The sequence below is a fragment of the Hyalella azteca genome, unplaced genomic scaffold, assembly GCF_000764305.2.
Source record: "Hyalella azteca isolate HAZT.00-mixed unplaced genomic scaffold, Hazt_2.0.2 contig14855, whole genome shotgun sequence".
In the NCBI taxonomy this organism is placed as follows: Eukaryota; Metazoa; Arthropoda; class Malacostraca; order Amphipoda; family Hyalellidae; genus Hyalella; species Hyalella azteca.
This window is the reverse complement of record NW_025944726.1, coordinates 1-72,089: the sequence shown is the minus strand read 5'-3', so window position 1 is coordinate 72,089 and position 72,089 is coordinate 1. Positions and strand designations below refer to the sequence as shown.

Genomic DNA, 72,089 nt, shown 5'->3' with positions numbered 1-72,089 from the left:
GGGAAGAAAAAACAACGATAAAACTGTACCAAAGGCTTGAATTAGGTTCAAGTCCGTTAATAAGATCGTTGGGAATATCGACTCAACAATATTGCAATATCGCGAGTATTGCAATATTGTTGTAGCCTCATCTTTAGGGCCAACCCCCACCATACATCTGATGATGATGGCGCGCATTATGGATGTTGAGTTTTTTGAAGTGGTTTATACCTGCACTTATTTTGCTATTTTGCAGTACATAACTAATGGCGTGCAGTGGTATGCAGTACATAAGTAATGGCGTGCTGTGGTTGGCAGTACATTACTAATGGCGTGCAGTGGTTGGCAGCACATAACTAATGGCGTGCTGTGGTTGGCAGTAACTTACTAATGGCGTGCAGTGTTTGGCAGTACATAACTAATGTGTGGTTGACTATGCATAACTAATGGCGTGCTGTGGTTGACAGGTACATAACTAATGGCGTGCAGTGGTTGGCAGTACATAACTAATGGCGTGCTGTGGTTGGCAGTACATAACTAATGGCGTGCAGTGGTTGGCAGTACATAACTAATGGCGTGCTGTGGTTGGCAGTACATAACTAATGGCGTGCTGACTGTATATTGTAATTATTGCTTCATGGTACTAACTACAATGGAGGTATCAAGAGGCTTGAAGAATAGGGACAATATTTAATCACCGGTTCTGGGGAAGAATATTAATAGAGGATTAAAATTTACTGTGTTCGTAGAAAATTCCCAATGATTCTGTTCAATTTAAGGACTAAATGATGGTAAAATTTGCTGCACCTGGGAGAGGCGCCCCGCATGACATGATTAATTTTGATGATTACCATGACAGAATCAATTCCTAAGCCATTGAACTGGTGCTAAAAATTATTCCGAAATGCGCGAGAAAAGATTGTACGAAGTAGGCGCAATATGGTGACCTCCTCAAAAAAAAAATAAATAAATGCTGTTGTATTGGACTGCTTACGGCTTATACAGTCGCTCGCTTAGTACCGTCAAATCTTAACGAACTTATATGGCGCTGTCGCGGGAGAGGTGAAACATACTTTGCTACCCCAACGGGATAGTAGAATTATTAATGCAATTTGGAAATAAAATTAGCAAATGTTGATAAAATCAGAGTTATAAATGTTCATTCAAAGAAGCTTGAAAAATGCTCTCAACCGCGAGTTTCAAAACCCATCCCCAGACAGCTTAAACTATACACTAGTTTTGACCACCATTTTAATCAGTTATCACTTACTGTTGTATATATGCAGATAATTATAAAGCACTTAGCTCTAAAATATTCTTCTTTTAGCATCATCAATTGAAATTTTATTATATAATAATAAATAAAGCTTAATTTCTTCTCAACTACCATACAACAACTGGATTTGGTCCTCTCTTTCGTTAACAAAGCTGCAGAATAAAATACCAGTACATCAAACCATAAGAATCGTTTTACAGCAAGTTTTATTTAACTTCTAACGTGATTCAACAATTGAATTATCTTTTTTTTCAAGATAATAACGATGTTGTTAAAGTGACCGTCATTGAATTAGTTTAGTGGAGTAACTTTGATATTCAAGTGGCGAATCGCGAATGAAATAATATACGGATTTTCATCCATTTAGTTTATCCTAAATTATTGCTATCGTGCAAGAAGAAAACATAGTTGTATACTCGTTTCATTCTTACATATATTGCCCCATATAGCCTCCTTTGTTTCAAATGCACAACATTTGGTCAATAGTCACTAAAACTAAAAATAATTGACATCAATTTACAAACATCCGATTTCCGTAGAACACATGCGAATGTTCGTATTTTGTGGACGAGAAGAAGATTTTTCGCTTAAAAAGCATTTTGCGTCAACCGGGTCGTTTACCTACGAATTTTTCCGCTATTAATCAGTTTGAGTCTTCATGTATGTCAAAAATAGTCTATCTCAAAGATAGGCTAAAGTTGTTTAACATTTTTGTTTGTATGCTGTCGTCGTCAAGAATGTGTATGTTTTATACCCTGATTGAAATACAGTCGATGAGGATTAATCGGATCATATTATTGTAAACGGACAAGGAATCATTTGACAAGATTACTTTTAGTCCTTATGGTAAGTCCAATTAACCTGAATTGACTGCATAGGACATATTACAACATAATAAAATATCTGGGTTATAAAGGGTCAGATTAGTGACAGTTTAGCGGTGAAAAATGTCATTTCAGGAGCAGGCGCACTTCTTAACTACATTTAAGTTGCGAACTTCTCCGTCCTGCGCGTGATAGAAGAGCCGTTCAATAAAATATCTCTGTTATAAATGGTCGAATTAGTGATAGTTTAGCGGTAAATAATATAATTTCAGGAGCAGGCGCATTGCTTAACTACATTTAAGTTGCGAACTTCTCCGTCCTGCGCGTGATAGAAGAGCCGCTCGCGTCGCACTGCAGAGCAGCTGCCGACGCTGTGCTGCAGCGACATCAGGCACACTCCGTCACTCGACCTGTAACGCAGATAACACTGCTTTTAACATGTAACATAGATAACACCCCGGATAACATGTAACAGAGATAACACTCCGTATAACATGTTACTCAAATAAGGCTCCGTATAATATGCAACATATATAACACTCCATACTACAGATAACACACCGTGTAACATGTAACACAGATAACATCGATTTAGCGTTATTTCAACGACATGTCCTGCAAAGACGTTTATGAATTAACGTTCATTAAGTGTTATTTCAACGCCATTTAAAGCTGATTAAGCGCTATTTCAACGCTGATTAAGCGCTATTCTAACGTCATTTTCCTGCAAAGACAAATCGCCTCACTTGAACACGCAGCGCCCCCCGGCGTCCAGCGCGCATCGCACGTACTTTCGCCGCTACACCGACCGACGTCTACCAACTGGGCGGGTGAAAAAAAGTTATTCATTTGGAGGATCTTACATTATTTAATGTGACTTTCTTTATCAAAAATACCTAACTTTTGTTGCATAACTTGCATTTCGAGAATATTAAATTTCTGATTTATGCGTTGCCATTCTGTATATGCACTGTATTTGTTTGTGCAAAATGTGTCCGGATGACCCACACAAGTGCAAAAAGTGCACCGATACTTGGAAAAAAGTGTCCTCATCTGATGTCTCTGTAATTATAATAAACTCATTACGTTTTGCAACCTTTTCCACAATTTTAAATGTTATTTTTTCCAGTAAATCAGCACTAAACTTCACCTCGATTCTACCATCATTGCTGAAGTTTGCTTCAGGGTCGGCGGAGGTGAAGTTGTAAATGTGCTGCAGATGAGCGATCCTAAAGCAGGAGCCCACGCAGCTGCACTGCTCGATCACCGACACGCATTCCGAACCTGTTTACGATTTGTGTTAATTGATTTTATAATTGTCATAAATTAACACTCTGAATAGTCTGCCACTGCCGGAACACCGAAAATTATCGAAAATATGTTATAACTATTTATTTCTTTGGAAAATTTGGTGCTACTAATTATTTGCTCTTTATAATTGCTGTATTGACAAAACGTTGTTTTTAAAATGTGTGATATTTTTCGACCTCTTGTGATCGGTCTTTCACTAAATATGAATTTGAAATTTAACGCTGCAGCAACCAATAACTTAATATGTGACATATTTCCCAAATGAACCTTTAATTCCTTGATTGAAATTGAATATTCGATAATCATAGACTCAACCCATCAGTTACACTTTCTTGTAATTGCTCTCCCAAAATCTCCTTTATCGAACTACGGTATTCTTTCTGGTTTCAACTTACTCCTAAATTAGGTTACTCCAGGTATCAAGTTAGTTCATGCTTATGTTATCCCTGGTATTAATTAACTTTTTAATACTGTTTCTCCTGGTATCAAGTTAATGTTAAATCAAGATACTCTTGATAAAAAAAATATTTTTTAATTCCTAGAAGTATGCGTTGCATGTTCCTACCACCGCGATGTACCGACACAAAACCTGCTATGTTTGTCAGTGATGCCACCAACCAGGATATTTTTTGCCTCCTTTTGCTTATTTATCGAAAATTAAAAAAATTTATGGGTTTACCATTAATTCGGTCCTTCAATAGCCGTCGTCCTCATGTGGGTTGCCCGACAGTCTTTTCCTGTCCAGTAAAAATGCAAAATAATTAATTACTTTTATTTAATTAAAATAAATGTATTAACCTACTCAATGTTGCTCTGTTATTTTCAATTTGTGTTTAAATTACGATAAGTTACATTTAAAGTACAGCCGGATTTGAAGCAACGAATTAATTAAAAAATAGAATAAAATCGTTCAAATCATAGTGTTGAACCTGTGCTCATTAAAGGCATGTCCAGTAATGGCGAAAGCAAACTAGCAACGATAAAAAGCAATGAGAAGTTATACAAATAACACACTTTGAAAAATGTATGAAGCAGCTGCCAATGCTAGTGACATAGTGAATGAATTGTACGGTCAGACTGTTACACCAGATGTAAAGCGGATGTTAAATTAAGGTTGCATTATAATCAATATATTATATAATATAAATAGTATCTTTCTGGTGTGTAATGATCTATCTGTATATCTTGTCTCAGGTGCTATATAAATGCCCACTCGATATACGTAGATGCGAGATGCCCGGTTCCTGAAATTATTCGCTAGATACTCCTGCCCCCAAAAATATATATTCGCTAGATATCCCTTTTAATTAATTTTGAGACGCCCCCAAAAATATATATTCGCTAGATATCCCTTTTAATTAATTTTGAGACGCCCACGCAAAAATTGCATTCGCTAGATGCTCCTTTTAAATAATTGATAGATGCCCGCACGAATTATTTAGATGACGCCCCCACGAATTATTCCTTGCAATGGACTGAGGCTAATAGAGTTCATCTTCCGCTCTCGTGATCACGAGTCTGAGCTCGCTTAAAAATTAGCGAGACTTTATCTAATCGATAATTTGCTCCCCAGTATATTTCTAGGAATGACTTCATCACTAATAATGTTTAAACGAGGTACTATTTATATCCATATTGCCTAAACATGTTGCCTGTATATTTTTACTAGTGTTCTATTTACCATCGAGGGAGCAAGGACCAGCACACTCGCCAACGTCAACAGACGTCTGCAGCGGAAACCCCTCGTGAAAACGCACCCATTTCGGTCGCCTGCAAGGTAGTAATTAAAGAATAAAATGCACCCATTTTGGTCCCCTGCAAGGTAGTAATTAAAGAATAAAATGCACCCATTTCGGTCGCCTGTAAGGTAGTAATTAAAGAATAAAATGCACCCATTTCGGTCGCCTGCAAGGTAGTAATTAGAGAATAAAATGCACCCATTTCGGTCGCCTGCAAGGTAGTAATTAAAGAATAAAATGCACCCACTTCGGTCGCCTGCACGGTAGTAATTAAAGAATAAAATGCACCCATTTCGGTCGCCTGCAGGGCAGAAAGTAAAGTAAATCGTAAAATTTAATAAAGTAAGTAATTAAGTAATAAATTTAAATCGTCATTAATCGTAAATATTTCTTAATCTCGTTAAAATATTTATTGATTTCGCTTTCTTTATTGATTCCTGAGTATTTAAAATTCTGGAGCATTTTTCTCTCAAAATTACATATTACAAAACCTTGACATAATTTTGAATATTCATGCAAACTTTTAAAGAAACAGCACTCAGGGAAATGAGTTATTTTTTGTCCTAATAGCAACAAACTTTTGGCTTTGCGTAAGAGTTTGGCCTGGATTAAGAACGTATCTGTCCGCTCTCATCTCAAGCTGTTGGTTTAAAAGTCTGTCACTGTTCGGCCAATACAACCCATTCATTTTTGTGAGTGAAATTCTGACCTGAAGCAAGTCTGCTGACGAGGTTCGCAGGCGCACGTCTCGGTGACGGTAGCGTTGACGTTGCCTTCGTCAGTGTCGTGAGTCACCAAACTTGTGACGCTCGCGAAGCATTCGTCGTCCGCAGGTTGGCAGGCGCACGTCTCGGTGACGGTAGCGTTGACGTTGCCTTCGTCAGTGTCGTGAGTCACCAAACTTGTGACGCTCGCGAAGCATTCTTCGTCCGCGCCGCAGGACGAGTCGCTGGCGAGAGACCGTCGCCGCTCCGCTTTGAATGCCTTCGGGGCGACCGACGAGAAATAAAACTTTGGAATATCTTTAATTAAACGTTGCTTCAAAGAAATCAAGCCATAATCAACGTTGTACATTTCGACGTTGTTTCAGCGTTGAAATAGCGTTTAATTCTGACTTTAATAGCACACTTGTAAAAGGTTACATTAGGTTAGGTCAAAATGTATGGTGTTGAAGAAAATGACGGTTATTAAATTTTCATTTTGGACTAATATTCAACGTTATTTAAAAGTTGCGAAGCACGTCGTTTCAACGTTGATTCAATCTGATATTGCCTGCTGGGATACGATAATTAGTTAACATAAGAATTGCTGTACTGGTCGCCGCTATATGTTTCCCGTTCACCAGCTCCAATGTAAATAAATAAATTATATTCAACGAATGCAGCAATATAACTCTTTTTCATTATATTTAATCATGTGTTTAAATTACAATTCATGTTCCTTTTCCTCTTAGCTAGCATTAAAAAGAAATAAATGTTTCTACTTCCATTTTAACGTGGTTTGAAAATAAATTTATAGCTTTTTCATTCCTTTCTTAAAAAAAGTAAATATTCATTTTTGCAATGAATGCCATTCATAACAGTAGTCTAGTAAACTGCTGACAATGACGTTTTAACGAAGCCCATTGAAAATAAAACTTATATTTTTAACTGATCCTCACTGCTCATGTGAGGCAGTCCTCACTGCTCATGTGAGGCAGCCCTCACTGCTCATGTGAGGCAGTCTCAACTGCCACTTGACTGCCTCACATGACTGCCACTGGAGGCAACGGCCTGGAAAGCCATGAATGGACGCCACGCTTCACGACGCTCGGCTAATGAAGCGGGAAATGACGCACCGCATTTAACATTATATGATGTAAAATAATGTAATATTATATATTATAATATAATATAATATAACATAACATAATACAATATAATATAATAACGGTTCCAGCGTTTCTAATTCGACAACTCTGACTGAACATCGCAGAATTTCAAAGCTTGGTGTGCGTCTCGAACACACAACTCACTGCCCAACTTTTAGTGTTCAGAACTTTAACCAAAACGCCTCAGCCTCGCTAGTCTTGTTAATCACTTAAAAGAAGCAACGATACCATGTGCGAATGTAAAATAATTACTATATTTTAATGTTTAAATATTTATATATAAATAATATTATTATGCTGGCTTAACTAACACTCATAATACTTATATTTTGTGTCGAGGATTATGATACTTTCCATAAATATTGCACAGAAATTAAAATAACTTTATGAATGCTAGGAACATTTTTTATATGAATTTAATGTGTTTTACTAAACCCTCCTATATTATAAACCCTCACTGGTACTCTGCAACCTTTTTAGTTGCATAACATTCAATTACCATCTTCATCAACGCCGCTCATTTTCGTATAGAATCGACTCTACTTCTATTAACCACATTTTTGAATATTTTGTATTCTGTGCCGCTAGTGCGACAATATTCAACTTCAACCCTGTACGTTTAAAAAAGTTCATTTCTTTGCTATTTCGATAATTAATTTAAGGTAAAGGCACAAGTTAGTGGACGGGCGAAGACATTAACGACAGCGTTTTTAATCACAGCACCTATACGTTGCAAAAAAAATTATCGCGTGTAAAACTTCCGAAACAAGTTTCTATGTAACCTACAACCCCAACCGTAGATAGAACCCGACTTGCAAAAATCAAACATGCATGTTAACGGCTATTAAATCGACATTCTTCTCTAGGTTTAGATATTTTTATCAACCGCTACTGATAATATAATAATAATATATTATAATAATAAGATAATAATAAGATAATAATATATTATAATAATAATAATATGTTATAATAATAATATAACTCACCATCTTTGCCGAGCGTTCGAACGTCGCTTATTCGCATACAGCATTTCCCGTAATCGGCCCTTCGTTGTTTAAATTATAAAAGAGAATATTCATAAAAATTAACACAAATATCATAATTACAGACATTTTAACATTTACATTTTGTCCAAATAATCATACCACTAAAACCTAGTGAAAGAAAATAAATACGGATAGAATTCAGCTTATTTACACTTTTTCACACGTCCAAAATCCAGTAAAATATTATTGACCTCGAGGAAAAATCTTTCAAAAGTAACGGACGTTAATAATAAATACATCAACACTGGCTTTAAAAATACCATAAAAATGATTTGCACAAATTCTTACATCAATACCTAAGGAAACGAGTCCGAAGACGAAGCAGATTGTGGTCCCAGCCCTGACCATGACTGCCTGGTCACATGTTGCGGTTTGCCCACTCGCTGCAGACTATATACCACCTATAATGAGCTGCTGAACCCACCCCTACCCACCTACCCAATTAGATCCGGTACCCCATTCATTCTTGATCGCGTTACAGCTTTTTCCATCCTGGACTACCCCTGCCCACCCTCCCACATTCTCTTCCCAGCGCTGTAACCTTTTCATTTAACCTTTTTCGAATCAAGTGATAGTATCCTCGATCGTCGGGAGCACTACTGATGACATCATACATCCTGTATCGTTTGAGGCTCACTGTGTGCTCAGAAAACATATTACGTGTATTACGTGTATATGCGTCGTGGTCTAACCCCTGTATACTGTGTACTGTGAGAGCCCTTTTGTGTGTGCGTCATGTACACCTGTATACTGTGTGGAGTGAGAATGAAAACCCATTTGTATGAGCGTCATGTATAAACCCCTGTATATTGCGTAAAATGAGATCCCTCCTGTTTTATCATGTTTTAAACCCTGCATTTTGTGTACTATGAGAACCCTTTTGTGTGTGCGTCATGTTTAAATTCCTGCATACATATACTATGAGATCCCTCCAGAGTGGATCATGTCTCAGCCCCTGTATACTTGGACGAAAATAACCCATCGTTGTGTGCATCCGCGCTCAACTACTGTATATATTGTTTACTGTGAGAACCCTTCTGTTTGTCCGTCTTGGTTCAGCCCCCATACACTGTATTACCTTGTAGTGAGCGTCTGAAAAATGTGAATTTGAATTTTAAAATAATGCTTATTCAAGACAATTGTAAATGTACCTAGTTAGCCTGCACATACGTCTGGTGGTAATATTAAAATAGAATAGAATTTCATAATTCGAAAATATCAACCTTAATGTTTGTCGAATAATAGTCTAGACTTTACCCCATATGCAACACTACCACGAGATGCGAGATGGTAGCCGATTCATATGCTTGGTGACATTTCCTTGTTAAACTTGCGAGTACAGAAACTGGGGTGAGAATCGAGCAAACTTAATTATTGGCTCAATACCTACAACGTTGTTATCTTCAAGTATAATTATGCCACTGTTCTGGATTACGGTGTTCCGGTGCATTCTGCTATACTTCTAGTTCTGTGACTGAGTAAAATTTTTGCATGCTGAGGCTGGGTGTTGCTGGAGGGCTCATTAAATAGGTCATCTACCACTATAAAGGAGCAAATACATGAACTTTATCACCTGAATTAATCCAGCTGAAAATTGCAGAATATTTATCGCTTGAGTTAGTATCATCAGTAAATCGTAGGAGCTAAAACACATTGCAGATCTCAGTGCCGAAAGAAACTTGGCTGGCAAGATCAAGGCAGACCTCTACAGAGGCGCCAAGCTATCTGGCGAGTCCAATAAAAAAACCAAGCTCAAAATATTTTCTCGCTAATTTTTTTGAGTTAGCAAACCATAAAAGGGGTAGCGCTGTATGTGAGCTAGAGATCGGTATGAGCATCTAGACCGTGCAATTAGCATGCTGCCTGTGGATTTAGTTTTGGTCCAAGTATTCTTCAGAGACAGCAACGATCGAGATAGCAATCGAACCCATCTCAATTGCAAATCTTGTTACCGATAAGCCAGTATACTTATGGGATTTTTTATATTTGTTTGTGAGTGGTCGCACGCTGGATGCCGTGGTTCAGGTACGTGGTTCTATTTAAGGACTTGAAGTCATTCGGGCCACCTGAGGTCGCTCCGTAGGCAGGATGCTACTGAATTTATTGCATTTCTTAGTTTTATACTATTAATTTTTTAACTGAAGGTCCGGCACAAACAGACTAGCGTGTTTTTAACTGCAAAATAAAGAGATTTGCAGGATCGTAAATGTTGTCCCATATATGACAGAACTTCCTCGTGACAATGTGTGTTTAGTTTAACCGAAAATGTTTCTAAATTTAAACGAACTTCTACAAAAACATTCTATTTTTTTCATTTTATCCGTTTTCGGCGTACACTTCATTTTTGTGCGATAATGAAAATAAACCAGATAAAAAGCACCATTATATTTTTCTGTTCGTTACCATGATTTTCTCAATTAACTATATTTGGGTCCGATATACATATAACAATTTTCCCACTATTAATTTTTAATACTATACTAGTAAAAGAAAATTATTCGTTCGAGAACCTTACCTTACCTTATTAGAATTAGCAGTAGTTAGTAACAAGTATATATCAGTATTTTTTATCTCGTTCTTCTGATTTACGTATAAATTGTAGCGATATATATACTTTTTCATGTTTCCTGTAGTTTTCATCACGTGTCAAGAAATTAGTTTTCTTATCGATAGTTTTCCAGGTGTCAGGGTAAAAAATAGTTTTCTCCTTGTTTCAAAATAAGGTTTCAAGCGATATATATTTTGTTAAGCTTGTTTTCTTTACTTGTGTAAAATAAATTTCTCGGTCAGACTATGATTATAATAACGCCATCGCTGTTTTCTGTTCTACGATCCCAGCGTTGCTCTTTTTGGGAAGTAGTTATTTTATGTTGCTATGAGTTATTTTCTCAATAACATAAGAGTTAATTTCGCTAGTTTACTGTTATTTTACAAATTGTTGAATAAGTTTATATCTCGTTTAGCATATACCTAGAAGCTGTGTGTCCATTGTTGCTACATGCCGGGCAGCCAAAAACTTAGTAACCACATGCCTGATTGCCGCATGCACTTTAGTTATATTATCATATTACTATACATATTATCTTACTACATAGTATCATTTCTTTCTTATGATTCTTTTCATTCTTTATTTTTATTACTAATTTACTCTATTGATATTCAGATATTATGTTAATATTATATGTATGTTTTTGCAGCATTGCTCTAGATTTTTATTTTAGCGATACTCTGTCCCCTACCCACATTGATTATTAATATTAAAATTTTATTTTACTATCTCATCCATGTTTATTATGATTACTCAAATTAGACTTTCCCACGCTTTCTCTAGCTTCATTTCCAATTATTTATTTACGATCCCCTCAATAATTAAATTCATTTGAAAAAATGTTGAATTACGTGTTAGAAATTCTAAATTTTTCCCAACTAAACTTTGAAACTAGCCTGACATATTCCCGAATGCTAACTGAATTTTAAATTTAACAATATTTCAACTATTCTTTCAATTCATTAAGCACTTGTATTGCGTATGATGTAATCAAACGTTAAATAATTTATCTTAAGCACAAATTCAAGAAGAGAAAAACAAATTAAATTCTGAAAGTTTGCACCAGAAATTATAAATCGCATTTCAATGGCTCGTTAGATATAAGTGAGTCCCAGAAAAAAAAACAATCCATGACAAAAGCAAATGTAAATGCAGTCAATTACACAAGCAAATGCAACCGCATTAAATGACACTAGCAAATGTAAACGTAATCTACCTCATGGTTGCTCGAAAATTTATCCATGTTCTTGCTAACGACATCCACAAGCATTTACGACCATATCTGAGAACTTTTTGAGAATAATCCGTCTATCCTCGTCATAATGTAGCACAGTGAGGGAAGTGTACGACGTGGGCACGCAGTATGGCGGAGATACGTTATGTGGGGAAGAAACGTCGTTCTCTCCGAGGTTATGGATGAGGCTTCGCAGTATCGCGTGGTTTGAGGGATTAACGTCCTGGGTCAGAGGGAAAGAACAGCTTCCTGAGCAGAAGTAAGCATCAAATGATGTTGGCGCAATAATCCACGACCAGCCGAGGCGTGCGAAGTCAACGCGCAACGGCTCTCTGCTGCAGGCACTCGAGTTCTGTTGGTCGTCGACCAGCGATCGCTTGCTTCGGGGCAATGAACGCACTGTTCACGGTGAGAAAAAACATGTTAAGATGAATCCTTTCGCATATGAGCTTCCTAAAAACATGTTAAGATGAATCATTTCGCGTATGAGCTTCCGAGTTATAACAAGAAAAACATTTTAAGATGAATCCTTTCGCATACGAGCTTCCAATTTACAAAAAGAAAAACAATTCATGATGAATCCCTTCGCATATAAGCTTCAGGATTACAAAATATTTGTTACGATGAATCAGTTTGCACATGAAGTTCCTATGTACAACCAGAAAATTATGTTAATATGATTCCTTTTGTACAAAATTGGTGGGTGTCTTTTTATTTATTAAGAGTAGTTTCTTTACCCTAATATCCACGGGTAGTCAATACCTTGATACATCAACTAAAACGCATTATTATAAATTTGTCGTTCAAATGCCAAGCATTCACTTGCTGAAAAATAATTAAATTTATATTAATAAAATAATTCATGACTCTGACTAAGTTAAATTAACGAATATATCGATTCTTCAAATATGTAATCGTTTTGAGATTGTTTGAAAACTTAAATTATATACTTTAATCGATCTACCGTTTCTTTTCCTTTGACGGAAAAGAAACGTTCCCTTCTTTCGTTTCTTTTCCTTTCCTCCTATTACCTTATGAAGATATTATTCAAATTAATTCTTGCACAATTTCAATTATGTTACGCACACATTGTCCTTTATTACGGGGTAATAAAGGAATACTTTTCTCAAAGAAATTATGATAAAGCTGATACAAGAGTATTTCATTAATTAGAATTATTATTTCCTTCTCGGTTAAGGTATAGCCTATATACTCCTGATAAATGTTATTGCAAATTAAAGGTTTGGCTAAAAATTATCAATATTTGTTATTTAAAGATTTATGTATTGTTTTTAATTTGCAGATGGCCCAGTGGTTACAGTTCAGAGTACCAAGATTGGCGCAGAGAGGCGCGGGTTCGATCCCAGCTCTGTGCGTCAGTTTCTGGTCAGAATCGCCGAGGAGGCCGGGCGGTTAAGCACAGCAGAATTGTAGCAGTGAGTTGCGAGTTCGAAACCTCAAAATGCTGTGAATGTTCTGCGATGTTAAGAATCGGCGACAGGCCTACGGCCTACTAAACGCGGAAACCGCTGTTATTCTTATTTTATATTAAGATAATTTTCTCTGAACAGAAGGCATGTGTACCGTCTTGTTGCAGGTGGTTTAGTTGACTTGGAGCCTCCGGCCCCACAGCGCGCGTCTTCGAGAACATGAGCAGCAACGACCCTTGGGGGTGAGATTTGAAATGGATGCTGCCTCCGTCCTGTTGGAATATTCAGTATGAACATTCAGTTTTCAATTTAGAACCGTCTTTATGTAGCATTGCAGCCGTACCATCAAAACTCGCTTAAGGAAGCGCAACGGACTAAGCAAACGTAGTGTACTAAGTACGTGTAGCAGCCTATAAGTACACGTAGCACCCTAAGTACACGTTTCAGCCTAAGTACACGTAGCGGCCGAAGTACACGTAGCGGCCCAAGTACACGTAGCGGCCGATTTCTCGTCAGTGATTGGTGAGTCTAACTTAGAAAGCGGTCAGTCACTATATGGCTGACGGAGTTACAAACTCATACCTAGTTTTGATAGTACGGCAAGCTGATTTATGCAGGCTGGTTTCAGAAGCATTTTACCTGCTCATTTGAGACCCAAAATATGATCACAGTTTACGCAGAAGTTAATTTTCCCATACCATCGTATCCATGCTACCATGCATTCGAAACCATCGTATCCATGCTACCATGCATTCGAAACCATCGTATCCATGCTACAATGCATTTGAAACCATCGTATCCATGCTACCATGCATTCGAAACCATCGTATCCATGCTACCATGCATTCGAAACCATCGTATCCATGCTACCATGCATTCGAAACCATCGTATCCATGCTACAATGCATTTGAAACCATCGTATCCATGCTACCATGCATTCGAAACCATCGTATCCATGCTACCATGCATTCGAAACCATCGTATCCATGCTACAATGCATTCGAAACCATCGTATCCATGCTACAATGCATTCGAATCGCAGCGACACTCCTGTCGCTTCAGGCCAATTTTTTTTTTCATTTTGGAAGAACCAAATGCGAGAAATACGAGACGATCCGTGAAGTAATATTATCATTTGGCAATTAAGATAACTGGGAATATAGGTTAACCAGCTACAGGGGTTAACTCGCTGAGCCCTAGTAATTATATTAATTAATTATTCACACACAATCTATGGTGCAACGTCTGACTATCTTGCTTATTACGTATATTTCTTCGATCCACCATGAGATTGAAAACTTGAAAGTTCTGCTAATTTTTTGTAAATTTTCTTCCACTTTTTCTAAAATTTGTTAATTTCGAATTTCCGTATATAAGTAACTGTATAAAATTTAATTTGATAATCTGCTATGCGTATCTGTTCTCAACTTTACTGACAAATATTTCTCTAAAAACAATTTCTTGTCCTAGATAATCACTACTAAATAACAATTTCCGACATGATATATTAATTTCATTCAGGCATTTGACAGTTGAAACAAAATAAAGGCGTTTATAGGTTAAATAATATGCGTTTAAAAATTACTTTTTAAACACAACACTTCTGAACAATCCAGTGTCTTGGATGTTACACATGTGCAATGAATTTCTAATTTCATTTTCAGATACTGAAAAAAATTATTCTTCAAATTTATTTAAAAATTAAAATTTTTGTAAATTCTAAAAATTATTTGTTCTGTCAACTGATTCATGCATTGTCTCTGACTTTATGCAATTGTGCAAAATTTCAGATCAATTGGACAGGTCAAATTGTGTCATATATAGATTATAAGATTTGTAGGAGACGAAATTATTTTTTAATTTTTTTTTTAATACTGAAAAAAAAAAATTATATTTTTTTTAATTTATAAATTTTATATTCTGTCAATTGATTCATGCATTGTCTCCAACTTTACGCAAGTGTGCCAAATTTCAAATTGATTGGACAGGTAGAAGTGTGTTAAAGATCGATTATAAGATTTGTAGCAGACAGACAGACAGACAGACAGACAGACAGACAAACAAGAAGTGAAGTTAAAGAGAAGTGTTGTAATAAAAATATAAATTAGCGCCCATCCTAACCTGGGTGTGAGCATGCGTGCGCACGGTGACAGAACGCGTGCGGACATTAATGATCCTCGCTACGGTGGCCGGAGACGCGAGCTGGAACACGAGCCAGCCTGAGGACGGGTCAGAGACCAGCTGTGTGTTGCTTACGTTTGTGTCCTGAACCTGGGTTGCGTGCGCACGGTGACAGAACGCGTGCGGACATTAATTAACCTGGGTGTGAGCGTGCGTGCGCACGGTGACAGAACGCGTGCGGACATTAATGATCCTCGCGACGCTGGCCGGAGACGCGAGCTGGAACGCGAGCCAGCCTGAGGACGGGTCAGAGACCAGCTGTGTGTTGCTTACGTTTGTGTCCTGAACCTGGGCTGTCACCTGCACATTCAAAATAGTTTTATTATTTTAAATGTTAAATATTTAAGGTTATTAAATAAAATGCATGAATTATTTTAGGTTTTATAAACCTCTGAAGTAAAAACAAAGGATTTTTTAGGTTCTTTCTATACCTCAAAGTGAATTTTTTAACAGATCTCTAGAATGTTTTCAGTTATAAACGTCGGAAGTTTCTATAGATGCTACTTTAATTACTTTTTATTACTAGTCAGTTGTTTTAGAAAATGTCCAGCGCTTCATTAAAAGCCCAATGAAAATTAATTTTTGGTGGTAGGTAATTTTATTCAATTTTTTTCAATAAAAAGTAATTTTTCTGCACTATCCTCACCTTCAGTAGCTGATGATGGAGGGCGTGGTGGTGATGTATGTGGTGGTGATGCACTATCCTCACCTTCAGTAGCTGATGATGGAGGGTGTGGTGGTGATGTATGTGGTGGTGATGCACTATCCTCACCTTCAGTAGCTGATGATGGAGGGTGTGATGGTGATGTATGTGGTGGTGATGAAGGTGGAACTCTACACCAACCACCTGCTCGTCTTGCTGCTGCGTGGGGAGCATGAAAAGGAACTCGTTCGTTCCTCCGCCTATGACAAAAAACAAAAGAAATATGTTTAACGAAATAATTATAGGTTGAATTGAATTGAATAAATAATATTCGATGGCCAACAACATTCTTATTTTGAGCAGCAACATTCGTAAGGAACAGAAACATTTGCAATGCAGAGCAGTATTCGTGTTTTGGTTCGATTATTTTTCCTTTATAATTCAGAGAGCTAGGAACATATCAAAACCTCTCTACAAATAAACCGACTACCGAAACAACTTTAACAGCTATTTTAACCTTAACTTCTTTTAACTTTAACAATGACCTATAGAGGTGATGGCGGTGATGGTGGTCGCCCCATAGCGCAGTCCCTCATCTGATGAGGGATCCTGCGACCATCTGGAGTACAGGTCGAGCATGGCTTGAGGGGGGACCATTCTACGCCCCTCTCGTCCCGGTACATCCAACTTCTGTAAATAAAAATGAATCTGAATTTAATGAATATGTTCCTAATATTAGCAAATATGTTCTTGCAATTATAATTCATATTTTAAAATATATTCGTGAAGAGAACTTGAAGAACACTGCAATAATTTTTTTGGATTCGCATTCAACTGCTACAGGTCTATTAATTCTCCTGGGAATGAATAGAAGATCTATTTCCCACTCGTTGCGTTTTAGGACTTAAAAATAATTAAAATTCTTGTAATTCAAATTAGACATTTCAGATGTCTATCCTATAAAAATAGCAACAAGCATCTGCGATTAAACTATACATACCTAGCACGCCCGGAAATTCACCTGCAGTAGTTCGTCCGTAGATGGAAAAGGTAAGCTTATCCCCTGCACTGTTACAACCAACAGCAAAATAGCGATCCACCTGACATTCCTTTCCATTTTCAGAATCAGCTGTTATCTTCTGTTATAAACACACAAAAACAGCAGTCCCGTGCTTTAGAATGTTATGTGATTATATAGACGCTATCTTAAAGTCGAATAGGTAAAATCGCGATAGTTTCAAATACGATTGGAATATCAATTTGCACTCACAATCTTAAATGTTTTGAAGCTTTCAGAGAGTAAAACGTCTGTAAAAGTTGCAACTAATTTACAAGCGAGACTTACAGAACTATATTGTAATGCTGTGCACATTGAATTAATTCGATTCGTATTTACTCAGTTAAAATTTAAAATCTAAAAAAGTTGATAATGATGTGTTGAGGCAACCGATACATTACCTAAAACTAAGATAAATTGTCATCCATATTTACATTAATGACCAATACAGAGCAAGCTTTAAACTAACCGTACTGAACCACTGATGCCGTGCAAAGTTACATTAAATATTTAAATTTACCGGGAAAGTAGTTATATGCAAAATTTCAAAATCACGGTATGAATAAATTCATATCAAACATTGACGTTTTTTGAGTCTCTGAGACTAAAATTAATTTCACTGGATATGAAAATTAATGTGGCAGCGCTAACAGAAAAAGTTGAAACCCAAATGTGAGTGCACCTGATCAATGTAAATGAGAACAAAAACATTGAGCGAAAAGATCTCGATCTGAACAAGAAATATTAGCTGCTTTCTCCCGACGCAATGCAAAGTTTGGGCTTGCAGAGCGCAGTCCTAAGGCCTGTCCACGCAGGAAGGAAGCTAGGCACGGAAAGCGGAATTTGCGTTTCCTGAAACCAGACAGTTGGGTAAACAGACGGGCCTGTCGAAGCCCTAGACCGGTTTGTGGCGACGACGAGAGTTGTCTGTCTGTCACCGGCTCGGATGCCTGCAGGTGATTGCAGAGACCCGCAATCAGTGACAAGGTTTATAGCAAGAGTTGCTGGCGCCGCTAAAATCTTGGCGCCATCACCCAGCCTGTATGCAACGTGCCAAGATTTCCGAACCGACGTGAAACCGAACACGAGGTAAATGTTTTGGGTCACACGAAAATTAATAACCTGTGTCTTCGATGTGTATGCCAGGAACAGACGGTGTAGGATCTTCTTTTGTGAAACCAATTTGAATTGACTTCTCTTGTTCGATGCCCTATATAGTTCAATGTCAAAGTTGACTACCCAAGTTTAATTGAATGTCCAAGTAAGATGCTCATATTTAAATAACAACTACCTAGAATGTGAGATCATTGTGAAATATCACAAATTTTAGGTTGATCACCAGTGAACTATATACCAACTAATACAATCTATAACAATCCTCAGCCTAAGGACCCTCCCTACAACATAGAAGCCGCGGCTGTAGGATTCACTTGACCCTGGGATGACAGGATTTATTGACCCTGGGATGACAGGATTTACCTGCGCGACGAAGCTATCAATAAGGAGTCTGGACCGAACACTTGAGCATTGTTTTCGGGTGGTCAGATATTGGGAGGAGATTAATTAACTTGAGAACAACTAAATATAAATGTGCAATTCGCGTGTGATCTCATACTATAGCTGGTATTTATCCACGAAATCGATCAATTTCGCCGACTGGCCGACTATAACGAGGAACCAGACACTTGCACATTGTGTACATGATATAAATGAGAAAATAAAATTTCATTGCTTATCCTGTGTTGTATAGTTGTATTTGAGTCATGACTGTTCATACGTAACAGTGAGTCAAATATGAAACATTCTATTTATTTTCACTGGAATCTCTCCAATCCTCACAAACACCTACACTTGCATAAATGAAATTTGTAATTGCGTCACCTCATGCGCTATAACAACCTGTGTTCCTAAAAGGCAGTTTAGTATGTCATGTTTTTTTCTACTTATTTGTCAATATGTATGTGTATTTGCGCACAGTCTTGAATTCCAGTAAATTTACTGTAGCTGGAATTCAGGAATTCCAGGATAAATCTGCAGTTGCAACATGTGAAAGCTTCGATTCGTACAAGAAGAAATCCTTGACAAAGTTGAGTTTGTACAGCACAGACCGACCTCTTCAGTTCCAAGCCCAGGTCGTCGCACCACAAAAACAATTTCCATGATTAAATAAGGAGAAGAAATTTTAATTAAAGGCACATGCCATTTAGAAACTCCACGACAGATGTCTTTGCTGGTCCGGTCAACGAAAGTTCCATCGTACTCCTTACTTGGATACTGATATGATTTATGCATATCAGTCTAATATAATCAGTATCAGTAGTAAATCTTAAGCAATAAAAATAATATTAATGGTTATAATAATTGAAGAATAAAAATTAATTAATAATTACTGTTACTATCCTTAGTACGCGAACAATATGATTTGTGCGTCAATATAATTGGCCTTTTTGGATGAAATTGCCAAGTAAATGTATCTTTCATTCTCCGAAATTCAGCAAATTATAGGAAGTGGAGAATTTTTGGAGTGAATTGCAAATGCCAGAAAATAAATCCCATCTAATATTTTTACCGTTTATAACGACAGTTCAGTATCAACCCCTTCCGTGTGACATTCAGCTTGTTATTTTTTGCATCAGTAATTTTCTATTAACTTAAAACACGACAATTTGACTAAAAACAAAAATATGTAACTTCGGATCGAAATAAAGCACAGGGTATATTAAATATTTAGCGTTATTTGCCAGTCTCGAAATATTCTCAAAAATTTTCTCAATTTCTTTAATATTTTTAAAGAAAGATTCTAAATTGTTTTAATAAATAATTGAGTCAAAATTTAGACTTTAGACGAATGTCCAAACAAGATTACGAAGTATTCCGTGGTTCATTTCCTATATATTGGAATTCCCCTACAATTTTATCGTTATTGACAGTATCTTAGATGAACTGCATAGCAAGTTTAATGGGACATTAGGAAGATAAGATGTAGAATGATTCCCTCACAATCTATAATATACGCGATCGTCCTAATAATGAGGAGACCTCACAATATATAGATAGGACTCGTCTTAGTGAGAAGCCCTCACAATATATAGATAGGACTCGTCGTAGTGAGGAGCCCTCGCAATATATAGATAGGACTCGTTGTCTTAGTGAGGAGACCTCACAATATATAGATAGGACTCGTTGTCTTAGTGAGGAGCCCTCACAATATATAGATAGGACTCGTCTTAGTGAGAAGCCCTCACAATATATAGGAATATATAAAGGGAGTCCCCGTCCTAGTGAATTCGATGCCAATTTTATTAATAGGCCACTCACGTGCCTCATTCACGGCATTCATTGAATTCTTATACACAACCTCGCTGTAAATACCCTCTCCGTGGGACCCACTATTTGCGATATGTTTTATGCACTCATAGTAATGAGTGTGACTTGAAACAATAACTGATGCACACTCTGCCCATCTTGACCAATTTTGCCCTGCAAAAGGGCGTGATAATGGATTTATTTACTTTTCTGTACAAAATTACCACTTATGTTTCTGAGTATAGCAGCCCTCATTAGACTCAGTGTCAGAACACAGCAACAAGCCACTAGTTAGCGTAAGTGCAACAGCGATATCTTAGCGTCAACTCTAATTAAAATCTCATTAGTCAAATAAAATCTCATTAGTTTGCGAGGCTAGCCTGGTGCAATTTTGGGCTATTCGTAATCGTGTCTTTATTTTGAGACTATTTAATTGCACTTTGAATATTTGTGTGATCAGAGAGATTTTTTGTGTTACTTTATGTATATGATACTTTTTATAAATTATTAAGCAGAATTGATAATTAAACAAGCGAGGAAATTAAGATATTTAAATTACTTATATTAATAGTGCTCATGACATCCGAGTTTAATTGACTCATATATTACAGTATTAGACTAATAACAATATATATATATATGATATGGACTTAATGCTAACTTTGAGGGGCTGCTGAAGATAAGGATGGGTGAATGCGTGTTGCATGGCTGGTTGAACCATTAATTACATGAGTGTAAATGTCAGCGTTGATAAGTACAAACGACTTGTCCAAAAAGCGATGTGCTTTTGCCTTTGTGTAGATCGTCCTGACCTACTTTGGCCCGGTAAAAAGGCGTACCAGTGCTACTTGCAGCTAGTGTGTCACTATTTGTGCCATATATAACCCACCCTTTTTAATGCATTTTCTCATTTATGGAAAAAAGGCGCTATTGTGCTCGTCATGTCCGTCTGTCCGTCCGTCTGTCTGTCCGTCTGTTCGTCCGTCCGTGACCTCAAGTTTTCGTCGACGAGAAAATGCGCTCTCTGTCACTCACTGCAGTGAGTACTGACTTATATTTTTTATGTTATAAGAGTATAAATCAGAACAATTTCAATGGGTCATAGTGTCCAAATATTGATACAATTCCTGCATGTAGCACTGATATGTCATTTTTCCTGGTCAAACTGGGTCGAGATGACTCACATGGGGTGAAAAGTGTATCAGAATTTAGACAAAGTCTCACTCATTACTCTGAGCGTAAAATGATGAATGTCGTCAGTAGGCTAAAATGGAAGGTGATCGAAAATTTAATTTCAATGGTAATGCTATTAAATATTATTACAATGGTGATGCAATAAAATTTTCAGTTATAATGTTATAGTGACGTAGAGTTATATTAATTTGACAATCCTTTTCACTTTCTGTGCTACATTGAAGAATAAATTGAGTTGAATAATAATTAGGCTGCTCCCAATTCTGGCACGGGTATCACACTGCACCCGAGATGTCGATATAAATGTGCTTATATTTTGGGGCACGAAGTCCCATGGGGATTAGCGGCTACCGAGTATAGGTGAATAAACAATTTTTTTATAGACTTCGATGACGAGGACTGATATTTGTGCACATTCATTCACAAGGCGTGGTTATAAATGAGTGCGAACGATTAACGCGTCGGCGTTCGAAATGGCGCGTTCTAAATTAGACATGATGTCGTGGTCTTCGTGGGCGTAATTCAGGTCGAAAAATAATTATCTTATAGTGTTAAACTTATTTTTCAGTCAGGTAGGTATAACATTAGATATAAATTTCGTCATTTTGGACGTAAGGCGCAAGAATATATCACGTATAAACTAGCAGGTTAACCCGGCATTAACAGGAATCTATAATACGTTCAATTTTAGAATGCCGTCATCCCGCGTACAGTTGATAAAATTTTCAGACTGTATGACTGCGAATAAAGAGATGCCCGATCAAATCCACTTTCAGCACAATACTCCCATCCAAGTACTTTTCAAAAAATTTCACGCAAGCTTTAACCTTTTATTTTCTGATTCAAATTTCATTTACTAAATTCGAAAACACTTTCTTTTCAAATTTTTAACCTAACTTTCCCTCCTCCCATATTTCCAATAATTTCTGATTCGGCCACTAAAATAAGATTCCATTATCAGGTAATTTACCGAAAGGATTCTAGTATCCAGAGCATGCACCTCAACAGCTCCTATATATTTCCGGCTTACACACAAATATATGTTCTTTTAATTTTTATACTCAACTATTTTAAAAATATATGTTCTTTTACTTACGACGATTAAAAGTTACATCAAATCCAAATGCAACTGGTGAATCAAATTGCAACTGATGAATCAAATTGCAACTGGTGAATCAAATTGCAACTGGTGAATGATGAAAACAAGTTTCAGTTGCTTGAAACAATTCATGGACAACTTTAGGAAATTTCAGTGTTCCGTTCAGTGTTTTGTCTGCAGACGGTTCAAATTCAAATAGCATTGAAGACGATTAATGCATCCGTAGCCTGAGGGTTAACCTTTTTTCTCCTGAAATGCACATATCATTGATCAGGATTAATATGTTCGTGAAATAAAGAATTTAACGCAAGACGGCTGAAAAATTCATCCTTTGACGTCAGTCGTAACGCCCTCGCTGCACGTGGCAATGACATCAGGCTAATTCAGACTAATTGGGCGATGATATCAGCCTAATTAGGCGATGATTATTCAGATTAATCAGGCAATATCAGACTAATTGGGCGATGATTATTCAGATTAATCAGGCAATGATATCAGACTAATTAGGCGATGATTATTCAGATTAATTAGGCGATTAAATCAGGCTAATTAGGCAATGATAATTCAGACTAATAAAGAATTTAAATTTACGGTGACCATGAGACCAAATATCTTGTGACGTAGCTTCATCAGTTCAGTTTTTAAAGTAATAGTTGGTATTTATTTCGTGTTATTCGTTTATTCATTCTTTAGTTTAATTTTTGACGCTGTGAATAATGCAAATTTTGTGATCTGCTGAATTATGTTAATTGATGACTTTACTCTTCTTTTGTAGTTGCCGTGGCGCTTCATTTTGTGACGTGGCGATTAAATTTCTTATTGCGGTGTGGCAACAATGAGATTGCTATTCATATTGTGTATTGTACAGTGCTTACTGCTATTCATATTGTGTATTGTACAGTGGTTACTGCTATTCATATTGTGTATTGTACAGTGGTTACTGCTATTCATATTGTGTATTGTACAGTGGTTACTGTTGTTCATATTGTGTATTGTACAGTGGTTACTGTTGTTTATACTGTGTATTGTACAGTGGTTACTGTTGTTCATATTGTGTATTGTACAGTGGCGACTGTTTCCAAACAATAAAATTATAGAAGACTTAATTAGCTAAAACATATGCAAGAAGCTTGCGTATCATAAAGATTTACATTTCTTTCGGAAAATATGCATGGTTCCACTCATTCTTTTGTGGAACAGAATAGATTTAATTTTGTGTACTAGAAAAACTTATTAAACGTTTTTCTGGTCTATTTAATAGAAAGTTATTTCTATAGTCAATAACTTCTAACTCTTGATTTTACAATGCGACATTCACCTGTTTTTTAGTTGTGCCTCGCTCGTAAGTGTTATAATATTTGCATTCGAGCCCGGACTTTGGTGATGACTAAGCGTAATTTGAGAGGCGAAGTAAAGGCCATCGCTAATTTAAGGCCACTAATTAAAAAGTGAACTTTATTCCACTTAACATTGCTGTTATCTTCAGATGTAGTCCGATGTTGCATGCTGGGCAAACATGCCTATCTTGCCAGCATTATTAGAGCATGAATAAATTATGAATTATAATAAAAATTACTTGGAAAAGTATATGAATTATAAAAAAATCATTTGTTTCGCTACAGCGTTAAGTGCTTCTGCAGTTGCCCCACTGATGGGTGATTTCTAATATATTTCTAATTGACTTGATCGTTTACTCAGTGCGGTAATTTACGGTATATCTAAATTATTTTGTTGTGTATATACGTAATAAATGTTTAAACTAACTTACGGTGTCACTGGTCTTCTACATTGAACACAAATATATAATAGCGGGCGTAATGTAATGACGAACACTAAAAGGGTTGATAGCACAATTTTTCAGAACGGGTAAAAAAGTTCTTAGAAAATCAGGCAATGAATTTAACTAATTTATGCTAAAATAATAAAAATTTAATAAATATATGTTTATGTGAAATAATCAAATAATATGCAGAAGCTTGTGCAAATATTGCGCCTTGACATTGCGACGACCACAGTTGCCGAAATGCTGCAATAAATTTAAGACTGGTATGTACATTTGTTACGGCTGGTGTACAGCTAGTAGGCACATTTGTTCTGTATACTAATGTACCTATGGAATGCGGATACAGGCCTCCATCTTGCATGAAGGCGGACAGGGCAGTTGGTTTGTCCGCAGTCCGGGTTTTCCGTTACGTCACTCGACACGATCAGGGTTTTAGCGCGCCATGCATGGCGCCCAGAGGAATAATATTGTAAAAAAATTATAAAATATATAATGATACTGTCAGCTTAACCTGACGTGGCACGGCTTAGGTAATCCTGATGGACGAGTATCCATTAATCTTAGAATATCCAGCTAAAACTAACATTTAATATTCAATTTAATCCCTTTATAAAGTTAATAGAAAACTGTAATTGGTATTTTATTATTAACGTTATGTTCGATGTTTTAATCAAATGGAGCCAGAATTAAATCTCACTAGATACGCATTCGTTTCATGATGGAGCCAGAATTAAATCACACAACACACACAAGCTAAGAAATAAACATTCCCAATAATATAGTTAGAAAAAATCTGAGAAGTCGAGTTGAAACTCAGAGAGTTGACCAATGATCAAAATTCGGCCTCACAATTCTTCAGTAAATGGCGATGTCATGTGAGTGAATTGTAAACATTGAAGTTGCATTTTACATCTTATATTTTCAGGAAATTGTGCTATGTAACATTGTGGGACTAAAATTTTAGTTCTTTCATTACAATTCTCGCTTACCTGTTCTCAAAATTACGACTGCTGCTGTCACCGATTCTGCCGATGCCGACCGCTACATTCTGCGCCGATGTTGTTGCATTTGTTAAGGAAGCGCCGCAAGACATCCGAAGTTCAGAACTTTTAAGACTAAACAGTATTGTTTATAATAATAATAATAATAATATAACTAGTATTAATATTAAATAATGTAAAAATGTAATATAAAATATTTTACAGTGGAGTATGGTAATAGAAAATATCGCGCCCGTTCAATTGTCTTCAATGGTTACCGTGGACCGCACCGTGAGTGACAAATAATTTAGTGTCGTGTAGAATAACATAGATTATTAATTTAAATAAATATATTTAAATATTATTTTTTGTGCGGCTTTTCAAGTTTGAATAGAATGCCTCTTGTCATAAATAATTTATCGCGTTGAGTTTGTTTCATACAGAATCTGTTGTTGTTTATGTGTACAGGCAGCTTCTGTACGTGTTATTCACCCTTATTCAATCGCGGAATAAGTTTAGTTAAAATTATTTAGATTTTGCATGAGCACTTGTTCAAGTGAAAACATTGTAAATAAGCGAGTTGATTTCCCCAAAGGAACGAGTTGATTCCGTAAAATGGCTTTGATCGCGAAATAATTTCGTCAATACAGATTACGTTTATGTTTCTTAAGCGACGTTGATTGCGACCTGATTCGGTTGAAACTACTGCGATTTTGAGTAAATTTCATTAAAGCAACGTTGATTGCGAATTGATTCGGTTGAAACTACGTCGATTTTGAGGAAATTTCATTAAAGCAACGTTAATTGCGAATTGATTCTGTTGAAATTACGGCGATTTTGAGAAAATTTCATTAAAGCAACGTTAATTGCGAATTGATTCTGTTGAAATTACGGCGATTTTGAGAAAATTTCATTAAAAGATGAGAAATTCATTGTACACATCTGCAAGATTTGAGATACTGGATTCTTTGGAAGTGTTGTCTTTAAAAAGTAATTTTTAAACGTATATTATTACTACTGGTAATACTAGTCAGTTGTTTTAGCAAATGTCCAGCGCCTCTTTAAAAGTTCAATGAAAAAAAAAACTCTATGAAATTTTTGGTCCTCCTAATTTAAACCTCCTATTTTTAAACCTCCTATTTTTAAAAACCTCCTAATTTTTGGTGGTAGGTAATTTTATTTATTTATTTTTCTAATAAAAAGTAATTTTTATGCACTATCCTCACCTTCATTAGCTGATGATGGAGGGCGTGGTGGTGATGTAGGTGGTGGTGATGCACTATCCTTACCTTCATTAGCTGATGATGAAGGGCGTGGTGGTGATGTAGGTGGTGGTGATGCACTATCCTCACCTTCATTAGCTGATGACGAAGGGTGTGGTGGTGATGTAGGTGGTGGTGATGAAGGTGGAACTCTACACCAACCACCTGCTCGTCTTGTTGCTGCGTGGGGAGCATGAAAAGGAACTCGTTCGTTCCTCCTCCTATGACAAAAAAACAAAATAAATATGTTTAACGAAATAATTACATTTATTATAATTAATATTCAATGGCCTACAGCATTCGTATTTTGAGCAGCAACATTTGTAAGGAACAGAAACATTTGCAATGCACAGCAGCATTCGTGTATTAGTTAATTCGATTATTTTTGCTCTATATTTCAGAGCGCTAGAAAATAATCTAACATCTCTACAAATAAACCTATTGAAGTATACAAGTATACTCATGGTCTATACAATGTCCCCGAAGGATTACTAGAATTTGAAACAAGAACCAACACCAGGGGCCACGGCTATAAGCTAAAAAAACTGCGCTGCAACTTCTCCACACGACAAAATTTCTTCTCGCTTCGAATCACCGACATGAGGAACAGCCTCCCCAATGACATCGTTGGCGCTCCAAGTATGAACGCGTTCAAGAACAGACTAGATAAAGCTATGGAAAAATATATGTTCAGATTTGAAATGCCTAGCTCCTTATCGAACCCGGTGGAAGTCTAGTAGCTACTTCAAACTATCGTCAGTCATGAAAAGATCAGGTCAAATGACACGATTTTAGATCTTATGTGAACAAGGCACGAAAAAAAAGAAAAAGAATCGGCGACAGGCCACATCAGGCCTACGCTTCAGCGCCGACATCACTATGTTATGTTATGTTATTAACTCTTAAATTTTTCGAACACCGAAGTGGCTTTAGCGAGGTTGTTGTTATGGATGTTTTGTTATGTTAGTGCGACGATGATGTTTATCTAATGTTTCTGATGATGCTGTTGTAGAATATTAATCATTTATCCCATGTTCACTTCGTAAGAACGTAAAATATTTGACCGCGACCGCAATGAGCTATTATTTGTTCATTATATATCTCCTATAGTTATCGTATCTCTTAACAACCTTATTCTTGATCAAATAGCTACACATTTGCTCTCATTGCTAGAGAAAACTTGCAGCTGAGGCCAGACTAACTTATTCTGTGGGTACGTGGTTAATTGGAGTTGTTTGGTTGACGTAACCTTACAAGCAGAACATTTTCCAACGGAGTGGTTATGTATTCATTTTTCTAATTAATTATTAGCTTCAAACTCGACACATGCAGAAATAACGGAAAATGACTATCAACTGAGATATCAACTGCCATTTTCCTCCATCATTCTAGAATCCAACAACACCTGGTATTAAATAAATTTGATGAAATAATACATTATTAACGAATAAATGAATAAATAAAATATATTGCTAATTAAAATACAATTTTTGACGTTACTGACAAAGTTTGACCCAAGTAAATATTGCAAAACCCTGAATGACGCATCACTACGAATCTCTATCAGTTAGCCATATAGAAATTTTTCGTTATCAGTATTCATTTACTTATAAAACTTCATGCGCTTTAGAGTATTAATATGTTAAAAATTATACTGAAATTTTTAATGGCTGCAAAGCCACACCTCTGCGAATAAAATAGTTAATGTTAATATGTTGTGAAGGGGTGCCTCTAGGTCCTGAGGTCGAAATTTTGGCTTTTCCTGTTTTTAGGCTCATCTTAAAGCTCACTTTCTGACGCATCGAACGGTACTAGAACCATCTCTGTACGTTGAATTATGCATTCGCAACAGATCCCGTAAGAGGGGGAGGTGTCCGGGCCCCTTCAGTAAAGTTAAGGCGGAAATTACCCGGCCGGGCACCATGAAGGGGATCGTCTGATGTAAAGCGGCCAATTATAACATTCTCCAATTCTTATACTCATCTTAAAGCTTACTTTCTGCCGCATCGAACGGTACTAGAACTATCTCTGTACGTTGATTTATGCGTTCACGACAGATCCCGTAAGGGGGGAAGGCGGTGGGGGCCCTTCAGTAATTCCAAAGGGGGAAATTAACTATAAAATATGCTCTTCACTCGACTAGAGCTCAGTAACCTCACAGACAGCACGCGAGATGGTGTTCATTTAGTGGCTCCATGCACCGATGACTGACTTTGAAGTGAGTTGATGCTTACTTTTGGCATCTAGGCTACGTTACGTGCCGCGCGACGGTTTTTTGCCTCTACTGAAAATTTGTCAAAGCTGAAAACCTCTCTCACGGCAATCCTATCTCCTCCTACAGTTTTGAAGCGACATCAATGAGACATATACCATTCGATTTGGGAAAAAAGATCTATAAACGTCACTTGGTCGTTTTTCCAATTTCGCTATAGTTCGGATTTTATTTTGCAGAAAGTGAGGGAGGGCGGGGGTAAAATCGAAAAATTTCGAAAAATATCGGAAAAAATGTTCCCACACTCACAAAAATGAGAAATCCAAAAAACCGCAAAGTGACGTTTTTAGATATGGTTTTTACGCATCGAATGATATGCGTCTCAATGTTGTAGCTTGAAAATCCTAGGAGGAGATAGGATTTCTAAAGTACCCCCTTTTTGGCCGTTTTCTAAGAATTTCATGTCAGAAGAAATAGGTCATTTGGAAAAGAGTGTTTTTTATGGGGTCGTAAGGGTAAGTTTATGGGGTCAACAGTCACTATCATACTCATTGAACAGGAATTTAAGGTCAAAGAGTTATGAGAGCTGGATCGCAGGTCATAATAGTAGACTGGTGTAATATTACATGGGTATGAGGTGTGAGAACTTGAATAAAAAAATATAGAGTTATAGGGTCAGAATATGAAGACAATAGGGTCGGGAGTGTAAGGTCCTGGGGTCAGGAGCGCGAGTTTATGGGGTCGGGATGGAGAGGTGATTAGGAGTCTTTAGGAGGAGTGGCTTTATGAGTGGAGTCTTTGGGCTCAGGAATATAGTTATGGAGTCAGAATGTTGAAGTCATTATAGGGTCGGGAGCTCAAGTTAATGGGGTCAGGAGTTTGTGGTTATGGGGTCGGGAGTGTAACAATCGCTGCAGGACTCAGGTGGACAGGCATACGTCTATTTCTTCAAATTTGCCGCTAATATGTTTTAACATTTAGAATAGAATAGAAGTGTCTGCGTTGAAGAAATAGACCCATGGCCTGTTGCCGATTTTTGAACTTTTCGTGACTTGATTCACAAGGGATCCGGCCTTTGGAACCCGATCTTTCTATGGCTGACGATTGATTGAGATAGCTGCTGGACTTATTGCCTGTTTCGTAATTTGCTAGGCATTTTAAGACTGAACATATGCTCCTGCATAGCTTCGTCTAGTCTGTTTTGAAGATGTTCATACTCGGAGCTTCAACGATGCTATCAGGGAGGCNATTACTAGCGCATTATTCAGATTAAATGTTTGAAGGCCTTGTTACCAAATTTCTTTGCGCGCGCGGACAAAATCACTTTGTAGAGAAAAACACAAACCGATGTCAGTTGGCGCATCATTAGATGAAAAGACAATCTGGCCTTTATTATACTATAGTGACTACGCTAAGACTGCTATTAAAAACATTTGAGAAAGTTACTTATTTCATTATAAATTTTATATTTACTTCACGCTTGAAGAATTAGTAAAAATAGTTCTAAAAGTACTAATGTATCATTTTTTAATCGGGATAACTATTAAGTATATATACTCTCGCCCGATATTATGAGCAATGCCAACGGCAACTCAGAGCACATCTTACGACCTCACCAGATATCTTGCTTAGTTCTTCAACATTGTTTACATCAACTTGAGTTAAACTATAAAGGTAATACTAAAATCTACGGAACGTACAATGGTAAGGGTTGTGAATGATGATCCTGAAATGGCGTAGAAATAGAAAAGTTTTTGTTATTCAGGGACAACATTTTCAAACTTGTTTGCATTCCAAATCAATTGCAATCACATACTCATTTTCAAATGAGTAACTCGAATTATCATACATCATGTGGGAGCTGCACCTCTGATCCTGGAGCGCCGCATCCAAGCTTGATCGATTAGGATTGAGCCAGGGTTGATTTTGTCGATAATTTAACCGTTACTGCATGGCATAGGAAATACGTACTTAACTATTCACGCCAAGTTTGCCTCTTCAAATGGTAAGATATCAGACCGACACCACACTTCGTTTCTAATTGATTTATCGCACTATTATTTATCCCCTATGTAATCGCAATTTTTCACATGTACGCTTCACGTAATCTTTCTGTTTGGACCTTCAGTCATCCGACCGAAGTTTACCTGGACATAAATTGTCATTCGTAGTTCAAACCTCTTTAGTGGCGAAATACTTCGAAACTATGTATTCAAGATTACCCAATAAAACTCCTTGAAACCTGAGTATCGAAATTTCGCTTAAGCCACTAGGGCTTAACAGTTTCGAAGTAATGCTTGCATCGGTAAGTGCTCAACTTTGGAGCTCGTAAATAATACTTCCGAAGGATGCTCCGGACACCAGAAGAATCAAAGGCGGGTTCTAAACCCAAAGAATCTCTTCCCAGTGCTCAACTTGCGTCAGTGACGCGGAAACGCAATGAGCTCAATGAACTCCACAATAATTTTCCCATTGACCGGGATCTAGTACAACAAGAATACAATGAATATCTTCGTAGAGTCGAAAAGTTACTGGAGGCTTGCAACGAACTAAGAACCCAGAACGATTTCGACTCGACAGGGCTTGATAATTGGCTTTTGCCCATTACTCAATCAATAACAGACTTTCGCATCAAAATTGACCAAATTCTAGCGCAGAATTCAAAGATGACGTCATCATCACGTCATGCCAGATTCCACCAATCAAGATCTAGCTGCTCTTCGAATACTTCTTCCGCTCGCATTAAACTCGCTCAGATGAAGGCGAAGACTCAAGCTGAGAAGCTGGTTTTGAAGGAAACCGAAGAGCTTGAAGCAAAGGAGCTGAAAATTCGTCAGGACAAGCGCAAGGCTGAAGTAAGGAGAGCAGAAGCTCCAGACTCAATAACCCGAAAGGTAATGTGCCCTGTCTTGCCTGCTAAAATATCTGTAATGGGTGGCAATGAAATAATTGTCAATGTAGCCCGTGATCCGTGTTCGTCCAATTCTTGGATGAACGAAAAACTTATCTCTGAGCTTGGTGCGAAAACAAGCAGTGTAGATTTGAATCTGTGCACCATGAGCTCGCTTAGTCGCTGTAAGGCCAGGGTTTTAAACAATGTCCTGATCCGTAATCTCAATGGGGAAAGAATTGTTAAAATTCCACTTGTATACACTAAACCTTATCAAAATTGGCCGTTTGACCAATCAGATATCCCTACTGCTGACTATGTCAGGAAGTTTCCTCATTTGAAGGAAGTTCCCTTCAACTTTGTTAATGTAGAAATTGTGCTTTTGATTGGGCTTGATGTTCCTTGCTTGATACGACCTCAAGAAGTTGTAAGCGGTGCAGACGATGAGCCTTACGCCTCTCTGCATTCGCTGGGCTGGGCTCTTAATGGACCCGTTGACACGTCAGCTGACACGACTAATAACTTTCGTACAATTGTAGATCAGAGNACCTACTGTTGAGCCTGTTCTTAATAGTCCTAGGGCCATCAGCCATAAGGTAACATTACCCCATATTGAGCTTCCGACATTTGACGGCAAGCCTGAGTCGTATACTAAATTCATCGTCTCTTTTGAAAATTTGATTGCAAAGTATAATTTGTCTCCTTTCGAGAAATTCTCATATTTGTCCAAACAACTTACTGGAGTAGCTAAAAAATTGATTGAATCACTTAGCCTCAATGACCTAAATTATGACAGTGCTAAGAAACTGCTGAACGATGCCTTTTGCAATAAATTAGATCAACAATTTTCTGTTATATCTAAACTATGTTCACTTAGGCTGGATAATGATGCTAAAGATGCATACACATGGATCGGAGAGGCGAGGTTGCTGGACGAGCAGATTCAGTCATTGCAGATTACTGCCGAAGTTTTTACCCAGTATTTCATGTGGCAAGGCTTGAATGACAAGTTTCGTAAACATTTGACTGCCGTCACGCAGAAAACTCGCCCCTCTTGGCCATTAATGAGAGATGCTTTGTTCGAGGCTAACTCGAGGTTTGTAGAGGAACAAAGACTTGCTCCCGTTGTGTCAATTGAATCTGTTGCTGCAGCTGCTGCTGTGAGATCTAAAGATAAGTTCAGTGTTTCGTGTGCATTATGTTCCAAAGATCAGTCTGTAAATGCCAGTCATCACTTTAGTCGATGTCCGCGATATCCTGACGTGGAGTCCAAAGTAACTAAACTTAAACTTGTTTCTGGCTGCTTGAAATGTGGATACACTAACCATACTACCAAGGCTTGCTCTTTTAAATTCAAACGTAATTGTTTCAAGTGCAATGGACCTCATATGACGTTTTTGTGCCAGAAAGATTCAAAAGCTGTTGGGGGAGCTAAGCCTACGGGCAATGACAAATCTAACGTAAAGTCAACTGTTTCTAACATTGTTTCTACTGTCTCTATGGCTACTGACTCTTACAATGACGTAATTTTGCCTACTGCCACGGTGCATTTTCCTGGCGTTGGAGAAACTCCTGTTAGGGTATTCAAAGACATCGGTTCACAATCTTCTTTCGTAAAAGGTTCTCCGAAAACCATTCCAAATTGTACAATTGTTAGAAAGGTTAAGGTAAATGTGAAAGGCATTAATTCTGTGAAAACTTTCAATGCTCCAGTGGTGCGTTTTCCTGTTGAAGTTCCTGGCCAAGGAGTTCAACAGATTTCAGCCATATGCGTACCCACGTTGAACACGGTGTTGGAAAAAGCATTTTCCACATGCTTCATTAAGCTTAAATATCTGGACTTGTTTTGTGTTGTAAAATTAGTAAACGGAAACTGTAGGTTGTTGAGCGGATAGCCGGAGAGTCAGTTGGAAGAGACACGTGGCGCCGAATACAGAGATTACTATAGCTTCCTGATACGCTAGCCTTTTACGTGTCCAGTGTCCGAACTATTTAATATAAGCTATATAGTCCTTAATGAACTTCTGTTATACCGATTTGTGATTAATACTGTTAACCTATTTTGTGAATAAAGTTATTGAACTTAAACGTCTACAAGTGCCCTTTCCAAATTCGTGGTTAATTATAGAATCAACAGTTAAACAACGCAATGTACTAAAGAACGATCACTATAGGCCTATATGCGGTGCCTCAGCTGATGCAGCAGCTGACAGGCCCGACAACGGAAGTGTCAGCGAAAGGGCTGGTGAATCTGTCGATCTTGTTCAGGGAGAATGGATTTGTTCTTTCTGACAAAAATTTGACCTCTGACCATATCAATGATGTAACCATATTGCTCGGAAGTGACCAATGTCATCTTTTCCCTTTGAAGCAGCATAATTATAAAGTAGGGGACAATGCATTTTCTGTGATCTATGAAACCCCGGCAGGTCTGATGCTGTCCGGCAGCGTGTCTAATTATGTTTCTAATATGTCTGCCGTACCGACCCACCTGCGCGGTGAAATATGACTATCTGTTAGTAGCACGGTGGTGGATTTGATAGAGGATAAAGACTTGATCGATCGCGCCACAATTGACAAAGTAACGCATGAAACGCTAGAATTGATGTATAACCAATTAATTGGAGATTTGCATTCGGACGAACCAATAATGACTGAGGAAAATCAGCTGTTGCTTCACAACATGCTCAAAGATATCGTGCGTGATCCGGCTTCGGGTCGGTTAATAGTACCAGCTTTGTGGAAGCATGATGTATCTCATTTGTTGGCGTATAACTATAAACTTGCAGCATCGATTTTGAAGTCGCAACGTAAGCGTCTTTCCGACGTAAAGTTGCGTCAGTATGATGACGTTATTCGTGAACAAGTCTCCAGCGGTGTGATCGAGCAGGTTTCACTGTCCTCAGAAGTCACTGATAAAGATATTTCATTTCTACCCCACAGTGCTGTTTTTCGGGGATCAGCGACGTCTACCAAGTGTAGAGTCGTATTTTTGTCTAATTTAAAAGATAATTCATCAAATTTGTCCCACAATCAAATTTCGAAACCTGGTTTAAACCTTAATCACAAACTTCAAATCGCTCTTCTATTACTGCGGTTTGATAGATATCTTATAACATTTGATTTACAGAAAGCTTTTCTCCAGCTCTTGCTACGTGAGGAGGACAAGCGGAAGCTCAGATTTTTGTGGTTCAAAGTTGTATCTAAGCATGATTTTACGATTATAGCATATAAAATGTGTCGTGTTCCTTTTGGAATGAAATTTTCACCATTTCTATTGATGATCTCTTTGTACTATATTTTGATGCATGACTGTATGGATGACTCGCCAAAGATTAAGACCATCAAGCAAGCTATCTATGATCTTGCGTACGTAGACAATTTAGCATTCACGAGCAATTGCGCTCTGGATCTTGTGGAGGCAGCTAACGTAGCAGTTGCTACATTTGCCGAGTATGGCTTTGCCTTGCAACAATTTGCCAGCAATCAGTCGGATTGCTATAAATTCACTGCCGAACTTACTGGCGAACAGATTAACAATGATGTAAAATTGCTGGGTATGATTTGGAGTACAAAGTGTGACTCACTTCGTACCCGAAAACCTTCATTGAACCCTGGCGCAAATACAAAGCGGTCTATTTTGAGCTCCATACAGTCGAATTTTGATCCCTATGGCATAAACTTGCCTATTTTGAACCGGGCCAAACTGTTTCTTCACCATGTTCAGAGTGATAGCTCGCTGGGGTGGGACACTGTGTTGGACGGGGCCAGAGTTAAAGAATGGGTGAATATATCACGCCAAGTGAATAATGCTAATGAATTATCGGTTCCTCGTTCAGTCGGGTCCCGCTCTGGAGAGTTTTCATTGCCGGTTTACTGCGACGCCAGCAAAGATTTCATTGGTTGTGTTGTGTATTTGCGGGATGTCGCGACTGGCTCCCAATCTTTTGTTCTTGCCCGAAATAAATTAGTGGCAGGAGTTCTTAAGAACAAATCTATTCCAATGTTGGAACTGGCGGCACTGCAGTTCGGAGTGGAAACTATGATGGACTTGTACCAAAATTTGACTTCAGCCGTGCGACCAATTAACGTAATTAACTTGTACGCTTTCACCGATTCAATCATTTCTCTTTGTTGGATTAGATCAAAAGAAGTAAATCATGACAAAATTGAGAAGAAAAATATTTTTATCAATAACAAATTGAACAAAATTTCCACGCTTTCTGAAGTTCATCCGGTTGAATTCGACCATGTGGTTGGCAAGAACAACCCAAGCGAATACCATCTAATAATTTTGCTAAGAATTTTAATATCTTTTTAAAATTTACTATACAATGTTTTGAATTCGTTTCAGGAATTTTAATTACTTGTTACTTTTTAGACATAGTTTATCTATTTACTGTTGATCAATATGAAGCAGAAGTACAGAACAACTTTACATTCTGACTTCTTTATTATGAATTGAATGTTATGTATAGCTAAGATTGATGTCAAATCAATGAAATCATCTTGACAATTTGCTAAAATATGTTCATTAAAATTAAAAAAAAAGTTGGACAAGAAGAATTAAGAGAGTGTGCACTGTGTTACAATGACTAAGAAAAAAAGCATTTTAGTGGCTAAGAAGTGTGAAAAAAGAAATGTAAGAAAATAAATGTTGCCGTCAAGGCTTCAACATGCAGATGCAGTGAATCTGAATGTTACAGCAAAATGCATGGTCCAAACTCCAAAATGTGACAGCACTCCTCACTCCTGTGAAGTAAAGAAAAGAAGAATTACTAACTCCAATGTGCTGTATTAAAAAATAATTCAGGAGTAAGATTATGGGATTGTGACCTGTATGCCCCAGTAATTCTATAATCTATACCACTGCCACGTCTGCCAGTATGCCCAACTTAAGATGACTCCACCAGATGCATTAAAGCAAGATAGAAATGTAAGGTAAGCAGTAAGCGCCACATTAAGTGTAATTTTAAATTATCTTAAAAATTTGTTAATCCAATCAACAATCATAGCTGCCATTCATGCAATCTGTAGTCTGATTAATATAGTATTAATTCTTTTTCATAGAAGTCACAGAGAATTTCTGATATCATCAAGTATATTTATTACATTCCCATCCAAAAGCTTAAATTCAATTTTCATTCCACTTTTTTATATGATCACCCATGATTCTCAGTCAAGATCAAGTTGTGTTCATAATTATTGTTGTCTGAAAATTTGTGAATAATCTGTAGCAATTTGTTTGCAATTGTGCAAGAATATATTGGAAATTTCCTTCCTAGTTTACCTGTAAAAGATGTTGGAATTTTTTTGTGAATATCACTGCAGGCTAATAACACTTCAAATTTCCTTCATGGTTCAAATAAAAATTTTTTCTGGAATTAGCTGATGCCAATCAATTGAATAAAGTGAGATTTGTCTCCTACTAAAGAAGTAAATATAACCTGCAGTTTAAAGCATAAATTCATTTTGAGATCACTATACAGAGTTGTGATTGCTTTCAATTAAATGTCTAGTCAGTTTAGTGCATAGTATGAGTCTTAATTAAGGAATTTAACACTGCAAAAATATGATCTACGTATTACAATGTTTAAAGCCATAAATTATGCCTTTCCTCATAGAATTTGGAAAATGACTCCTATATTAAATAAAACAAGTCTAATTAATATGCTTTTTCAGTTCAACGATTCTGCTGTGCTCTCACCTACCCACCTCCTCTACTGAAGGAGGAACTTCTCCTAAGCTACGATCCACCATCAAATTTGAATGCAGCCAGGAGGGTCAGTAATGTGTCCCAAGAATAAATTTCCTAAAGTTTAAGGTCCTCACCCCAGAGAATTTCCTCGTCGATGATTTTATAAAAATTTATTAATAAGATAAGGTTTATAGGGTGCCTCAAGAGTACAAAAGTTTGGTATACGAATACCACCAGAAGCCTCTTGTATGTATTAGGAATGTGTTTAAACAACATTTCCACCAACAACAGCAAGTTTAGAGATGCTTGACCCCCATTTGGGTAAGAATTGGGCTGATGCCTGCTCTGGTGCCTAATGGTTAGCAAAATATTTTTTTAGAATGAATTAACATTGCAACTACATTAGGTTTCGTGATAGGTATCAAATAAAAAAATTATGTAAACCAAAATTAATGTAAAACATAATGGCAGGTGAAATGTTATTTTGGCAAGGTATCAATCTATTAGCATACCTATTGAGCGATTAGGTTAGCTTGTTGAATCTGCTACTGTGATAACATTCGTTTTTGTATTGCAGGAACTGGCAACTCATCTTATGAAGAAAATTCCAGAGGTCTCCTGCACTTGTGCCACTTCAAGTTCAAGATGAAGCTAAATTCCAGCTCAGTTCACGTTGGCGTTACTGCAGTTCATGGACCTCTGGCTGCTGTTATACTTCCTTTTGGCTTTGCTGTGATTACCACCGTCACTACAGACCAGCATAGTGGTAAAAAGGCGAGATAGGCAGCACGTGTGACGGGCGAGACAGTTTGCATGTATGGCAGGTGAGTCAGTTTGCATGTGTGACAGGCGAGTCAGTTCTGTCTCTTATACACATCTAGATGTGTATAAGAGACAGTCAGAGACCAACATCAGAGACCAACATCAGAGACCAACATCAGGGACCAACATCAGAGACCAACATTAGAGACCAACATCAGGGACCAACATCAGGGACCAACATCAGAGACCAACATCAAGGACCAACATCAGAGACCAACATCAGAGACCAACNGTTTGCATGTGTGGCAGGCGAGTCAGTTTGCATGTGTGGCAGGCGAGTCAGGTTGCATGTGTGACAGGCGAGTCGGTTTGCATGCATGACAGGCGAGTCAGTTTGGCATGTGTGGCAGGCGAGTCAGGTTGCTTGCGTGACAGGCGAGTCGGTATGCATGCGTGACAGGCGAGTCAGTTTAGCATGTGTGGCAGGCGAGTCAAGTTGCATGCGTGACAGGCGAATGAGTTTGCATGCGTGACAGGCGAGTCAGGTAGCATGCGTGACAGGCGAGTCAGTTTAGCATGTGTGGCAGGCGAGTCAGGTTGCAAGCGTGACAGGCGAATGAGTTTGCATGCATGACAGGTGAGACAGTTTTCATGCATGATCGACAGACGAGGCAGTTTACATTCTTGACAGGCGAGACAGTTTGCATGCGTGACAGACGAGACAGTTAACATGTATGACTGGTAACTTAGGTCACAGGCGAGAATTTGCAAGAATGGCAGGCGAGACTGACTGCCACTTTTACCAGAACTAGGTGTAAGAGCCAGCGTCTTGCTGCGTGGCAGCGGTTAGCAAGTAGGGGTAACAGACTAAAAAAATATGCATCATTTTTTATGTAAGAGCTATTTCCCAATAAACAATGTTTGCTTATTGTTTGCGTTTAATTCTTCCACCTTTATTCCACTTTGATAGGTAGTGCTTATGGTGCACGAAAATTCGGTCCGAGTGCAGTAGGAGAGCGAGCAGAAGTGAGTCATGGCAAATAGTTTCGGTCCAGAAGTGGGTCAATATGACCCACAAAGGCCCAAAGTGAGTCTAGGAAGTAGATCAGATTTGGGACGGGCCATGAATCACCTAAGTGGGTCATCCAGACCCACCCATTTCTCTCAGTGAGTGCTAGGGTACGAGGTAAGTTGGGTACAGATCGAGCGCTAGTACGAGTATAAATTAAGTGATGCTAATGAGGTCTGTCTTTTAAGGCTTTCGACTTGCTAACGTGATAGACCAGAATTGTTGGAAGCTACGTTATTATAGGAAGGGACTATGCTAGGCCATCTCCTGAACAGGGCAACGGTAACTCACAGCTGCAGATCCTGACCGCCGCAGGTTAGTACATCGATGTCCACACCTCGCGCCTTTCTCACGGAGCAAAGAGGCTTCCCGGATTCTGACGCGGGCAAATATGCAGAAGTTAATGATTCAATTTATAAGTTAGAATATGTCATGGAAAATCTAAATTGATTTTTAGGATGGACATAATAATCTTCGCAACCATCAGCTACTGTAATAAGCCAGTTCCCGTAAGTCTGATATATTACATCAGACATTATTATATCTTGAAACATAGTAAAAAGTGTTAAAAGGTAAAAATAATGGTACTAAAATGCAATGATAACGTCAGGTAAGTTAAGCGTTTAGAACTTTTAAGAGGATTTCAAGACGGTAATTTACGTAAATTAGGATTTAAAAATACATAGATATTAGGACGGAAAACACATTGGACACTGGAAATATAGACAAGATAAAATATTGTGCCTATTTCATTTGGTACATAAATTATCACTTGTGTTATTTTCACTCGTTTATGGATGGGAGAAGAGACGAGTGGAGAGTTGGCCTTGAGATTGGGCTCCTTTACCGTGAAGTAAAGGAAAAATTGGGATTTCGAAAAAAGCTACAACGAATCGATAGATATTGTCCTCGCGCATCTAATGATATGCGTCTCGATGTTGTAGCTTGAAAATCCTACGAGGAGATAGATTTCTACAGTACCCCCTCTCTTGGCATTTTCTAAGAATTTCGCGCTTTCTTTAATTATTTAAAAAAATTTACATGAAAAAAATATTAGATTTCGGTTTTACATATATATACCAAATTTCAAAGTGATCCGTCTGTCAATAGCCGAGATAAAATTTTGGCTGACGCTCTTAAAGAACTCCACCATCCCTTGTCCTTTCGCGATCTTTCGTGAACGCATGATTCAACGTACAGAGAGGGTTTTGGTGTCATTGGATAAGTCAGAATGTCAGCTTCAAGATGAGACTAAAAACCGGAAGGGCCAAAATTGTCGATTTTGGACCCAGACGCTCCCCTTATGCAATTTTGCCTGAGGGCAAAAATAATGTAGGAAATTATTTGGGACTAAAGGTGTTAAAAAAATTAGGGAGATCACCCCAAAAGAAGAGATAAAGATTGGTTTAGTGAGCGATCTCTCTTACCTGCTGGTTCTGTCGTGACGGCTGTCGCCATAGCAGCAGAACATGCGTGGTAGTCGTCAGCGGTGCAGCTTTGTACCTGCGAGTTATGAAGCGTTTGTATTACCATAACTGAGCGGAATAATTTCGACATAAAGTCTATGCTATTTTCATGCATTAATAAATGCGCTGGCGATAACTCAATTAAGTAATTAATGTCGGGAGATTACCAACATTCAAGTAGCATAGGAATTGCGCATACCAGCACACTTGCTCCAATCTGCCAGCCCAATTGACCGAACAAGTAACTGGAGACATTTTAAAATCACGCAAAAATATGTAGACTCGATCGGTTCCGTAATGGCGTTTGTGGCTGCCGAACAAATGTAGCTACGCGGCGCACAGGCGCTGAATGGCGGCTGTAGTGCTGCGGCAGCCTAATTTAAAAAGGCCCTTACTCTGAAAACCTGCCTGTATGTATTGTGGAAAGAAAAAAGTATCCCGCAAAAATGTGATATCTGAGCATTCTAATTTGAGTTTCTCGTAATTTGCTAGTGGTCAATCGGAAAACTCGGTAACAAATCTCAAAAACTTATTCAGTACGAATCAATATATCTGTCTTGAGTGCTGGAAATATTTCACATACGCAAAGTGAAGAAAGTGGTATGATTTGGTAAGTAAATACAATAATGGTTATAATGTCCGTCGATCTATATTTTGTATAATAGAACTAGAGTTACCATGCGTTTCTCTTGTCCTGCCTCAGTCCTACTTGGAACAACAAAGTATCTTGACTCTCAGTTACAAATCCATCAGGTGGTCATTGAAAACGACCACCTGACAATAACAGATCAATAAAATTGGCTTCTCGCGAAACTTTATCGGAAAAGAAAATAAAACATAAAATACGGATTTATTCCATGAGAGAAAAATCGTTGCAGAAAAAAATAAGATTTAAGATTAAATCAGAATTAGGAAGAAGCGGAAAGACTTCAATAAAGAATTCCTGTTAAATTTCACACATGAGTTATTTAGCATCTCTAAACTATTAGATAATAAAGAAAAAATTTACAAGGTGAATTTTTGAATGTTTACGATATAACGAGTAGTTTTCAAGAAGAAGAATTTCCATAATACATCAGTCATGTTTATGAAATTGAAAAACTTCTTATATGAAGAAAGTGAAATTGTAATTCAAGTAAAAAGGTTATGATAATCCATCATGGATTCCGTAAGTTGATCCCATATCGAGTTGAACTCGTATCGAGTTGAACTCGTATCGAGTTGAACTCATATCGAGTTGAACTCATATCGAGTTGAACTCGTATCGAGTTGAACTCATATCGAGTTAAACTCATATCGATTTAAACTCAGTATCGAGTTGAACTCATATCGAGTTGAACTCATATCGAGTTGAACTCGTATCGAGTTGAACTCATATCGAGTTAAACTCATATCGATTTAAACTCAGATCGAGTTGAACACACATCAAGTTGAATACATATAAAGTTGGAAAAACATCAAGTTGAGCACAAATCAAGTTTTGAGCACAATCAAGTATTTAGGATCCTTTTGCAAGAATCGATTGCGCGATGGGCGAATCTGCGTAATTAGGCTGGTCAGAATCTGGTATTAGGGCAAACCATTGCCATCTTCCGCTCATGGAATGGCGTGCACACGTACGTTTGTTAAATCATACGATGGATCAAGATGAGAATTGAATCAACAAATTTTTTAGCTTACATAGCTTACATGATAATTAAATACTAATTTCATTACGTATACGACAAATTTTTTAGACAAAAAGATGTCATTATTTTTTACTATCCTACATTTATAAACCAGAGGCTGCTTCGAGCATGGAAACATGATTATTGGGTGGAAGGGGAGAAACACACTTGATAAAGAGTACGTAACAGAAAAAAATCAATGCCTGTAGCTCTATGAGGTAATTGCACTTCCTTATAACAGAAGCAACTGATATGCAAGCTGTTAATTAGCAGAACCAGGAAAATATGGACGTCCGGTTTTGCCTTCAGGGCCTACAAGTTTATGATTGGTTCAGATCAATATGATTCCTCGATTGCACTGCTTGATATTGTGATACCGGTGCATTGCCTGCTAACAGGACAATGTTCCTTCGGTTATACAAGGAAAGTCTACAATATGAATATTTTCAGGTCAACATAATATTGTGCTGAGTGTAATGGGCAAAGTACCCAGGCACTTCACTACTTTTTGAACAAATTAAAACAAATTCTATTCATTGGTCCAAACGATATCGATAACAAAACTTTGTCAATTTTTTCGATTCGTATTTTTGAATTTTTGTTACAGTATTCGCAGCGCAAAATTTGTTGCAATACGTGTTTAATGTTTAAATTTTACCCTGATATGAAGGTAAAGCAGTTGGAGGGCGCAGACGCTGCAGTCGCTGGCGGCAGTGCGTAAGTGTTTCTTGTGTTGATTAGGTGTCGCACGACACACGCTCCTCGTTTCAATCGTGCAATCTTGCCATGAAAAGTGAAGTATGTGGCTCGAAATTAATCACCAGGGGCCGTATTATCAAAACTTCGTAAGTACGCAAAATCGACTTACGAGTGGCGTAAGTGCTGACTTGATGACGTAACTCTAGAGGTGGTATTATCAAAACATTTGCGCGGGAAGATACGTAACGTAACTGTACGCCTGCTAGGAGATGTCGTAAGTGGAGTTCTGCACAAGTTTACAGTGTCTGCTGAAGCGATAGGAAACTATTGATTTACTAGCAAGTAGCAACACCTTGACTTGTGATAGAATTTTGTCAATAATCCGACAGCGCGGATTATACACGCATAGAATGATGGCTCTACTTGTGATATCTCCACTACTTGATCGCGCAACATTTGCACGATCAACTTATGTTATCGTGCTAAACAGTGCTATTGGAAAAATTCAATTAAGTTAATGCCTGAAACTGATTTTGTTTTCCTTCTACGTTATATTTTACAAGCAAATGCATATTACGTTATATTTTACAAGCGCGAAAGCAAAGCTTTCACGCCCAACTCTCATCATTCATTCCTTCTAGTCGGTACTTTATATCTCTGCCAACCATAATTTTTAGATCCGTACACAGATTTCTTCTTCAACTCACGCTGTTTATTAAAAAGAGTTCACAACTATTTTAGAACGGCTTTTTCTGCGCCAACAAGGAGCAATACCAACAGACAGCATTCGATAGTCGATACCATCGAAGGCATCGATTCCCGCCATCGAAGCTCACAGAATGTAAACAAATCCAAAGCCTCTGATTGGTCAGTTGGCCAGATGGTTTTGATAGTGCGCTTTTAGCTAAGTCTTACGTACGAATGTTTTGATAATGCCAAAATTAGGGTGTACTTACGTAACACGTAACTTTTTTGTCGGAAGTACAAAAAGTTACGAAGTTTTGATAATACGGCCCCTGATTTAAAGGTTGAATACGTCAGTTCTGAACATTGTTAGAAATGCAATTTTTTGGATTTCTGTGCAGTGTGCAAATCTTCATAAAGTAAGCTCGTTGGAAAACTTGACACTGGCTTGGCGGCATTCGACGGATGTTTCAAGGATAGCTGGATCGAATTGTGGAACCGAAAATTGAGCATTGACAACAGTCGACTAAGTAGAAGCTTAGTTAGGTGCACCGTGCAGTCTTCCGCACCGAGCCGCTGGAAGCGAATTTATGCGTTTAAACAAGGATGCCGAGTGTATTCGTTAGTAACTGCTTTGATTGCTTCCCGTGAATGTGTTTTTTTTTTTCGTTGTAAAATCAGGTTTGCTACCAGAGTGGAATCAAAGTGTCGTTATGAATTTGATTATTTTAGAAGAATTACAATTATTAAAAGACAAATTTCTGATATTGCTTATGAGCATGGCAATGTTTGGAGGGCAACTGCAATTTCGACGGTAAAAATTGTTCTATTCTTTTTGACAGGCACTGTAGGCAGAATTTTATAGGCCCGTGCAAACGGAACTTACTAGTGACGTATCTTGAGATGACAAGTCGGTATCAAATTATATCCTGGTCGTTATGCCCGCATGCGGGCGGAAATAAATGCAAGCGAGTCTTGCCTCGAATTTCATTACCGCAAAAGATTCATAATGATAATATTATTAGTCATTCCATCCCTGGAAATACAGGAATTATCTACCACATTTGAACGCATCATGTTGAAATGGCTTATACAAATCAAGTTCATGCATTAAAACTGACCCTTGTAGATCAACTAGACTGTTGTTAGTGAATGTTTTGGGAGAATATTTAGGACTGATAATTGCAAGATGAATGTTTGGTATTGGTGTATATGTGGTAGAATGCTTGGTATTGGTGAATGTTAGAGAATGCATGGTACTGGTGTTAGATTAAAGAACGCTTGACACTGGGTTATGTGACAGAATATTTTGCACCGATGTATGAGGTGTATGTTTGTTACCCAGATTAGAGAAGAATGTTTGATAATGCATGGTAAATGAGGTAGAATGTAGGGGTAGGATTGGGTAATGCAAAAGGCGATGTTTGTAATGAAACGTCTCTGATGCATTACAAGTATTCTTACGTGAACTTAATAAAGGAAATTAATCAAATGATTATGATGGTAAACGTCAACAATTTATGTTGAAAATGGAATCATAGAGCAAAGTAATTACCGGCAGAATTAGTATCATTATACACACTTTAATTAAAACTGCAATAAAATTTTATAAAAATGAATTTCATGAACTGGCATTGGAGGGGCTGGATATGTATAATTTTACCTCGAATATCGATAAAATAAATCATAAATTTCATTGGAAAGTTATGGGTGATACAACAAATGTTATAAGAATCCCGACCGCTTGCCGCGAGATGGAGTGTATAAATAAGTATATTAAAAAAATACTCATGGAATTTATTGATATTAAGGCAATTACGATTCAAGTTGAACTCAAATGCTTAACATTTAGGATAGCTAGTCACTATCCTAAACTAAAAGTTTATTTGAACAAACACAACAGCAACGTACATACGCTGTTAGGCTTTGGCGCCGAGATCTTGGAAGGTGAGGAGAACATGTAAGTACGAATGTAGTAAATATAACGTCTGTTAAAACGTTATCAGTGCTGTATAATAAATGTACACATCGTAATGATGATTTATGTATATAATAACTTGAATACATTTTCCCTAACATCCCCCATGGTATTAAAATATACAGTATTTTGGCCAACTAATTTATACTTGAACTCTTAATTTGGTTAGCAGAACAAAATATAATTATTTTCATTAGCCGAGGTGAAGATATAACAGTTATATTGCACTTGGGATCAAGAAGTGTAGATTTATTTTAGATAACTTATTAAAATAGTGAGCAGAGAATGTAACGGAACTGTTCAAATTGATGAATCAACTGAAAAAATTGAACCGTATGATTATGGGCCTCAAATTAAAACTGATTTAGATCGTGATCTTGGTGACAGCAAGATTATCAATCAGAAACAAGATCAGTATTGACTACCGTCTTAAAGTAGTGTTAATATCGAAGTATCGAAAGAGGATGGCAGTAATTATAATTCCAAAAATGATAAAATATAAATAATAACAGACTGATGTATTTAATCGACCGAGTATCTTATAGAATAAGAAACATGAAGTTTAGGGCTATAGGTATACTGGTATTGCAACAACTGCAAAAGATTGACAACGTATCGGCAAACATGCAGAGAAAATATGATGTTCTTCTGGAGTCTCGATAGGTGCTAGGAAAAACCAAAAATTTAATGGCTGAATCACCGGGAGTAGCGATTATTTAGAAGCCGCTGATGGTAAAATCAGTGCCACAATTCCACCCAAACATTTTTTCATATTAAGTGAAAATCGAATCAAATTAATTTATGGAGTCAAGTACGACTTAACCTTGAGAAGAGGTGACGACGCTAATGCCCCGTCCGAGGCTAGTGAGTACAAATAATCAAGAAAAAGTTTTCGATGTCGAAATTTATTTCAAACGACAAATCTGGAGAATGCCAGCTAACAAACATTGCGATGAAGATAAGATTAAATTGTATCGCCGTAAACACGATAAAATTCGAGTAACAATTGCATATTTCAATCGACAATTAGAATGGACAATTGTTGGACGTTGAATTAGAATAAACATTTTACTTTGGAACCAGGATGAGAAACTCAAAGACCACGTTATATCATTATTACACCTCAACTGCTAGAGATAATTTAAAACTTTCAAATGCACTATCTGAGCACTGAATATAAAAAATGCATTTTTTCAACCGAATAATGATAGGTATCCTGAGATAAAGTTGCAAATTAATTCTGATAATAATATGTATGTAGTAGTTCATCAAATGATGCAAGATCATGCATATCAGGCAAATTGTCCTGTTGCATACATACATTATTCGTTTTTACAACCTATTTTCATATTAGATATCTGTTGGAAAAAATAAATTTCAATTTTTGCGCACTGCCTTTCGCCAAATGGGTTTCCGTCACCCGTGGTGTATACTCATCTCAAGAAACTTAATTTTAAGAAAGATTAGTGTGACAACATGACCGTTGTGGGTTGTTCATTTTCATACTGTAGCAGCAAATCTGAGACAATAATGAAGGTATTCAAAGTTTTATTTGCTAAATTCCTTCCAAACATTAATTTACGTGCATAGTTTGCGCAAAATTCTGAATTCAGCTCGTTATTTAAGAATACAGATTCTATTGCTGTTGTTATGCGATCGTTTCTAGTTTATTAAAACAGTTGTGCGCAGTGTGCATCAGAGTACGTCAGTATATCACGCAATTTTTATGGTAGGCAGGCAGAGAATAAAGGGATGATTGTAGAACAGGAAACGCACTTGGACAACACATTCAATACGAACGGTGCAACGTTCCAGTATCCGATGGGGAATTTAAAGTTTTTGCTTCCACAACCGGCGTTTTTTGACCTACAAATTTTAGAACCTCTGTATATTTTCAAACAGAAGTCTAGTTTGAATGACGCCACAAGTTTCTATCCTCGCGAAGTAAAGGATCTTCTGGTTACTTGATGCTGGTTTGCCGGGTAAAGTCCATGAATTGGGAGTGCAACTGTATTTCGGTCAATCCGACAGGATGATGTGAGTAAGCATGCTTGTATGCGTAATTCCGATACAACTTATACCTGTGCAGTAAAGTTATATGAACATACTGGTATTCCTAGTATATAGTTCCCTACACTAGGGCTGACCTCAATGTTGTACGTGCGTTCAGGTTGTAGTCCCTGGATTGTGTGGCAGAAGTGGGCTGCACTGTCGCTGCACTCCGACTCTTGGACGTAGCGAAAGACTGTAGCCCCCGTGACGCGGTAGCCGCTGACCGCAGCCATGGGAGGACAAGGTTTCCTCCAACGCAGGCTGATGGAAGTGGACGTCGTGGAAGAGGTCAACTCCTCCACAGGCCCAGGAGCTAATGATAACCACGGAATGTTTGAATTAGAAGAGGTCTTCTAATTCAAAATTTTTAGCGCACTCTTACTATTTGCTTTGCTTGAAAACAATACTTCCAGAGTTGAGAAGGTAATATATCTAATAGAGTTCTATGCAGTGAATGATAACGGCGTCATCTTCATTTGTGACAGCTAGTGAGGAATTAAGAGGTAATGGATATGGATTCTCAATTATAGCAGTAAAAAGAGGCAGTCTCGCTCACCTTCGTCCGGCAGAGTCTTGAACACTTCACACTGCTTGCTGTCTCCTCCCTCGTTGTATGCGTACACGCAAACCTCGTACTCAGTGTACGCCTGCAGCTGCGTCAGTTGCAATTCAGCAGTGCTCAGATTACGGAAACGTTGAACATTTTCGACATCATTGGAGGCACAACCGGCTCTTCCCGTCATCTGAGGAAAGCAGGCATAAAATTGTGAAACTTGCGGTATGCATGAGGTCGTTCCTGGAGCAGCTCTATACCCCCACCCCCGCATTCGTACGTAACTTTTACGGCCACGTGTACGTGGGTGTCGGGGCATCATTAGGAACTGTGGCTGCATCATTAGTGAGATAAGAGTGATAGCTTCTCTTCCTAATATGAGAATTTTTTCGAATTTGATGTGTGATTTTGAACTTGCTTGAATAAAGTTATATGAAGATGTTGGAAATTGTTTTCGATGTTTCAGTTATTTTCAGTTATTTGTTTCAGTTATTTGTTTTCTATGTTTCAGTTATCAGTGTTCTCGGGACCAACGTGCAAGACGGTCATTACCATCTCAAATGATGGCGACATACTCCTGCCTTTCGCCCAAGCCTAATGACAGTGTCCCACATGAGCGGCTGTTGCGTAAATTGAAGTCTTTGGGGATTGAGAGTAATGTACTCAAATGGATCAGAGATTTTCTAGTAGGGAGGCGACAACGAGTCAGTATTAATGGGTCCGTATCAGAATTGAGGCTGAGTAGGGGGGTTGGCCCCCCGCGGCAATTGACGGTGGCTCAACTCTTCTCTGTGCTGCATTATCCAAGTCTTCTGGATTGAAAGCCAAACAATCACAAGTGCGCGTCACTACGAATTGGTTGCTGTGCTCTCAAAGTGCCCCTGTTCCTACCATTTATGTTACATTTGAGTGTAATACAATATACTCGTGTTTTCGCTCCCTCCGCTCCTTCTATTACTATGCCTTTTCCCTACGGGACTTTTCTACAAAGAGAGGGGCAGTAACCCTCATCAATACCTCGACTTCCATCTTACTCATCACGTCACCATACATCATCATCGTCATCAAACCATATCATCAACCATGAAAACCACCTCCCTAGTCACCAGCAACACATAACGAACGCGAGCTCCGACGATACTTCCGACGAAAGTCTTTGAAACTCCGACAATACTTGCTCAAGTGTCATCTCCGTCACAAACCTTGCATGCCTGAAACTGTTCAATTGTGCTTAATTTAATAGTGAGTTAATGAATATTACCTGGGCCTGTGTTTCAACATTCTGTTTTAGTGACGCTTGAGATGGAAAGTAATACTGTCATCATTAGCGACATTAATTAACATTATTAAAAATAACCATAGTCAGTCATCAACCGAAATATTTATCACTGAACAAGGGCCAATGGCCATTACAATTTTCTGGTGGATTAGAGACCTATTCAAGCATCTCTAGCTTCACAGCATTAGGTATACAGGCGAACTGGGAAAGTAGGAATACGGACTGAAGCTCTCGATGAAAGGCCGTAGACTCTTCAAAAGTACTCGACTACCTGAGAAGGGAAAAAGTGAATAACAAACCACCCTTATAATAAACAACGCTACCTTGACACTTTCGTTGCGAAATGTGCGCAATACGAAAGTGTATGCATGAAAGGCATACTTTCGGATGCCTTGACAAACATTTGACAACGACCCCATGAAAGACGGAACAATTCACATTTAGGCACACTAACTACTATACATATTCAATCACTTCATTTCCGCTGAATATTTCCCCAGATGCACTGACACCTTCCGCCCGAAACTTAGCACGACATCAAGTGCAAAATTGCGAACCAATTTATTGTTAATTAAACGTTCACAGCAGGCCAAAAACAAAATACTAAACACCAGATTGTAAGAACACTTCACCATTCACCACACTCACAAACCTAGACAATACATTTTTTGGCAACATAGAAGGACACACTGCTTTAGCCTCATTCCTCGAAGCACTCGCCATGCACACATCTAAACGATAGATTACAGACATAATACTCCGTAAAGTGACGACTGAGATGCCCTTTCGTGCAAAGCCTCACCCTGCAGCGATATCATGACACGGCGATGAGAATGCAGAAACAGTGACTTTAGGTAACTTGCAGTAACGATGATCTGCGATCCCCAGGTAACTTCCGATGCATACAACCTTATTCAGCAGAACTCATGGGACTCTAGAAGGTTTCGGTGTTAAATATGATGCATAATTCCCAAATGCTCTGGAGGGACTCGACTTCCATTCTCTTTGTCTTATTAGAATCGGGAGCCCCTAAACACTACTCCAGACTGCGCTCCAACAATTCGCACATGCCCTATTGCATTCTGTCTAGCGCATTCTTATTCTTTAGAGGCCCAACTAGTGCACTTACTCTGGTCTTGGGCCTAATGTACTAATTTTTACATGGCGGATCAATTTATTAAAATATTTATTTATATTCTATTTTGTTCATACGAGTATGGTTCGGTTCAAAAAAAAATCATTATATCAATGACACCAGAAGGCAAATGCCTGACGAAGAGATTCAATCATAGTCTCATTTACTCTGAAAACGTCCTAACTTCGAAAAGCCTCACCTGAGAGCTAGGGTTGCACTGCCCCAGCACTCAGCACGGACCACCGTCAGCACAGGCACCTTCATCTTTCGGATGCAAGTCCTGGGGGGAAGGGAGGAAAGCGTTACCTGATAGATAACAAGCCGCTCCTGACTTGATCTCCTGACTTAGCTAAAGATACGTTAGATTATTGTCGGTGTTTTGGCGATGAAATGACTCGTTTGAGAATACAGGCCATGCATAATACATTCATACATGTATAAATTGCTGCTTTACATGTATATGCAATGTAATGCGTTTATCATTATAGCAAAGATCGGTATAAAAATGCTGACCAGCTTTGAGAAATCAGCCGGGATGTTGAGAGCAGCCTTGCACCAATAATTTTGAACGTCCATTAGCTCTGGATGGAGCGTCTAGAATCCATTAAGTCCACAAATCCATTTCCGAATGAGGTTGTCCGTGGCCAACTACAACATTCTATTTTATACATGTAAAGATATACTGACAAATTGCGGAAGCGAATAGTCCAGGTACCTATGTCTGTCCACCAGTAAACGCTATATCGAAGCATCACTTAATTTGTACTCGGACCAGAGCTCGATCTGTGCCCAACTTTCCTCGTGCCCTCGCACTGCGTCCAATCTTCATAGTTGAATGAAACCTGCCTGGGATCTTCATACCACTTATCAAATAAGCCTTCCGTACTAGCTGGATGGCGTGCTCATACCTAAAATACCAGAAAAAGACTAATTTCTTAGAAAAAACAATCATTCCGTTAAAATACCTTACCAGCATTTACTGCCAGATTCTAGGCTTGGAACGCAGAGTATAATAAAAAAATCCATCATCCATTCGGGGCATTAGCTGTTCGCCCGAAATTAATTCTTTTCCGGTATCCTAAGTATGAGCATACCGGCAATCTGGTGCGGAATGCCTATTTGATATGAGGTATGGTGGTGCCCGGCAGGTTTCATGCAACAATTCAGGAGAGCTATGAAGATTGGTCGCGGTGCTAGGGCACTGCGAACAATCAGACAGAGTACAGATCGAACGCTTGTACCAGTAAAAATTAAGTGATGGAAACGTAGTCTGTCTTTCAAGGCTTACGACCTGCTAAGGTGATAGACAAGAATTTTTTGAAGCTACGGTATTGTAGGTAGAGATTATGTTAGGCCAACTTATGAACAGTGTAAAGGTAACTTACGGCTGCAGACCCTGACTGCAGGTTGTCACACTGATGTCCACACCTCGCGCCTTTCTCGCGGAACAAAGAGGTTTCCCGGATTCTGACGTGGGCAAATTTGCAGAAGTTAATTATTTAATTTATAAGTTGGAATATGTCATGGGAAATCTTAATTGATTTTTAGGATGGATATAATTATCTTCGCAACCACCAGCTACTGTAATATAACAGCTCCCGTAAGTCTGATATATGATGTCAGAAAAGATTATATCTTTAAACATACTATAAGTGTTATAAACTAAAAATTAAGTACGAAAATGCTATGATAACGTCAGGTAAGTCAAGTTTTTAGGGCTTTTATTAGGATTTCAAGAAGGAAATTTAAAAGTAGATTTAAAAGTAAATATTAGGAAAGAACACACATAGAACCCTGGAAAATATACGACAAGATAAAACTTTTCCTGGTTGTTTCATATGTCAAATAAATTCTTACTTCTGTTATTCTCTGAAGTTTNCACTCACTCAATTTATGGCACGTGTCCGTGACGTTGTGCAGCTCGTGACATGGTAAACACACGTGTTCCATGCCGGGCACGGAGCACCGGCACAAGGGGGCGTCACAGCGGGACTGCAGCCTCCCTACAGCAGGAAATGATCCATGCTAATTAGGAATTTTGCTGAGCCTCTTAGGCACCGCTTATTCTAACAAGGCTTCCTGCGGTATCGGGAGCAATGTTATCAGTTGCGAAGACACTAGGATAATATTATTTGAACTTCAGAATTATCATTAAAGATGGCATGAATGATAGTCTCTACAGGATCGATGACCGATGACTAACATAAGGGAATGTTATTTCGATGTTGTTGTTGGTTGGTGCCGAGAAAATATACCTGTGGAAGGGCCCCTTCTCATTATACCGATAACAGGGAGGGATACAAAAAGGATATAAAACGGAACTACACTTCAGCCTTCAATTCCTTGGATGGGAGCAGAGACGAGCGGAGAGTCGGCCTCTGCAGTTAGGCCTGACCCGCAATGTTCGCCGGTATCCCGGTCAGCGGTGCAGGCTGAGGTGACCCAGCGACGAAAACGCGGCAGAGATTGGGTTCTTTTGTCGTGAAGTTTTCGTGATTACATAATCAGATTTGTTCTTATGTCAATTTCGTTCTCGAACTATTGTTAAAACGATTATTGTCGTTACGAAGTATCGTTATTCTAAGCTGCTATCTTTTGCTATCATTTTGGGATTGAATACATTAACTCTTCATAATATGTAGTTGTTACATTCTTTTCACAAAATCCTGAATAGCTCAAGCTTGTCAATTATGCTATTTATAATTCAGATATTTTTTAGTTAATATGTCAGATATTATTAGATATGTCAGATATTAATTATTAATTAATTTAATAATAATTAATTAAATTTTAATATTAATTAATATGTCAGATATTAAGATATTATTAATTAATATGACGTCGTCGCAATGAAACTGGTTTGATGCACAGCTTCCTGTGGACCGGATGATAATAAAAGGTCACGAAACTGGTTTGATGAAAATGACTGGTTTCCACTGAGAAGTGGAAATTATATAAGGGAAGAATTATATCGTAGAATTATAGCAGGATCGGCATTGCACCGCGCGGAGAGTGGGAGGCAAAGGGCGCCGCACTGCAGCTCCTCTGCGGTGCAGGATACTGCAATAGTGAAAAAGGAATTTGGAATGGAACGAATTGCTATTCACCATCAAAGTTGTGCTCTGAAATTGAAATGGTACTTCTTTATTTTTTGGTAATACGGAATTACCAAACAATTTCCAAATAATATAGTAAAGAAGTTCCATGGCTGAATTTTATTCCCGTAAGGAAAATGCAAAATTAGCCATGGCATGTTGCCAGTTATGTACTCATAAGTTATCTGTGTAACCCTGCAAACCACGCTAACCGTTAATAAACCCAGACTACACCCGATTAATCTGAGAGCGATAATCTAAATCAACATTAAAATCAAAACTTTTATAGCTTGTTGATCTTTTATTAATTTATTTGATGTTCTAATCTTTCTAATCATATTATTATATCGTAAGTATTATCGAGAATTTTTCCACAAATAAAAAACTGCAATAAACTTAGACATTATAAAAGGCATCAGCGACTGACTATATAGCCTTCGCCAGTCCGATCTGATATCGCGTTTGTCGGTCTATCTAAAGCATTTTAATGTCTGAGGGAAAAACTTATGCAGGAAATGATTTAGAACTGAAGATATTAAAACATTTAAGGACATCACCCCGAAAGAACAGATAAAGATTGATGTAGTGCGCGATCTCTCTGACCTGCTGGTTCTGTCGTGACGGCTGTCGCCATAGCAGCAGAGCATGCGTGGTCGGCGTCAGCGGTGCAGCTCTGTACCTGCGAGTCATGAGACGTTTGTATTACCACAACTGAACATATGATACGAATTTAAAAGGAAAATATGTGACACAAATTTATTCCGTGAGACGAAATCATTGCAGTAAAATTTAAGATTTGAGATTGCGTTAGAATTAGTAAGAAACGAAGAGACTTTATTGAAGGATTCTTGCCTAATTTCACAAGTGAGTTATTTAGTATCACTAAAGTATTAGATACCAAAGCTATAATTTACAGGTTGAATTATTAAACGGTGACGAAGTAAGAAGTAGTCTTCAAGGAGATGAAGTTCCAAAATACAGTGGTCATGTTTATGAAATTGAAAAACTTCTCACATGAAGAAAGTGAAATTGTAATTTAAGTAAAAAGGTTATGATAACCCATCATGGACTCCAGAAGTTCATCACACATTAATAATATAATAATAATAATAGCGGTTTCAGCGTTTATTAGGCCGTAGGCCTGTCGCCGATTCCTAACATCGCAAAACATTCACAGCTTGTTGCGGTCTCGAACTCGCAACTCACTGCTTCAAATTTCCTGCGCTAATCTTGGTACTCTGATCTGAACTTTAACCACTGGACCACCCATTGAGTTGAACTCATGTCGCGTTGAACACATATCGAGTTGAACTCATTTCGAGTTGAACTCATCGAGTTGCACTCATGTCACGTTGAACTCATATGATTGAACTCATGTCGAGTTGAACTCATATCGAGTTGAACTCATTTCGAGTTGAGCTCATATCGAGTTGAACTCATAATTTTAACACACTTCAAGTTCAAAACGAACAGATGCTAAAATTAAGATATTTGAGTTATTTTATTTATTAAAATTATATGATTAACAAAAAACGAAACAAGATAAAAACAAAATGCAACAGAAAAATGTATTGAACAAGATTCCTACGAAGATGTTAAATAAGTTTATGAGCTTCTAATTGAACCTCCTAACAAAATGGTTGAAGAAACTAAACAATTAAGGTTCGCTCAGAAAGATGCTCGTAATTAGCTGTAAACAATCAGTCATGCAGGAAGATTGGCTCCAGGTTATCCAGACTCTAAAAATTTTGGTCCATTAGCCACGGCATTTTAAAGTCGTGCAATCAAGCCTGGATCTGCGTACGATAAAACGTACGGCATAAAATTTGACGTGGAGAATTCTAAGGTATGAGATACAATCGTAGACATTCAAATTAATGATTGATGAATGGGTGATGATGCTCTTAGCGGGGCTGTTCGGTTATGGGTGCTACTAGTAAAACAAAACCAAACCCTGAAAACCGGGTAGAAAAAGATGTCAGAAATTACCTGCTAATTATAACACAGACTGAGGTTCATTTCAGGTCGGGTTGGACAAGAAAAACATGAGGACTTAAACATTACAAATTCATCAATCTACTGAATAAAGCGACATAGAAGGGAAAATATTGTCATGAAGTTACTACAATTAGAAGTGTAAGCTCTCCTTAGAGGGATCAAACCATAGGACAAAGGACAGGTACTTCAAAATCTGGTTCAAAACTTTCATTGATCATATAAGGAATAATTGTAATACCTTCAACCGGTAGTGATATTTTGCAAGATATTATTTATTATTCGACTTTCTGCAAGTTGGATACACAGGAATTCTCACACGAACTTCATAAACGAAATTTACTAAATAATCATTGTCAGGGAACGTGGGTTCGAAATATATGCAAAACAACGTCAAGTAGGCAGGTCGCATTTATAAACTATGATAAACGTTACAGGCTAAAGGTAGAAGGAATACGAGAAAGTCTAACAGATAATGGTATAAAGTGAAAATAAAAACTCGTGGACAAGGTTCAGTCCTTAAACCTGCTCAAGATACAAGCCTAAATTAATATCGATGCAATTATATTGATTTGTCATTAGTTCTATTATCCAAGCAAAATTGCAAACATCTATAGTTTTATCAAAAGAAATGCAGAGACACATATATTGCATTTGCCTGTAAGCTAACCTGCTCAGTGTGGGAGAATAGGGGCGGCAATTTTATTCAGGAGACCAAGCACTGAGCAAAGTGACGGAATTGAAGAAAAAGTCTATGACAGAAATGTGGACGGACCCCTTACTATCATGATGATAAACGTCAACATTTTGTGTTGAAAAATTAAATCACAAAACAAAGTTATTACCGACAAAATGACCTTCATTTATACACACTTTACAGCTGCAATGAAATGTGATAAAAATGAATTTCATGAACTGGCATTGGAAGGGACTGGACATGTATCGTTCTACCCGAATATCGACGAAACAAATAATAAATTTTATTAGGAATTTTTGGGCGATATAAACGTAAGGACAATCCCGACCGGATGCCACAAGATGGCGTGTATAAACAAGTAGGGTAACATGGGGCAGCGAGCCCACTGCGGGTCACGGGCCCATAGCGGGTTTCTCGCTAAGAATGGCAGATATTGGTCCGTGTTCTCTACCGCCGGTCGACAGTTTCACTGGGATGAAGTCTACGGATTTATGTTTTGCTAAGACCTTGCCAAAAGTTGATTTCAGTCAACACTAATGAGCCAAAAGTTGATGAGTTTTTATGATGTTGGCTGAAATCACTATTAGGTACGAATTCCCTGCACATAATATCTGGATTATGGACGAAACTGGAACGAAGTTTTTCTCTGATCAACTATATATATTTTTTCTAGTCAAGGATACATTTTTTCGTGTCAAGGACGAATTTTTTATCACAAGGATATATTTTTCAAGTCAAGGATATACATTTTTATGTCAATGAAATATTTTTCTTCACGTCAGTGATAGATTTTTTAAGCCAAGAGTATATTTTTTCAGGATAATGATATTATTTTTTGAGTTGTTAATAAATGAATGAATGTCATATTTTTTATTACATTGTTCTTATTTTTAACTGTAAAGTGTTATTTTATCATTTTTAAACGAAAAAATATGCAATTGTGGTGAAGGGACCATAGGTGGGCGCCTTGCCCCAAGCCCATGGGCCCATTGCCCCAGGGGTGGGGCAATGGGCCCATTTTGACGCTTTTTACAAAATAGTGTTTCATTAAAAATTGAATAACTCTATAGGCGTCCAATTCACATCATACATTCCTCATTAGTTGTACCTTTAAACAAAACAAAGACCCACCTCATATCAATTAAAACTTCATCAAAAATTTAGTTTAAAAAAAGTGGGGGGCGCGCTGCCCCATGTTGCCCTACATTAAAATATGCTCAAGGAATTGATTGATATTATGGCAAATACCAATGTACGATTTAATATGCTATAGCTACTCAATATCCTCAATTAAAAGTTTATTTGAACAAACACAACAACGTGCATACTCTCTTAGGCTTTGGCGCCTGTGTCCTGGAAGGTGAGGGAGAACATGTCAGTACGAATGTAGTAAATATAATGTCTGTTAAAACGTAATCACTGCTGTAAAATAAATGGATACATCAATATGGTTATTAATGTATACAATAACTTGAATACATTTTTCCCTAACATCCCCCATGGCATAAAAATATACAGTATTTTGGCCAACTAATTTATATTTAATCTCCTAATTCGGTTAACAGATAAAAATATAATTATATTTGAATAGTCGAGGCGAAAAAAGAACATTTAGATTGCTCTTATGATCAAGACATTACGATTATTTTTAGATAAATTAATTATTAAAATAGAGAGCACACAATGGAGCGGAACTGTTCAAATCAACTGAAAAAATTGACACTCATGATTATCGGCATCAAATTCGCAAACTTAACGACAGCAAGGTTATTAATCAGAATCAAGATCAGTTTCCACTAACATCTCAAAGTAGTCTTCATATCAAAGGAACGAAAGAGGATTGTAGTAATTATAATTCCGAATATGATATATAAAAAAAATAATAACAGAAGTGAGTATTTGTTCGACCGAGTATCTTGTAGAATAAGAAACGCGGAAATTGAGGATTATAGTTATACTGGTATTGCAACAACTTTAAAGGTAAAAACGTATTTGCAAGCCGCGTTGAAAATACCTGCATGTTCTTCTGGAGTCGTGATAGTTACTAAAAAAGCAAAAAACGAATAGCTGAATCAAAAAAAGAAGCGATTATTTAGGAACCGGTGATGGTTAATTCAGTGCCACAATTCCACCCGAACATTTTTTCATATTAAGTTAAAATCGCAACAAATTAATTTATGGAGTCAAATACCACTTAACCTCGAGTACAGGTGACGATGCTAATGCCCCGCCCAAATAAAAATTAAGGGTGGAGCACCGATGATTATAGGTGGCAATAGTAGATTATAGGTGGTATAACGGTGGGTGGCCAGATCTGCCAAAAATCGACAATAAAACACCAATAAATCGAAAGGATGGCGATTATAGGTGGGAGTCATCGATGAATCATCGATGATTTATAGGGTCTGAAACATCTATGGCTCATTGCAGACAAATCTCTTGTGAGCCACCGATAACCGTTTGCCCAAACTGCACAGTGCACGAAGGTATTTGACAATGTAATAATTTATCCAACGTAGAAAGGTGTTTTTATGTTGCAGGTCATTCGAGATTAAGACGAAACCATGACTTGTGCTTGGCGTTCTGACGTTCGTTCGGTGTTCTGAGACGAGACGTTCGGTGTGCTTAGCATTTAAGATTAAGTTCTGTTAAGAAAATTTAGCGAAAATTTAGCGTGAATTCAGTAGGTACGAGTAAACCTGACAAATAGAAGCAAGGTGTTCACAAATTTTCCAAACCAAAGTGAAGCCACTGGGCATGTATCAGACTGCTTCTGATATAAATTGTCCGCAGAACAATGGAAAATTTTTGTCGCAAAAAATAGTTTATCAAAAGATGACAGCGAATCCAATTTTTTATGTTCACATGAGATATTGAGTAAATTTATTATGAATTTTGCGTATACGCCCATTGGCTGTGTTGGAAATATTGCGATCAATTCAGACTAATTATTGAATCATTAAGTATAAATTGTATGGATCGATTAAGTGTGTTATATAATATTGACAATATTCTCCAATCGCCCCATTTATCTAAACTCTAAAGCCACGTCGACGTAGTCTGTAGAGGCAAGGCATCTCTAAAGCACAGCGGCTCGGCGGCTTCCAAGCACAGCGATCAGTCGAGTAAGCACACGTTCACACGAGTTGGGTTTACGGGAGTCGGCGTTGAGCTTCCTTCTAAAAATCTTACTAATCTTTTCTATGACCTGCTTACTACTAATCTTTACCATGTCCTGCTTGAAATATGTGCTTTCCGGGTTATTTTCTCGTCAAAGAAGTATCATTTTTACGCAGAGGGGTACCAATAAAAATTCGTCTTTCTATCGCTTACTTCGATAGTGGAATTTAATTATTTAGGGAAATTTGCTTATACAGTCCGATAATTATTACGATTTTAAGTCAAAATTATACTAGAGTGGTCCTGGTATCTTTTGGACGCAAAAGATTAAAGATTATGCAAGAGAAAAATAGTGACATGAAGTGGAGCAGGTAATTCACGCCTGAAATTTCAAAATAATCGAGTGATATCAATTACATTTTAAAAGTGGCCATCGGTGACTCATCAATGTGCCACTGGTGCCAATGGGTAGTTATTTGCGGAAGAAGAGCTTTACGGGTAGGGGGGCCATAGGCAGGTTATAGGTGTGGTAAAGGTGGTGCACGCCACCCTTAATTCACTGTATAAATCATAGCTGCTCCACCTATGGCGTCCGCCTATAGCCATCTTAAAAACATAGGTGCTCCACTCTTAATTTTTATTTGGGCGTCCGAGGCTAGTGATAATATCCGAATAATCAAGAAAAAGTTCTCGATGTCGGGATTACTTTCAAACGACTAATTTGGAGAACGTCATCTCATACACTTTCCGGAGAAGATCATATTGTATTGCCACAATGAAAATTAAATTTAATCAAATGCATATTTAAATCGATAATTATAATAAACAATTGTTAGACTTTGAATCAGAATAAACGTTGGACTTTGATACTAAGTTCAGGAACAAAAAGGCCACGTTATATCATCTTAATACTTCAAACTGCTAGAGATAAATCACTGATTTTAAATATACTGATTTAGCAGTGATAGCAAAAAATGCATTTTTTTCATCTGAATGAAAGGTATACTGGGCAAAACTTGACTTAGAACTGACGATTAAACTGGTTTGCAAAACGTCTGCTCATTAGAGAAACGCTGAATTTTTGGGCTATTTTATTCGCTTTAAAATTCTCGAAAACTTGTCAAAGTGGTTACATCGATTGCGATATGCTCTCTGCAGAGCTTCAATAAATGTGATGTGATACTTATAATATTAGTCATACATTTTTGTTGATCAATAAGGACGAGCACATCTGCTCTGAAAATTATTTAAAATTTTTGAATGAATCATGCAGTGTAAGTAACGGAAGTAATGCAAGCTCTGGTTAATTCATGCTGATTAGCTCGGAAATTAACGGTGCTGCATTGGGAGTGCAACAAGTCCGGTCAATTGGGCAGACTGATTGTTGCCAGTATGCTAGTGTGCGTAATTCCTATACTACACATACATGTAAATTTATATGAATACCCAGGGGGAGCATGAAAATCTTTCCTCGTAATCAATAGTTAAAAAAATCAGCAGAAAAAAAACAGCCACAAAATCCTTTTTCTTTGAGTGATTGACATACGAGGGCGAGAACTGCCCTTATCGGTATTCGATAATTTCAGATTCTATTCAAATTTTTTCTGTATTTTTCATTGACCCTCTCATTTCCCCCGAGCATCATCACAATGATGTTCCGCCGCCTTATCCCTAGTACCTACGCAGTTCTCTACACTGAGCCTGACCTCAATGTTGTACGTGCGTTCAGGTTTTAGTTCCTTGATGGTGTGGCAGAAGTGGGCTGCGCTGTCGCTGCACTCCGACGCCTGGACGTAGTGAAGGTCGCGGTCGCCGCTGATGGTGGTGACGCGGTAGCCGCTGATGGCGGCCCTGGGAGGACAAGGTTTCCTCCACCGCAGGCTGATGGAAGTGGACGTCGTGGAAGAGGTCAACTCCTCCACAGGCTCAGGAGCTGATGATAACCACGGAGTGTTTGAATTAGAAGAGGAGTCATGAAGTTTTGAGCACACTCTTGCTATTTGCTTTGCTTGAAAAATACCTCCAGAGATAAAAAGGTATCATGTTTAATAGATTTATATGTAGTAAATGACAACGGCGTCATCTTCATTTGTGACAGCGAGTGAGGAATTTAGATATAATGGCAATGGAGTTTTAATTATAGCAGTAAAGAGAGGCAGTTTCGCTCACCTTTGTCCGGCAGAGTCTGAAACACTTCACAGTTCTTGTTTTCTCCTCCTTCGTTGTACGCGTACACGCACACCTCGTACTCAGTGTACGCCTGCAGCTGCGTCAGCTCCCGTTTAGCCGTGGTAAAATTTTGAAAATATTGAACAGCTTCGGGTTTCTTTGGGGCACAGTCTTCTCTTGGTTTCATCTGCGTGAAGTATGCATAAATTATGACATTGAAACATGTAACAGTTCTTAAAATCCTTGCAGTAGCAGGTAGTTTTTCACATATTATGAAAATCTGCGTATAAATGAGATTCGTTACCAAACATTCATGGTATAAGATTTAAATCGTAAGTTGAACGATTTTTGGCGTAAGATGTTATGTTCCGGATGACTGAATCGCTTAAATTTTTATAGTACAAGTATTTTCAATTTGTTTTATTATTACTTGCATATATCTCTATCCTAAACAATGGTCACAAGTCTCAATGTGCAGGTGGCCCAGTGTTTAAAGTTCAGAGTAATAATGGAGCAGAGAGGTGCGGGTTCGATTCCAGCTCTGTGCGCCAGTTTCTGGTCAGAATCGGCGAGGAGGCCGGGCAGTTAAGCAAAGGAAATTTGAAGCAGTGAGTTGCGAGATCAAAACGGCAACAAGCTGTGGATGTTCTGCAATGTTATGAGTGGGCTACAGACCTACGGCCTAGTAAGCGCTGAAACCGCAATATTATTATCATTATATAACTGAATTATTCCAATCTTATTTGTTAGTACTTACTGCCAGAGTTACGTTGAAAAATTGCTGCCTTCGCCACGTCCAATAAACGCTGGCGGAGGTCACGGCAGGCGTGACAGTCAAGCGGGGGACGTCGGCTGCCAGGGGTAAAATTGCAGTTAATGTGGCGTTGGCACCGGGGAAACGCGGGAATATCCACCGCACTGACGTTCTTAGGCCAGAGCAATTTCAGGAGCCGCCATTATAAACCGAAGAAAAATTACCGTGTAAATGAATTCGGAAATTGATACAGAGGCACAGGTATCCATTAATGGGGGAATTTTTGGGTCATAAGTTAAGTGATTACTCTTATGACAACGCGACGATAATCTCACTATCACTATGGACTGAGTCTAGTACTTTGAATGTCCCTATGTTAGGAAAAATCATTTTCCTAACATAAAAATATCATGATGATACAACCCAAATAAAAATTAAAAGTGGCGCATCGATGATTATAGGTGGCGATGGTAGATTATAGGTGGCGTAACGGTGGGTGGCCACGCCAGCCAGAAATCACCATTGAAACGCTGATAAATTGAGACGATGCGCGAGCATAAGTGGCACTCATCGATTAATCATCGATGATTTATAGGGTGCTATTCATCGATGGCTTGGTGCAGTTTCACCACGCGTGGCCATCTCAATTGAGCAATAGCCACCAATGAAATAGTGTTCGAAGTTTGAATTGTTAAATATTTTAACATCTGTATAAATCATGAAGAAAAAGTGTGGATATACGATAGATAATTGCGTAAATACATAACGCGATGATTCTTTTCTTTAGGACGACAGTGAGTTTATTTCAATTTTGGTGTTCACATGATTACTATATAATCTATTCTGCGATTTTATTAAGATACTACGCTCTACGACGCATTTTATTCCAGAACGAAATTAGAAGCAAAATTCTTTTATTTTATTTCAGGTACGAAGTTATCACGCCATAAATAAACTGTTCGCTATCAAAAAAATCCTTAGAGAAAATGAACCAGCAAGAACTCGAAGATAAATCATAGATTGTATCACCATTTAAATGGCTAATTTAATGCTTAGGAAATATAGTGCAATATAGTTGACCTCATCAGGTTAGAAATAAAATAGTTATTCACTGATTTGCTCAATAGTTGCGCAAGGCAAGCACTCTCTGAAATATTTAGCAACGGTTTTCCAATGCATCAATAATTTTGTCTCATTCATAAACGGGCAGTTAGAATAAAATAAAATATATGAGATGGCGCTGAAGCAATAGGCCCATATGGCCTGTTAAAGTCTAAGGCTTCGGAGCATCTTGTCACTTAGGCTCCTCCAGCGGACCTATTAATATTCAAATTTAGGTCCCATAAGAATTGAGGGAGCTAAAAGCTGATTATTTGCCCAAGCTAGCTTTTTTAAGATTCAATCAGGAACGAAACGACGCAAAAATATGTGGTAATCCCTACCGGGGCATATTGTTATCAAATGACACTAATTTAAATTTGATGCAAATTCCTACAGAATGGGGAAGTTCGGAGTAGAAGATTTTGTGAGTTCGCTGGTGAGTTAGGAGGAATGTCTATTGGGTACAACTAATTGTTAGTTCGAATTAGCTGTTTGATCATCAGAGACAATGGAAGTTAACTTGGTATCACCTAAAGATTTTTCACGGTTTTGTAAAAGTCTTATATGCATTATGTTATGAAATGATAAAATTATTATGCTTCTACTTGAGTGTTTAATTTGACATCAATACGTAGTCTTCTCAGTACCGAGGCATTTGCCTATAGCTATATTATAGCAACAATTTCGCCGCTTAAATCCGCTGATTATTCCTTATCTAGTGTGTCTAAGATGATTCTTTGACGTTCCTTCACATCCATTGCTCCGAAAATTACTTGAAGGATGCAATAATTTTTGTATAACTAGCATTTTGAAATTTACTCAATTTTACAGCTTGAAATCAATGTAAAATGTTCATTATATAACATGATTTCAATAAAGCTAAAGCAGGTTCTCTTTTGACTACTTTGGGCAGTGCCTCGCTTGACTTCAGAGTTCAGATTGTAGTTAATCAGGCCCGCCTTACTTCGGCAGACCTTCCCACACCCCTCATATCTGCACACCCAGTCATTCATTCTTCTAACATTCCTATCCATTCTTGCCACATTTGCATCCCAAGCGTACTCATGCCCTTTCTGACAATCCCACTCATACAAATGTTCCATGCGTTCTTTCACCATGCCTTTCCATCCCTCCCTATCTCTGCTCAGCCGCTCCACATCCGTCCATTCCACTCCCGCTTCCTTCAACATCCTCTTCCAATACAAGACATTCTTCCTCTTACGCCCTTTCATCTTCCCGAAACCTTCCAACCTCTCATACCATCCTAGCACCATCGCTTTCGTCAGCCTCTCATTTCCCATTCTCATAACATGTCCGACTCGCTCCAACACACGCTTCTCAATCTTCCATCTCACACTCTTTACACTCAAGCGCTTCCTCACATCCCACATGTTCACCCCTCTCGCTTGCATTTGCCTCAAAGGCTGGCCATTCCGATCACTCCACACATATCTATAACACTTATCCATCCACTTTAGCAGCCGATTCATATCCTTTACATACCACACCCTCGCCTCACAATCATACAGCAGACTACTCTCCACACAAGTCTCCACCACCCTCGCCTGACACTTCTTAGACATTCTCGACCCTTTCAGCCACCCTTTCACTCTCCACCACAGATTACCAGCCCTCTTGATCCTGTTAGTCACATCCACTTCCAAACTCACCCAGCTCCCAAGTACTCTGATTTCACCCCCCTCTTCTGTCCCAAACTCAACACCTCCTCTTTCTCCTCATTGTTTCGTTCCTCCCACTGATTCATCACTTCTTTCACTGCTCTCACACCATTCTCGATATCACTCTTCACACCCACAATCGTAGTGTCATCCGCAAACAAAGCCATGGACACTCTCACTCTCACACACTCACTACTCCCCTTCTCCCATACATTCTCTCCAGCAAACGAACCCCCTGGCACCCATCTCCACGTCATCCCAAACTCTTCACCCCCGCTTCTCAGGATCGAAAATATCTTCGAACAATATAAAGAATTGTCAGATAATCTATCATTGTAGTATAATACAATTGTAATAAATCTATACGTCTCCACTTATTCTATGTATCACTCCCTGTAAAATTATAGGATCGCAATTAGCTCCTGTCCTTGGGCAGCGCACCAGTGAAAGTACCCTCCACTACACAGCGTATCTTCGCTAAAGTCTTTGCAACTCCGACGATACTTGCTCAAGTGTCATCTCCGTCACAAACCTTGCATGCCTGAAAATGTTCAATTGTGCTTAATTTAATAGTGAGTTAATGAATATTACCTGGGCCTGTGTTTCAACATTCTGTTTTAGTGACGCTTGAGATGGAAAGTAATACTGTCATCATTAGCGACATTATTTAACATTATTAAAAATAACCATAGTCAGTCATCAACCGAAATATTTATCACTGAACAAGGGCCAATGGCCATTACAATTTTCTGGTGGATTAGAGACCTATTCAAGCATCTCTAGCTTCACAGCATTAGGTATACTGGCGAACTGGGAAAGTAGGAATACGGACTGAAGCTCTCGATGAAAGGCCGTAGACTCTTCAAAAGTACTCGACTACCTGAGAAGGGAAAAAGTGAATAACAAACCACCCTTATAATAAACAACGCTACCTTGACACTTTCGTTGCGAAATGTGCGCAATACGAAAGTGTATGCATGAAAGGCATACTTTCGGATGCCTTGACAAACATTTGACAACGACCCCATGAAAGACGGAACAATTCACATTTAGGCACACTAACTACTATACATATTCAATCACTTCATTTCCGCTGAATATTTCCCCAGATGCACTGACACCTTCCGCCCGAAACTTAGCACGACATCAAGTGCAAAATTGCGAACCAATTTATTGTTAATTAAACGTTCACAGCAGGCCAAAAACAAAATACTAAACACCAGATTGTAAGAACACTTCACCATTCACCACACTCACAAACCTAGACAATACATTTTTTGGCAACATAGAAGGACACACTGCTTTAGCCTCATTCCTCGAAGCACTCGCCATGCACACATCTAAACGATAGATTACAGACATAATACTCCGTAAAGTGACGACTGAGATGCCCTTTCGTGCAAAGCCTCACCCTGCAGCGATATCATGACACGGCGATGAGAATGCAGAAACAGTGACTTTAGGTAACTTGCAGTAACGATGATCTGCGATCCCCAGGTAACTTCCGATGCATACAACCTTATTCAGCAGAACTCATGGGACTCTAGAAGGTTTCGGTGTTAAATATGATGCATAATTCCCAAATGCTCTGGAGGGACTCGACTTCCATTCTCTTTGTCTTATTAGAATCGGGAGCCCCTAAACACTACTCCAGACTGCGCTCCAACAATTCGCACATGCCCTATTGCATTCTGTCTAGCGCATTCTTATTCTTTAGAGGCCCAACTAGTGCACTTACTCTGGTCTTGGGCCTAATGTACTAATTTTTACATGGCGGATCAATTTATTAAAATATTTATTTATATTCTATTTTGTTCATACGAGTATGGTTCGGTTCAAAAAAAAATCATTATATCAATGACACCAGAAGGCAAATGCCTGACGAAGAGATTCAATCATAGTCTCATTTACTCTGAAAACGTCCTAACTTCGAAAAGCCTCACCTGAGAGCTAGGGTTGCACTGCCCCAGCACTCAGCACGGACCACCGTCAGCACAGGCACCTTCATCTTTCGGATGCAAGTCCTGGGGGGAAGGGAGGAAAGCGTTACCTGATAGATAACAAGCCGCTCCTGACTTGATCTCCTGACTTAGCTAAAGATACGTTAGATTATTGTCGGTGTTTTGGCGATGAAATGACTCGTTTGAGAATACAGGCCATGCATAATACATTCATTCGAGATCTGCGGTTGGCATCTCGACCCCAAATCGTCAAGCAAGCGAGCCTGCTGTCGCTCCAGCCCGTATTCAAGTCGCTGCTTTGGATGCGCTCACTGCTGGTCCTTCGCATTCAGCAAGTTGGGCTGTGCTCATGAACAATGTAGGTCTTGAACCAATTGACTACAACCTACATGATTGAAGTTGAAAAATTTTCCACTTTCGAGTGAGTATATTTTGAAGTGAATTTTATAGGTAAAAATTATGAATGTATTCTAATGAATTTAATATGGGAGGCTACCTAACAATCTAGGGCTGTTTTTATCGCTCAATGCGGAGATGCTCAGAAATTGAATACGAAGTATCGAGGGGAATACGAAGGGTATTTGCTTATTCAATTATAAGAAGTTAAGAAAAGGAATATGCTCTCATCAATATAGGGTTGGCGTGGCCACATAAGATTTAAAAAAGTTGCTACTAGCGTGTCCGAATGTATTGGACATCCCATATTTTTTTGGATGCCACAACATTCTGTATTTGTGTCCTCAAATTATAGTCATTTCTAAGCGATGTATTTACTCGCGTGGTGATTATACAGAGACATTTTTGGCATTAGTCATACTTTAATTTTCTTGTGTTAGAAAAAACACCGTTATAAGAATCATTTTTGTAGTGTGCGACGTCCGGTATGACTTTTATTCATATGGTTCATCTACTTGTATACCAAAAGTATAGTCGCAATTCCGTACATATTGTAGATCTTTTTCGGGAGCTTATTCAATAAAGCATAGTTTGGTTGACTTCTTTAATTCCTAAAATTACAATAATTTACATTTTTGATGACTTTCCCAAGGCTGAGGCTTCCATCATGTTGATGCAAAGACTGTATTAACTGTGGGCTTGGAATTTTTTTTGAAAACTGTTGCTAGATAATATAATCATCGTACACTCAGTTAAGTTATGCTCCCGGTAACACCTAGTCTAGATTACGAACTATCGTTTCTGTTATGAATGTCATTTCTCCTGTGTATATATTGACTTTATACGGTATAACTTGAATGGAATACGAATTTCATTTCATAGATGATGCATCTAAATCTGGGTCATCTGAATATGAAGCCTTGATTTGTGCCTATCATCTACGATATGAACATTATAGTCCCTTCATGTTTATTCTTTTATAAAAATATTCATGCTCGGGAGAAATGTGACATTAATATGGCAGCCGATAGTTCATAATCAATGCTAGGTGCTACCGAGGGCATTTTTTAAAAATTATTCCGAGAGGTGGCCATCGATGGCGCATCGATGCGCCACCGCCTCTAATGAGTAGTTATTGGTGGAAGAAGAGTTTTTAGGGTAGGGTGGCCATTGGCAGGTTATAGGTGGAACATAGACCGGACACGTCATCGATGCCGCATCGATGCGCCATCGGTGCTCCACCTATGATTTCCACCTATAGCCACCGATTATCATCGATGCGCCACCTAAAATTTTTATTTGGGAATGTAGGTTCTGTATAGAATTAATAGTTCACTTTCTTGCCTGTGATGGAAAACTAGCTCAAGGCTACAGTTCTCATGAGCGAGGCAGTGAAGGCATGAATCATTCTAAACCCACTGTTATGGAAAACTATTTCCGTATTTATTCATGCTAATAATATTTTTTGATTATGTTCACTTTCCAATTTCAAATCAGTCATTTAATACATCAAGACTTCCACTGAGTCTGATGAAACTAAAGTCTGATATGAGCCATCATCTCAATGACAACGACAGTGAACGCCAGTGAACAGCAGCAGTCATTTGATCAGTATTAATTAAATTACTGATATGACTTCCTCGTGTTCATATCCAACTGTCAGAAAAAGTTATTATTGAAAATGAATAACATAAATGACCCATCAAAACTAACACAAATAAGTTCAAATCATACACATCACAGGTGTAAACTATCTGAAATATTCTTTAACAACCCTCACTACACTTACACAGACAGAGAAACAGTCTTGGCATAAAACTTCATAACGTACGGTTTTAGATCCCAGATAACAGCAAGCAAACACGTATAGAACGTAGTTTGAGGACGAATTAATAAATGACTAAAGCAAAGAATTTCATGGAAAGTTAGGGGATAAGAGTTTAGAAAGTTAGGAAAGTGGCTTGACGCATTGTAGTGTGTTTAACAAGTGTTTGTTTCGAGACGGTGTGACCGAGTTTGCTTACATCGAACAATGGCGAGCTTATTGCTAGGTAAATTCCATGACAGGAGGAATTCGGCTTTTAGGCTTAGGGCAAACTGTGCGCGGTTGCTAAGAATAAAAAGGAACATAATTGCGCGCCAGAGATGATCTTCTGAAGTCATGGTTATATAAGCAAGCACGGTCTACAGTGGAAACTCATAAGCATTACTTTCGGCAGGTATATACTTTTTGTATATCCTTATATGGTACTTCCTCGTGGATGTATACGAACAACACTAGGTTATTAGCAGAAGTGCGTAAGCCTCAACCACATATATGAAGTTTGTTATTCACCAGAGTTGGGAGGGAAGTTAGTCAGTCAGAATGTCAGTAGAGTTACTCACGTGGTCGGTTTGCACAGCCGTCCTCGTCGCTGCCGCCGACGGTGTGGCAGTCGTTGTATCCGTCACACCGATCCCGCTCGCGTATGCAGCTGCCAGTTTCGGCGCACTTGAACTGATCAGAGCGGCACACGCCTGCAATCACGAGTAATGAGAAAGGTTATGTTAAGACCATAAATGAGAAAATGGTAACACGGAAGATAAATCTTTGGAGATCACGAAGTAATCTGTTGTTATACTGAATAACATAAATGGCCCATCAGAACTAACACTAGTAAGTTCAAATCATTCACATCTCAGTTGTAAACTATCTGAAATATTCTTTAAAAACACTCCTCTCAATTTCATGCTGTTTTATCAGTCTACCTTACTATATACTGCTACTTCCAGATATTCGGCACAATTATTTTCTATAATCAGGGTTTCTAAAAGAATTTAGAAATGGTCTTGGATTTGCTATTCATGATGTTAAATTAATGTTCATTCTATTATTTCAGCAGATTTCAAGAAGTGACGTAATATGTGAACCCCATGACGTAACTAGTGGCGCAATAAGCGAAGTCCAAGACTTAACAAGTGACACAATACATATGTGACACTTGTTAACTTTAATCTAACATTATATGTTTGTGCGACTCTGTCAGTTAATTAATATACATGTTTCTTACAACTAATTTTATTTGAACCTCGGCACGCAAGACCATTACACACACTTGGTCATCATATTAATTTAATACCTACGCCGACTCATTATGCGATGACACACACACTTACTGACTCATTACATCAGCCGTGTACTCACAATGCTTCTCATCACTCCAGTCCCTGCAGTCGTTATAGCCGTCGCATTCATTACGCTTGTGGATGCATCTGCCGTTGCCACACACGAAATGGTCGCCGGTGCAGCCTGCGATAAGTTAAGGAAATCGTGAATATTGGGCTACTTAATTAATATAAATAACTAATTTTATGAAGGGTGATCGGGTACGCGATTAGAGGGAGAATGTATAGGAGGTAAGAATGTGATGTAAGGGTTGTTTATAACATTGCATCAGAGATGTAGAAAAGTCTCAATATGCAGTGGGTTCAGCGGGCCCAAAACTTCCTATGGAAAGAAAATCTAGGCCCCAAAAGAGGTTAAATTCGACAACTCGACTTTAGTCACAGCATGCTTGGGAAACATTGAAAATAATTCGATAGCGAAACGTTGTAATTGAATGTAATTGAGGGATAATTATATTTATTAATTTTGTTATTCGTGAAAATAATTGAATGTTAAGAGCAGAAGCAGATCCCAATATTAACTCGAAATAAAAAACAGTAGAATTGCGCGGAAGCGTTTGACTCAACAGGAAACTCACAGTCGCGCTCGTCGCTGTCGTCGCCACAGTCCTCGTCTCCGTTGCACCGCCGCGTGTCGGGTATGCAGCGGCCGGTGTCGGCGCACTTGAACTGATCAGAGCGGCACACGCCTGCAATCACAAGTAATGAGAAAGGTTACGTTAAGACCATAATTGAGAAAATGGTAACACGGAAGATAAATCTTTGGAGATCACGAAGTAATCACTTGTTATTCTGACATGTATTTTATGCTGTGTTATCAATCTTTCTTACTATATACTGCTTCTTCCAGATGTTCAGCTCAATTATTTTCTATAATCAGGGTTTCTAAAACAATTTAGAAATTGTCTCGGATTTGCTATACATTGTGTCCCAAAAAAAAACGATACCCAACTTTGAATGGCTGTAACTCAAAAAGTAATAGAGTTAAAAAATTTTGGAAGGTCAGGATTTGTTTCCTATGTTTTTCTCCATCTCTCCACCAAAAAT

At 38.1% G+C, this 72,089-nt stretch overlaps 3 protein-coding genes across 3 annotated transcripts; 1 reads left to right on the top strand and 2 right to left on the bottom strand.

Moving 5' to 3' along the window:
* Nucleotides 1-11,727: 11,727 nt before the first annotated feature.
* On the bottom strand, nt 11,728-17,395 carry LOC108664624 (bone morphogenetic protein 2). Its single transcript, XM_047884201.1, has 7 exons — nt 17,107-17,395; nt 16,631-16,775; nt 16,215-16,345; nt 15,731-15,742; nt 15,383-15,532; nt 13,415-13,532; nt 11,728-12,229 (listed from the first exon to the last, which is right to left on the bottom strand). Exons 1-7 carry the CDS (start codon nt 17,200-17,202, stop codon nt 11,847-11,849), a joined length of 1,035 nt encoding a protein of 344 aa, XP_047740157.1. The 5' UTR covers nt 17,203-17,395; the 3' UTR covers nt 11,728-11,846.
* Nucleotides 17,396-32,421: 15,026 nt separating this feature from the next.
* On the top strand, nt 32,422-34,655 carry LOC108664622. The gene is made up of 2 exons (XM_018151247.2): nt 32,422-33,655; nt 34,090-34,655. The coding sequence occupies exons 1-2, from the start codon at nt 32,855-32,857 to the stop codon at nt 34,375-34,377; spliced, it is 1,089 nt and encodes a 362-aa protein (XP_018006736.1). The 5' UTR covers nt 32,422-32,854; the 3' UTR covers nt 34,378-34,655.
* A 6,119-nt stretch (nt 34,656-40,774) lies between these two features.
* LOC108664623 lies at nt 40,775-71,731 on the bottom strand (the record flags this gene model as incomplete). The annotated part of the gene is made up of 14 exons (XM_018151248.1): nt 40,775-40,900; nt 48,039-48,256; nt 48,500-48,686; nt 49,671-49,713; nt 51,110-51,190; nt 52,296-52,377; nt 52,797-52,913; nt 54,609-54,684; nt 61,524-61,750; nt 61,987-62,173; nt 62,744-62,838; nt 70,263-70,394; nt 71,062-71,166; nt 71,621-71,731. Coding segments are annotated over 14 exons (1,787 nt in total), but the record flags the coding sequence as incomplete, so codon positions are not given.
* Nucleotides 71,732-72,089: the final 358 nt, after the last annotated feature.

Bases quoted from the DNA above. Each gene is read 5' to 3' on its own strand.
- LOC108664624 (XM_047884201.1), bottom strand. From the start codon at position 17,202: ATGGAAAGGAATGTCAGGTGGATCGCTATTTTGCTGTTGGTTGTAACA. The intron at 16,776-17,106 runs GTGAATTTCCGG...TTTTATTTACAG, and splicing joins CTACGGACGAACTACTGCAG to AAGTTGGATGTACCGGGACG. The intron at 12,230-13,414 runs GTACACATGCCT...CACCGTGAACAG, and splicing joins AAACCACCTGCAACAAGACG to TGCGTTCATTGCCCCGAAGC.
- LOC108664622 (XM_018151247.2), top strand. From the start codon at position 32,855: ATGTGGCAAGGCTTGAATGACAAGTTTCGTAAACATTTGACTGCCGTC. The intron at 33,656-34,089 runs ACGGTGTTGGAA...ACAGGCCCGACA, and splicing joins TATGCGTACCCACGTTGAAC to ACGGAAGTGTCAGCGAAAGG.